Below are 72089 nucleotides of genomic sequence, written 5' to 3' on the forward strand. Positions count from 1 at the left end.
TATGAACTGCCAAGCCCAGAGGTGCCAAGGCTCAACGCTGACAAGCCCTGGCACAAATTAAGCCCTGGCTCTAGGGAGTCTGGAATACGGCTGGTTGTACACAGGTGTGCGTGCTGCACAGCCCATCCTCATTCTCCCCTCAGGTTCTACTTACAGTCAATTTCTGGCACGTGGGTGAAACTTCTGCCAAAGTGAGACACTCTCAAACTGTAAGTGCTAAGGATTCATAACCATCAGTGCCTCCCGTTACCAGTCAGATAGGGCATTTCTCTGTCTATGGACAGAAAGCGGAGGCTGATCACATTGAAAAGAGCCCTCTGACCTACTTGCAAAGGACGTCATGCAGCACAGAAGCACACACAAAGAGCCTTGGATACAATGGTGACTGGCATTGTAGAAAGGCTACAGGCAGACACAGAGAGATGTCCATAATAAAAAGGCTTAAGAATATGTTTTTTAAAATGAAAGGTAAAGATGCATTGGCAGAGCAAGCATCTGTCTATACAGAGCGCGAGACCCACACAGCATTTGTGCAATCAAATGATGCTTGAATGTAAACTGGAAACAGCAATAATACCTCCCTCTTATACAGCACTTTTCATCGGTAGTGTTTCACACTCGTCTGAAGTATTTATGCTCACAACTCCCCGGGAGGTAGGCAAATGAGCCTGCTAATTTCAAGTTCAGCATCTCAGTTGCCACTACATACATGACTACATTCCCCATGAATGCAAGTGTCCCTGCCTCTCTATGTAACCCACACCTCCTAGGTGTGGTGCTCTGTCCCCTCTGTGGCACTGAGACCACTTAGAAATTATTGACTCTGTTACAGCCTCAGTTAAAGGTCATGGTGGCTTTTAGCTCAGGCAGTTAGCTGCAGAGGTCCCAGGTTCAATCCTGCCTGTTGATGACCATATACACACACTTCTGCAGCCCAAGTGTGCCTCTGCCCTTGAAACGTTTGGCCCTAGCAGACTAGTCAAGCGATTGCGTATGATCATTCCATTGTCCTTTCACGCTGACTGCTCGAGGCACACGACTGAAATATACAAGAATCCTTCTCTGTGACTGTCGGAAATACGTGTTTACCTGATTGATGGGAGCAGCTGCAAAGGAGTTATTCCCATCTGCTGGGGGAAACAACAACATATGTTTAAAAAACCCACCCAAACATAATCACATGTATTATTTATCAAATTGTATAATTTATTTTCAGACATTTAGAAGATGTTGTTGCCTATGTAAATATGTATTTGAAGGAGTCGTCATTCCAATCTCCTGGATGAAATAATATGTATTTTAAAGAACCTTTCAGGAAGGATTTTTTTTTAAACAAATCATAAAAACCACAGAAGTACCAAACCTAGTTGGCATGCTAATCATGCAGTGACACAAATGGACAGAAGGCAGCTGCCGTTCTGTCAGAGGCCATTATTCCCAGATTAGCACCGCTCCTCACTGTGCAGTTCCCTGGCTGTTGTGACGTGGTGTCACATTTCTCATGCTCTTCAAGCACATTTTCAAAAAAGTGTCAGAGACCCTCCTAATTCTGTTGTTACCAACAACATCAGCGTCAGTGTGTCCCTGCTTTGAGCACGGCTAGCTAGCATACAGCACTCTAGGACAGCATGAGACAGGCCTGGGTGCCACACAGGGAACATGGTCTGAACTGCAGAAGCAGGGACGGCCTTTGTGGAAGGCTGCAATGGCCATGTGACTGGTTTCATCTCACTGCCATTGAATGAGACAGACCTGCGATGCAGGACAATCAGAGCACCGCAGAGAGGCCGCCGTGCAGTGTGAGGCAGGCCTTATCTGTATCTCTCTCTGTTAGTACCAAGCTGCCTCCTCCTTCCTCTTGTCGGCTAGCCTGTGTTCAGTGACTTCTCGGGAAAAATGAACAGCTGTACCCAAGATGAATGCCCCCCTGCCTGCTTCGAAACGTGGGCTGGGAGTTAAAAGTCAAAGTCAGCCTGATTCTACAGAGCTGCTGTGATTATTGTTGTATTGCACTTAGCAATAAAGGAAGGTTGGCCTTTCGTATCCCTGTCGCCACTGGCATGTGTTTGGCTGGGCAGCTCTCATTGCCATGACAAGGAAGAGCCCATTCTCCTTTCAACAGTCACCAAATGACTCCCAAGGCTGAATCTCAAAATGCAGCAGCAAAATTTCTAGCATAATTACAGTTTCTTTAGCACCAGGCTCCCTGCCTGTGAACCACGATCAGAAAACAAGGTAATGCGCATTCATTACTAGGAAAATACATCCTGGGAGAGATCAACGGAAGGCGTTTCTAGCTCGGATGGAAATACAAATATAAACTTCACCCACAAAATGTACATGCTCACTATTCCCTTTGTGAAAATGTCCTTGTAATTAACCCAGAGACAGTCGCTTTCCACTTGATAAAACAACTCCTTTAAAATCAGTAAGTCCCATATATACATTTATATCAGTGCCCTAAAAAGGTGGTGAATCGAGGTGATTGCTCTGCACTTTGGGGAACCCCCAGGCCAATGCCATTGGCTGCCATGGTTGGTCCCGGAAGAGACGAATCTGTCACTTCCGCCCCTGGTCCCGCACCCGCCTAGGGATAGCCCTGTTATTGATAACACCAGAACAGACCATAAAGAGGGATTCATGGATCTGAATGAGTGTCTAAGGGGAGAGCACACAAAGAGGCATAGGCATAGGCACTGGGCATAATCCCATTGCAGGTCATCAGCACTGCTCTCACGTCATGGATCAGCGAGATTCCTGAAGGGTGGAGTGGGGTGTGGCAAGGAGGAGGCTGAGGGTACAGCCTATCCCCCAATGCATTGATACACCTTTCAGCAATGAAATCACACTCTGATCCCAGCAAGGGGACCGCAGGGCGGCTGGGACAGGCAGGGCTCCCCAAGAGGATACAGGGCCCAGTCAGAACTTCCTTTGGGGATGCCCATGAAAACCACAGTCTGGCAGTGAGATCAAATGTTCCCCCTAGATTTCAGACTCTAAGCCCACAGGAGAACATTACCTTTTCAAGTGCCATTCTGGGCCCTGATCCTGCAACCGAATCTGTGCTCAGCCCTTTTGACTTCAGCAGGGCCCCACGTGACCCCCGGGTGCACCAGCACAGACCCGATGGCAGACTCCATCACTGCACGGGCCATCTCACAGACATGCAGTAGGAGATTAGAGACTCTTGAAATTAACAAAGTTTACTATTGGCCATAGATATTCCTATTACATAGCAGCTGTCATTCCAGCAGCTGAATCTGCCCTAGGTTTTTATGGCTAGAATAAACTTTTTATGCAGAAAAAAGTGCTACAAAATACACCATTTAATGTATTTTTCAGTGACTGCCTTACAGAGTTTTCCAGGGCTAAAAAGCACTCAAGTTTTTACTGTTCAGGTTTTATTATTATTATTATTATTATTATTATTATTATTAAGGGAAGAAAAGAGTGAAGAGACTGAAGAGGCACTAGGTGGCATGGAGAAAAATCATCCATGAGAGCTTATTGTGATGATACGTGGGCTTTAAGTAGCATAAAGATGACCGCCATGAAGAGCAAGTCATTTTACAGAACTCATGTGCCTAATTCAGAATGATGGCCTTTGTCTATCTGGATACCCATAAATCTGAAATAATTATGTTAGCATTGGTTGGTTTGACTGGGGTATTTAGGCATTTTGGTGAAAACGTAAGTAAAAAGAATGATATTTAGTCCAGCAAAATCGCATGCTAAAGTGTTTTGCATGATCAGGGCCTTAATTTACATTTGATACTATCCGTCCCACTGCATAGCCTCCTGAGTCTATGAAAAAGCAGCAAGTCACTCAGTTTGAGACTGTGCAGAAGGATGATACAGCTCAGACTGGTTTCATGCTTCAGGGTTTTAGCCAGTCACCTGGTGGGGTCAGGAAGGGATCCCCCACCCCCCCAATGTATTCTGGAAGGGGTTATCTTTTTTATTTTTTAAATCTCCTTCCTCTGAAGCATCAGAGATGAATATGGCTGGAGATGGGTCATAGGATGGGGAAGGCCAGGGCTCTGAGGTGGTACCAAGCATTCTCTCTCTCTCTCTCTCAGGAGTTTACTTGGCTGGTTCTTGCTCATGCACTCAGGGCTAACTGAACACCATATGGGCCATCTGCTGGGGCCAGGGAGGAATTTCCCCAAGGTCAGATTGGCAGTAATCTTGGGGGGGCTGTTGTCTTCCTCTGCAGCATGTGGGTATGGGTCACTTGCCAGGATTATCTGGGTATATCTCACTTAATCATTTTTTTGAGTCTTGAGCACTGATCCACTACATCCCTCCGGTGTCACATAATAGTCTAGTCTCCTGTGGGCTGTAATATTTTGGTCTAATTTTGGTTCTTGGGTTTAATATGCAGGTGCTGGGTGGTGATAGTGGCCCGTGACATACAGGAGGTCAGACTAGATGATGTAGCAGTGCCTTCTGGCCTTGAATTCTAAGACTCTGAACCATGGATACTAACGTGAGAGGACGCTATGTTTCTAAAACTAGACTGGTGCTTTATTAAGTGACTTATTTACAAAGATGTTGCAACTGCAGCTGGCATTCCAGCCATGTGCACACAGACTGACTTTCTGGTGCCTCCTTGTGATGGAGTACGTTCCCCACACTCACCCTGAAGGGGTTAATCTAGGCCAGAGGGGCCAATTAACCTGTTAGGCTGCAATCTGGGAGAATTAAGGCTGAGAGGGAAGCCCTAATTAGGGAAAGCTCAGCTGTGCAAGAACAGGAAGAGTTTCTCTAAAACAGGGAGCTGGTAGCAGAAAGATGCTGCAGGATGGAAAGCTAAACTCACTTTCCCTGGAATAAGGGAGAGAAAGAACAAATGGGTATAAACTGGACACTAGGAAGTTTAGACTTGAAATTAGACGAAGGTTTCTAACCATTAGAAGAATGAAGTTCTGGAACAGCCTTCCAAGGGGAGTAGTGGGGGCAAAAGACATATCTGGCTTCAAGACTAAACTTGATAAGTTTATGGAGGGGATGGTATGATGGGATAGCCTAATTTTGGCAAATAATTTGGTAATTGATCTTTGATTATCAGCAGGTAAGTATGCCCAGTGGTCTCTGATGGGATGTTAGATGGGTTGGGATCTGAGTTACTACAGAGGATTCTTTCCTGAGTGCTGGCTGGTGAGTCTTGCCCACATGCTCAGGGTTTAACTGATCGCCATATTTGGGGTTGGGAAGGAATTTTCCTCCAGGGCAGATTGGCAGAGGCCCTGGAGGTTTTTCGCCTTCCTCTGCATCATGGGACACGGGTCACTTGCTGGAGGATTCTCTGCAGCTTGAGGTCTTCAAACCACAATTTGAGTACTTCAGTAACTCAGACATAGGTTAGGGGTTTGTTATAGACTCATAGACTCATAGACTTTAGGGTCAGAAGGGACCAATATGATCATCTAGTCTGACCTCCTGCACAAAGCAGGCCACAGAACCCTACCCATCCACTTCTATAACAAACCCCTAACCTATGCCTGAGTTATTGAAGTCTTCAAATTGTGGTTATAGAAGTTGATGAGTGAGATTCTGTGGCCTGCGTTGTGCAGGAGGTCAGACTAGATGATCATAATGGTCCCTTCTGACCTTAAAGTCTATGAGTCTATGAGAAAGGGGTTTTGGACCAAAGAGGAAGAGTTTGTCTTGCAGACCCAGGCGGTAGGGGTGGAGAATGCAAGCCTGGGATAGGCAAGGCAGAAGTAGTCCAGGGGAGAAGCAGGAAGGTTTGGGGTAGTACACGCCTTGGCTGCCAGAGATTGGGCCCTTAGACTGGAACCCACAGTAGAGGCAGGAGCGACTCCAGGCCCCAGCATGCCAAGCGTGTGCTTGGGGCGGCAAGCCATGGGGGGTGCCCTGCCAGCACTGCGAGGGCGGCCGGCAGGTTGCCTTCAGCAGCTTGCCTGTGGAGGGTCCGCTGGTCCCGCGATTTTGACAGACCTCCCACAGGCTGCCGCCGAATTCGCGGGACCAGGAACCCTCCACAGGCAAGCCTGCCGTGCTTGGGGCGGCAAAATACCTAGAGCTGCCCCTGAGTAGAGGGCAGGTCTGTGTTCCCCTATCAGCTACTGAACGAGTGGCACAATCTGCGCAATGATCTTGTAGACTGTCCAGGTTCATCCCAGCCACTGAAGAAGAGGCTCAGGCAGGGCAGTGGAGTTAAGGACGGCTTGGGACGCTGCAGAGGATGGATACGGGCCTGGAAGGGGAGGACTCTTGTGATTCGGCCAGAGGGCTAAGCTACGAAGATGAGGAGTGAGAGAGGGCCCGCAGGGCGACAGAGCGAGGCGACGGGCTGAGAAACCACCAGAAGAGGGAGTCATGCTGAAAGAGTTAATCCCCAGAGCGGCCAGCAGGAGGTACCCTTACTGGTGCATAGTGAACCCCCTGGCACTCTTCCAAGCTCCTCCCTCCTGCAACCTGTGCTCCTGCCCCCATGTGCCGCGCAGTTTGCTACGCTACCCAGTGGCAGCTTAAAGAGATTCCCAATGACATTTTAGAACAATGTTTGAAAAGGTAATTTCAAAGTTCTCTTTTCTGATTTAACAAAACCTCCCAAGCCAAATGCTCAGATAATGACTAACCATGAAGTTCCTACACAGTCTCTTTCCTGTGACACAACTTGCTTTGAAACTTCCATTAGGCCTATAAAATAACTGCCAAGTGACAGTAGAACTGAAAGCCTGGTCTCCATGTATGCACGGGACTCCCCATTGACTTCAGTGGGAGTCACATGGGAGAGGAGATGCTGAGTCGGAGCTGCAGTCATTCAGGACTTGCTGTACAATATTTGGGTTTGCCAGACACACACACTGCACAAGGCAAAAGGAACAGAATCTAACACAGGACATTCACTTGCACAAGCGGTACCAATGGGAAGAACTAATGTAGATGAAGTTCCTGCAGCTACATCTTAATGTTCTTAACACTGCATCATTAAGGTCTGCTCCAAGCAAGACTGACTGACTCATCAATATAATGTTAGCAGGCACAGGAACCCTGTCTACACTAGAGTTCCCACCAGTTATGGAACTTCACTATGGAGTAGTGAGGATTTTTGCCAACAACACGGTTTACATCTAGCAAATGTCCGGAGGCCCTCATCACTGACATTCTTTTGTTTTGCAATAGGTATTGCTCTTAGGCATCTCCTCCAGAAATGTACTGCGCTACCCATGGTTTGCACCCACTCGTGTGCCTGTAACACATCCATCTACAGAAATACACCGCAACAGTGACGGGAGGTCACGACCCGGTTGACTTACGTTTGCTTCAAGGCAAAGTCAAAATGACCTTGAGAAAAATGGAAAATTGCTCTGAAATCAACAAGATGAAATTCAGTAAAGACACGTGCAAAGAACTATACTTAAGAAAGAAAAATCAAATGTACGAGCACATAATGAGGACTCGCTGGCTAGGTGGTCAGACTGATATGAAGGCGCTAGGAGTTCTAGTACATCTTAGATTGAATATGAGCCAACAACGTGATGCAGTTGTGAAAAAGGTTCATATCATCCTGGGGGACATTAACAAGAGTGTTGTACATAAGAAATGGGAGGTAATTGTTCCCTCTTCTCAGCACAGGGGAGGCTTTAGTTGGAGTACTGTGTCCCATTTTGGGTGCACAATTTAAGATGTGGATAAATTGGAGAGGGTCCAGAGATGAGCAACAAAAATGATAAAAAATTTAGAAAACCTGATGTATGAGACAAGGCTAAAAACTGAGCACGTTCAATCTTGAGAAAAGATAACCGAGGGGGGACCTGATAACAGCCTGCTAAGATGTTAAGAGCTGTTATAGAAAGAACAGTGCTCAATTGTTTTCCATGTCCACTGGAGATAGGACAAGTAGTAATAGGCTTAATTAGGAGCATAAGAGCAGCCATGCTAGGTCAGACCAGAGGTCCATCTAGCCCAGTGTCCTGTCTTCCAACAGTGGCCAGTGCCTCAGAGGAAATGAATGGAAAAAGTAACCATCAAGTGATGGAGGGGAGGACTAGCTCAGTGGTTTGCATATTGGCCTGCTAAACCCAGGGTTGTGAGTTCAATCCTTAGGGGGCCACTTAGGGAGCTGGGGCAAAAATTGGTCCTGCTAGTAAAGGCAAGGGGCCAGATTCAATGACCTTTCAGGGTCCCTTCCAGTTCTAGGAGATATACCAATCTCCATCCCGTCACCCATTCAAATTATGTTCATCTATGTATCTGACAATTTTGTTCTTTACTATAGTTTCAACCAGTTTGCCCGGTACTGAAGTCAGGCTTACCGGCCTATAATTCCTGGGCTCACCTCTGGGGCCCTTTTAAAAAATTTGTATCACATTAGCAGACCTGCAATGGTGGGGAGAGGCACCCATCCCCGCTGGCCCCAGCACGGACCTGCCCCGGACTTGTCTTTCCTCCAGCCCCGAGCTGCTGTGGTGAGAGAGGGCTGGGGGGAGTCCTCTCTCCCACTGCATCCCTGGAGCAGCCTGCACCCCAAACCCCTATCCCTGGCCCCACTCCAGACCCTGCACCCCCATACTCTCAGCCCCAGCCCTGTGCCCCCTCACACACCCTGAACCCCTCATCCCACCCCAGATCCTTCATCCCTAGCCAAAGCCCTCACACCCTGCACCCAACCCTTAGCCCCAGCCCTGAGCCCCTTCCTGCACCCCGAGCCCGTCATCCCCAGTCCCACCCCAGAGCCCACACCGCAAGCCAGATCCCTCATCTTCCCAGAGCCCAACCCTCTGCCCCAATTTTGGGCCATCTCCCACACGCCAAACTCCTCGGCCCCACCCCCACCACATGAATTTTGTTATGTGCACCAATATGAAGGGGATCCATTCCGCACATGCACATAAAAAACGAGAGGGAACACTGATATTGTGGATGGAAATTGCTGCCAAAATAACCCCTAGATTGCACAGACGCCTCCCATTAGCATCCCTCCAACACTGGCCGCTGCACAGGAGTCCTGTCGGGTTCCAGCTGTGCATTCGCATGCCCTGGGGCCGGGTTTGCTAGAAGCCCTGTACCTGGAGTGTTGTACACACAGCGCTCAGGCGTGTAGTGACTTGCCAGGATCTGTTACTTCCACAGCGATCTACTCCCGCCACAGGACGGGTGGGTCCGAGGAAACCTCCCTGAGCACGTTGCCAGCTAACAAGGAGCCAGCCCACAGATGCTCAGGACCATCTCAGGCAATGAGGAAATCCAGCCCCAGACAAACTCACTTCCTGAGCACTCTGATCTCGCGGAGCAGAGCAGCACTTTGCCTGGCAAGCAGAGCCATTCAACAATCCAGCGCCTCGGGGGGAAGTATCCTAAAACTGGGCCAACAGGAGGTGAGCTGCTGGAAGCAAAACCTGCCCCTTCTTTGGAGAGCTTCCCTCTTCCAGTGCACTTTAGGGAGGTTTCTTGTTCTCTGAACACGCGCCTGCGGTGGATATTCCCTGGGCAGAGGCTCTTTTCATGGCTCTGTCGCAGACCGCCCAGCAGGGAAGCCTTTCTCTTGCTAGAAGCAGGTGGGGAGAACATACTAGGTGATCTGTCTTACTACCACCGGCTTGCCTGCCCCTTGCCCCCAAACACGCGTGGCCGTTCCTTTCTCCCTGCATCCTCCTGCTCAACAACATGCCCCACAGAGGAACCAGGTAGCCAGGGGGACAGACAGGGCCGCGGGGACTTGGGTTCTCTTCCTGGCTCTGTTTCCCTTTTCACCCAGGCAGTCCTGTGGACATGGATTATAAAGGCTGTAAAGCGAGGTGGGGGGTGGCTTTTTGGCCCGAGGGCCACAACTGGGTGGGGAAATTGCATGCAGGGCCATGAATGTAGGGCTGGGGCAGGGGGTCGGGGTGCGGGAGGGAGTGCAGGGTGTGGGAGAGGGTGCAGTGTGCGGGAAGGGGCTCAGGGCAGGGGGTTGGGGGCTCAGGGCAGGGGGTTGGAGCGAAGGAGGGGTGCGGCGTGTATGAGGGGGCTCAGGGCAGGGGGTTCGGGTGCAGGAGGGATGTGGCAGGGGGCTCAGGGCAGGGTTAGGGATGCAGGAGGGGTGCAGGGTGTACAAGGGGGCTCAGGGCAGGGGTAGGGGTGCAGGAGGGGAGGGTGGAGTGTGGGAGGGGGCTCAGGTCATGGGGCTGTGGCACAGGAGGGATGTGGCGGGGGATCAGGGCGGGGGTAGGGATGCAGGAGGGGTGCAGGGTGTACAAGGGGGCTAAGGGCAGGGGTTGGGGTGTAGGGTGTACAAGGGGGCTCAGCGCAGGGGTAGGGGTGCAGGAGGGGTGCAGGGTGTACGAGGGGACTCAGGGAAAGGGTACGGGTGCAGGAGGGAGTGGCAGAGGGCTCAGGGATAGGGGTGCAGGAGGGGTGCAGGGTGTACGAGGGGGCTCAGAGCAGGGGTATGGGTGCAGGAAGGGATGTGGAGTGTGGGAGCGGGCTCAGGGCAGGGGCTGAGTGCAGGAGGGGTGTGGGGTGTATGGGGGGCTCAGGGTAGGGCTAGGGGTGCAGGAGGGGGCTCAGGGCGGGGAACTGAGGTGCAGGAGAGGTGCTGGGTGTACGAGGGGGCTCAGGGCAGGGGTAGGGGTGCAGGAGAGGTGCAGGGTGTAGGAGGGGGCTTAGGGCAGGGGTAGGGGTGCAGGAGGGGTATGGAGTGCAGGAGGGGGCTCAGGGCGGGGGGTTGAGGTGCAGGAGGGGTGCAGGGTGTACAAGGGGGCTCAGGGCAGGGGTAGGGGTGCAGTAGGGTGTGTGGAGTGTGGGAGGGGGCTAGGGCTGGGGGTTGAAGTGCAGGAGGGATGTGGCAGGGGGCTGTGGCACAGGAGGGATGTGGCAGGGGGATCAGGGCGGGGTAGGGGTGCAGGAGGGGTGCAGGGTGTACAAGGGGGCTAAGGGCAGGGTGTAGGGTGTATGAGGGGGCTCAGGGCAAGGGTAGGGGTGCAGGAGAGGTTCCGTAGTTTGCCCACCCATGCTGAAAAGGGATAGTAAATGGTCTTGGTGTGCATGGGTGAAGCAGGAGGCACGATGGAGCCCCCTCTCAGCTGAGACCTCTAGTCCCGGCTGTAATACAAATAACTGCCTTATTCTGTGTTTGTACCGCACCTAGCACACAATCAAGTCCTGGCCAGGACCAGGGCTCCTACATGCTACCACAACACGAATCATAGCAATAACAACAAACAGCAGCAATCTAATTACCTAGGACAAGGCGATTAGCATCCACGTAGGATTATGTCTCACATATAGGGTGGCTACATGTCACAGACAATGAAATGCTGCCGACAAGTGAGATATTGCAGATTTGGGAGGAGCATGGGAAAAGATGATGAGAAACTGGTCTGGAGGTTTTGAGGGAATCAGGAAAGCTCAGTCAGTCAGTACAGATTCGGCCCTCGGCAAGTACCTTCATCTCAGTTAAACTTGAGCAAAATTATCAAGCTGCAAATTTTCCATGTCTATAGATCACACCCAGCCATGGCAAGGGTCTTCATAATAAGCAGCAGCAGTCTGAGCATCTTTTTTAAAAATCAGGTGCGAAAAGACAGGATGCTTGGGTTACCTGGTTTCTGTAGCAACCACATCTGTGGCTCAGACCGAGAAAGGAGTGATCAGAAATCTGTGGCATCTCATTTACTGGTTAACTGAATTTTACTCACTTTAAATTCCTTTTCACTGAATGACAGTGCTTCATTGCATTACACTCCAGCCTGAGTGCAAAGGTTTAAAGTCATTCGCTATTCGTAAGTGATAGGCAGTAGAAAAACGGGGAACTGAATATTCGGCAGCCTGATTATGTTCTGCCTATTGCAGACTTTAAATGTAATCTAATCACCACAAACCCTGACACTAATAATACACTCACGTCTTAGAATAAATGATGAGGAGCACTCACACCTTTAGCGACTGAGCAAGAACCAGTGTGATGAGAACAGTGTGCAAATGCCAAAATGTGCTACATCAGGTCAGGGTATTTCTAATCTCTAGCACCTCACACGCCTTTAAGTAAAAGTCAGCCATCGTCCATTTTATGTTGGCACAGAAAGCTTCTATCTCCACGAGAACCATTTCTCCCTGGATTAAATCATCCTCCTTGCGTGATACAACTGGTAAACTATAAAAACTGTGGAGAGTTTACAGCAGTTAAGAAATAGAGGCCATAAAAGCACACGATGGCTGGGTCATTGTTAGATTAAATTGAGACTATTTCCTTGCACTGAGGACAGTCCGGAAGGAGGCTGTGCCAAGCAGGAAGAAACAAAAGCTGCAAGTATGTCGGGGCTGCTTTTTGCCTTAGCTCGAGACACACCATAGCACCGGTTGCAGGATGGTTTGTAGGTAACTGTAAGTCAGTTTCTGGCTGTACAGTTTAATTCCCCAAGTTAAATACTTCTCAATGATTAAAACACATTAAAAGTTGCTCATGAGGCTGGAGACTTAATGAACAGTGATTTCATTGCTCCCAGTATCAGCAAGCACCAGGATTCGTTAGAAAGCAGGCAGAGATACTAAGTGAGGTACGTTAAAGTGGCCGAGAGCCTAGCAGGCAGAATACGGGATGGCTCTGTGCTATAGTTTGGTTATACTTGCTCTGTCTAGGATTATTCACAACACTCATTCTTTATGTCCCATTTTGCAGTGCAGCGCTATGCAGTAAGAGCAGGAGGCTTTTCATGTCAGCCAGATTAGAAAAGATGCACGAAGACTTGCAATGAGCTGTAGATGACAGTGCACTGGGGACCCTGTACTGTAAATAAATAACGACAGCTGAGCGGCAAAGTACCGTTTACTATAAATAACGGGTGCAATTGATGGTAAAAGTAACTGATACAGGAGGGTAGGTTCACACTGATTTTTCTCCTAGTCTCGCACTGTAAAGTGCATTCTGCCACATTTGTGAGTTATGAATAACTCAAGTGGCACTTATGCAACCCCATCAAACCCCAGGATCTCAAAGCACTTGACAAACGTGTTGTCAGTTCTAGCAGCGAGGCCCTCATTGCTACACACGCTGCAGGCCTGACGCTACTGGATCTCCATGCACAGACCTTGGGCTGGTGCTCTCTTGCTTTTCCAACTGGCCATTGATTCTACACCCGGAAGGCAGGAAGGATCAAGTCACCAAGGCCCAGAGAGGCTAAGGACCCATCATGACAGCTGCTGACTACCCACTTGACCCACGTACGGGAGGCATTCAGCACGTAGCACAACAGCTCCCTGCGAGCTCACTGAAGTCCACGGTAGCCTTTCCATTGGCTTTAATAGGTGCTTGTCCCAGGGTGCTCTACTCACCGCTGTAGCACCTCCTTCTGGCCGCCTCTGGCGATTAGCTCTGCCAGGCCAACACCCATTCCTGTGGCTGCACTCTCAGTCTCTCTCTCTCCCAGGACTCGGGGACTCCCACCTCCCTCCAGCCAGGTCACTGCAGATTTCCTCTTCCAGGGATACCAATATCTCACAGGATTCGCCCTCCCAGCCAGTCTTTCCTCTCCCTGTCCCTTAACAGCACCACTGCCCAGTGGCTGGTAGGGGAATGCAGACCAGTCCTATACACTGGGGTGCAGCCCAGGGCCCCTACAACAAGCAGTCAAGATCTGCACCTCCTGAACCTTACTGCTGTATCCACAGCCTGCTTCCTACCTGAGCTCCCCTCACCCTGAGAATGGCTGCAGCCCTATTCTCTGCAGCCCCCTATTCTGCTCTCAGCTCCAGAGCTTCACACAGGCCCCTCCTCTTCCTGTCCTCCTGAGCCTCTTCTTTAATTCATCCCCCTTGCTCCCTGGCTTCTCCTCCACCAGGCCCCCTTAGCCCTGTCAGACCTGGTGTGGGGTGGACACCCCCTCACATATCCACCCCCAAGCCTGTAACCCCAGGGGGTAAGGATGCTTCCTCCCTTTGAGTTGCCAGAGCTAGGCTCATAAGTCTTCTTGCTCCTGCTGACACAGATTATCCTGGTCCTCCCTGGCACTCCTGAACTTTCCCCTGCAGCCTCTTGCCAGGCCTGCTCAGCAGCTAATAGTTTCTCCTGTAGCATCTTTACTTCCCCACAGGATCCCCCCAGCCCCTTTCACTCAGGGTCTGCATCCTCACTGTAGCCTGCTCTCTTTCTGTCTTTGTCCCCATCATTGTCCGAGCCCTCTCCACCCCACTCGTTTTATCTGCTCTGGGTGCATGGGTTGACCACCTTCAAGGTCCATGGTCATCACCTCCATGCCTCCTTTTCTCCTGTTTCACCGGGCTCCATGCCTTCTCCTTTGCTACCTCACAAATTCTTGAGAGGGCAGGGTCTTTTTATATAGCCGACCCTGCGGCACCCAAAACAAACCCTTGTCCTTGCCTTGTCAGTAGGTCATGTTTCAGCCTTCTCTCATCTAGCCCTCACCCCTGGCCTAGCCTTCCCCCCCCAGTTCCTAAATGGGCACCTCTTTCTTATGCGCCCCTGCTGACCACATGCAAAACACCCACCCCGACACCTCCCTTTCCTGTTCTCCACACAGGTTGGACTCTTTTGAGCTTTCTTGTTTTCCTGCCTTCTAAGTAAGACTACTCATCTTCCCAATACCAGCCGGGGCACGCACTTTTCAGGTGTCCCCTTCATCCGCCACAAACACTCCCTTGGCCAGATTCCTGGCCTCCTGGATCTGGTAGCACCTTTCCACTCTCAATCTCTGCAGCCTCTGCTAATTTCTTTCCACATTAGCTTAGATAAATACTGCTGCTGGTCTGCCAGCTGTGTCAGATAGTTTTTCAGGTACAAATATACCTCCCACTGTCTTTGCTGGGTCTCCAGCACCTGGCTCCGAAAGACTTGGATCCGTCCCTGCTGTTTGTTAGCAACTCTGGGGTTCCACCTGGGAGAGTGGAAGTGCCCTGTGCACAGTAGGATTCTGCTCCATTGTCTCTTTCCCTGTGTTTTTCCACTAGTCACCTTATATCAGGGGTGGCCACCTTATCATGTCCTCCACAGTCTCTTAGACTCCCCTTATATCAGGGGCACCATAGGTGGCATGTGACTGTTGCATTTTGGGAGGATGGGCATGAGCTCTGAAAGCACCCTGGAAGTGGGAGGGACACTGGCACTCATGCCTGACACTTCACCCGCCCTGCCCATGTACCACTCCCATTTCCCCTCAGGCCCTGCCCCACCCACTACCTGCTCCTCTCCCTCAAGATCACCCCTGCCCTCTCAGTCCCCTCCCCAGAGGGCTACCCTGCCCTCTACTATCTCCTCTCTGCCCCCTTCTCTGAGGCACCTGCCACTCACTCCTCTCTGACACTTTTCCAAAGCCTCCGCTGCTCACTCCTTTCTGCACTCTCCTGCCTTAAGGAGGAGCACTGGAGGTGCGTGGGGTGAGGCACAATCAGCTGTGGGGAGAGTGTCACCAGAAGAAGTGGAGCGGTGATGGGAAGAGTCAGAGCAAGAGCAGGGCCTTGTGGAGAAGAGGCACAGCACAGGCAGGGCCATGGGGGAAGAGTGGGAGCAGGGTCTCGGGGTGGAACGAAGGCAGGACACTCATGTCCCCCCCTATGTCTCGGGAGCTTCCAGGGGTGGCGCTCCAAAGGCAGTGAGACATGTTACATGTTCTCCGTCCTACAGTCGTCAGAGTGCCCTGCAAAAAGCAGCTCTGCTGTTTCCTCACTAGCAAAAAAGACAATCAAAGGTCTGGCAGACACCTGTGCCTAGGGCTCTGCTGCTGAGGTGCCTGCAGAACATGGCTCAGGCCAGTACAGCCATTTTACACTGGGGCAGCCGGCGGATGGATGCAGAGAGAAGAATCCAGTAGACAAAGAAAATCCAACACACACAAAGAAACAAGTGTTTTCCTGGTCTCTTCAGTTATCTCTGAAAATAATACTGGGAGGAGATTTCACAGCAGAAAGTTCTGAGAGTTTGGTGGGGTATGGAGATGTAATGTTATGGCAAAAAGAATCTAGCTGTCTACACTAACCTGCCTGATGGATACATACCAAGGGAATATTCTGCTTAGGGAATTTGGGCCATTTCCTGTCAGAAGTCGCAGAATTTCTCCCCTCCCCACCTGCCCAAGAGTCCACCGAGCAGCTAAGGAAATTATTTTGCTGTGATTTGAGGGTGCAGTGGTATTAGATACAGACCCCAGCCCAGCAGCTTGGCTCTCACCCCCACTCTGGAGAGGAGGAACTGAAACAAGAACATGGATACTTCTCTTCTCCTCAGCCCCATGCCAAAGCACTGAGCCCTTGGCATAGAGCACAGTAATGGTCCATTGCAGCATACAGAAGAGCCTGAGGTGTCGCTGTAGAATGCAGCATATGAGTGAATGTCACGTCAAAGGCTCAATTAAGGCGCCCACTTTTCACTGTGAAGTAACGAACCATTGGAACAACTTGCCTAGGGACATGCACCTCCATCACTTCAGCCTTTAAACCAAGACTGGCCACCTTTCTAGGGGATTACGCTCTATTTCAGGGATAGGCAACGTACAGCAGGTGTGGCAAGGGCAGTAAGTGAGCTGATTTTCAGTGGCACTCACACTACCTGGGTCCTGGCCACAAGTCCAGGGGCCTCTGCAATTTAATTTAATTTTAAATGAAGCTGCTTAGACATTTAAAAAAACGTATTTACTTTACATACAACAATAGTTTAGTTATATATTCTAGATTTATAGAAAGAGACCTTCTAAAAACGTTAAAACGTATGACTGCCACGCAAAACCTTAAATCAGCGTGAATAAATGAAGACTCAGCACACCACTTCTGAAAGGTTGCCAAATCCTGATCTAATTCAATCATAAGGTTTGGACTCAATGCCAGGATGACTGGATAAATTTCTTTGTCCTCCTGTGATTAATGTGGAGGTGCTTGGTGAAGAGCACTGACCCATGCCCCAAAATGAGGCTTAGGTGTAAGATTTCTGAGGTGTGTGCTGGATGGTCAGAGGGGAGCAGGTGATCTCAGTACACTCCTCCACAGGAAGATGGAGTCATTCGACCAGTGGTTGCCATGAAGGCTGACTGGAACCAGCTGCCAACGAGAGTAATCATCATGGGGACAGTCACCTGGATGGCATGTGGGGAAAACAGAGTGAGGCTAAGGCAGTCTTCCCCTGTAACGAACGCCATTGAGGAACACGGTAACTGAGCCCAGGCTAGATATCACCTTACAGTCACATACTGGTTGTTCTGTTTGTTAAGTGTACAACAGCGAATATGGAATTGTATTGTGGAAGACCCAAGCTGAATGTTTCTGCCACTGCCCTTGTCCTCCATGACCCTACAATCCAAAATCACTTCTGATGTTGTCTTAACTCAACAGTGACTGCTACATGTACCACGCTGCACATTTAAACCACCTACAAATAAAACCAGGTATTTTTGAAATGAGATCTACACTGCTGGTGACTGTCAGGCATCATGGCAATGAAGATTGTAGAAGAGAGGGGTATTGCCTGATAAGTCCAAGAGTCTCTATGCAGTTCCCAGATAGAAGCGTCCAGTTGAAATCAGTATTTCTGAGCGAGGGCATGAAGGAGCAGCACTGAGCTGAGAGGTTAGAAACATTATTTTAATAGAACTTTAATTGCCTTAGCTTTGGGGAAGGATCTGAGGCATAGATAGAATAGAACACACTGGAATTATTAGAAGATATAAAGTGTTTCTGCACAAATTAAGGGCTATGAACTATGAGGTCCTCTGTTAAAAAAACTACAGCTAACATAAGACTTAATTGCCATCTTTTCCCCTCTTCACTCAATTAAAGTCTGTTACAAATGCCACCATTAGAATGTTCTGCACCATATGCTATACTGGGTGAATGTTAAGCTTATCCAGTGAAGCACTCACTTCCCAGGAAATGCTCAACTTAGGGTTGCAGGATCAACAGTACTTCTGCCCCCTGGACCGTGTGATTTATGATGCATTAGTGCAGACCTCTTGTATCTTGCAGTGTCCGTAATTGTCCCTCTTTAAGCCCTGTGCTCTTTACAGCATCTGCAGGCATGACGGCAAGGTGGGGAACCCTTTCCTCTGATCCCTGTTCACCTTCCACTATGCCAGCAGACACAGCCGGCGTAGCTTCTGCTAGCTACGCGTTGTGTTAGCTTAGTAGGAAAACAATAAAAAAAGTTGCACTGTGTATATACAGAATACAACGTCTAATTTTCACTTGTTATGAAAAGGATACTGAACCAGAAACATGATTCACCTTGGCCATGAAGAGGAGAGATGGATACAGAGAAGTAAAAGATGCATTTCTGGACATATTGAACTTAATGGAAGTTTTGCCATTCACTTCTCTGGAGCCAGGATTTCACCCTTAGTGCTCAGACACCACAGGAATGAGCTCAGTATAAACACCTGAGCAGACAAGGGAAAATTGGCATAGATCCAAAAACAGTGGCAGGAATTCTCATGTTAGAGCAGGGCCATTCACCATCACTGGATTGACTAACTGGTTCCATCAGCACTCGTGTGTCACGCTTGTCAGAGGCAGATTGGATAGTTCACAGCTGGAAAGGTGAAAGGGGAGCTGGTCAGAAAATGGAAAACATTTTTCATCAAATAAACATATTCTGAAGTAATTTTCATTCCACTACTTTTTGAAAGAAACAAATGGCTCATTCTCTATTCCTATATGTTCACCAAAGCTTTTTTGGAATTGTTTTGTTTGTGAACATTTTCAGTTTTCATTTCCCCCCCTTTTCTCCACATAAAAGGAGGGATGGGGAGTAGAGAAGGGAAAAGAGAATGTGTGTGTGTGTGTGTGTGTGTGTGTGTGTGTGTGTGTGTGTGTGAGAGAGAGAGAGAGAGAGAGAGAGAGAGAGAGAGAGAGAGAGGAGGAAAAAATAATAAGCTCAATATTGAAAACTCAAAGACAAAAATATAACTGCATTTCTCATTTCCTACTTTCATCAAAAAACTGAAGGTTTAAAAAATGCAAAAAAAAATTGTTTGGCTTTTTTTTTAAAGGCCATTTTTGGATGGAAAAATAATTTTGTTCAAAAAAGTAGGTGAGGGAGAACCTGCCAAAGATACAAGAATACAGAATGTGTTTGCTTTCTGATTTTTGCTTCAGGATGAATGGTAAAGGTAGATTAGTCCTAACTCCATTTGCACTCAATCGGCAAAGCATTTCTATCCCAAGCAGGTTGTAATAAATTTGACATTAAAATCACTTCATTCTGACAGCCATACAGTGCACCTTTGAGAACTTGGTCCCACATTTTAGCTGTCTTTCAATATCAAGTCCAAGCCCTTCCAAGCCCTTACAAAACAATATATTTTCTCTTAAAATATATATACGTGTGTACAACAGGGGATGAGGATATGTGTGAAACTCGGCTCCTAGAAGGACGAGGCCAAGTGCAGAATCCCATTCACTGTTACAGACTAGGGACCGAATGGCTAGGAAGCAGTTCTCCAGAAAAGGATCTAGGGGTTACAGTGGACGAGAAGTTGGATATGAGTCAACAGTGTGCCCTTGTTGCCAAGAAGGTTAATGGCATTTTGGGCTGTATAAGTAGGGGCATTGCCAGCAGATCAAGGGATGTGATCAATCCCCTCTATTAATAGATTCATAGACTCTAGAACTGGAAGGGACCTCGAGAGGTCATCAAGTCCAGTCCCCTGCACTCATGGCAGGACCAAATACTGTCTAGACCATCCCTGATAGACATTTATCTAACCTACTCTTAAAGATCTACAGAGATGGTGTCATAGTATCTTTCCCCAATCTGAACCTTAGAGTCCAAAAGCTGGGGTACCAGCATGAATTCCTTAAAGCTTAATTACCTGCTTAAATCTGATAAGCTGTCACCAGTCAGGAATTCCAGTGCCTGATACACTCTGGTCCCCCCAAAACCTTCCCTGGGGACCCCCAAGACCCAGACCCCTGGATCTTAACACAGGGAAAGTAAACCCCTTTCCTCACCATTGCCTTTCCTAGGATTTCCCTCCCTGGGTTACCCTGGAAGATCACTGTGATTCAAACTCCTTGAATCACAACACAGAGAAATTAGGTTTGTTCCCCCACCTTCTCCTCCCCTCCAGGGTTCCCTCCCTGGGCTCCTAGAGAGATAAACAGATTCAAGCTCCGTGAATCTAAAACAAAGGGATTCCACCCTTCCCCCCCCCTTCCCCTTCCCTGTTAAGTACAGACTCAATTCCCTTGAGCCTCAACAAGGGGAAAAATCAGACAGGTTTTAAAAGCAAAACTTTTAATAAAAAGAAAGAAAAAAAGTAAAAGTTCTCTCTGCAATTTAGATGGTAAAAGTTACAGGATCTGTCAGCTTATAGAAACTGGAGAAAAAGCCTCCTCCAGCAGAAATACAATTTAAAATACTTCCAGCCAAATACACATTTGCAAATACAGAAAACAATCAAAAGACTATAACCGCCTTTCTTACTAAATACTCACTATTCTGAATATATAAGAGACTGTAGCAGGGAGATTGGCAAGAAACCTGGTTGCACGTCTAGTCCTTTCCAGGACCCAGAGAGAGCAAAGCCAAACCCCAAAAAAACAAACAAAGGCTTCCCTCCATTGAGATTTGAAAGTATCTTTTTTCCTGATTGGTCCTCTGGTCAGGTGTTTGATTCCCTGTTTGTTAACCCTTTACAGGTAAAAGAGACATTAACCCTTAACTATCTGTTTATGACATGCCTCTCAAATCGCAGACAGTGGGGAACCTCACTGGCCATGATTTCTTCCTTGAACTTTAGAATAAACAGATTAATACAACACATGCACCTTTACATAGACTACTAAGTATGTAAACTACAAGACTTTCTACATTTGAAGGACCAATTTTAACGAGTGGATTCTGGGAAACTTTTACAAGAGAGTGCATGAGCTACTTTGTTAGAAGCTCCTGAAATGTGTTGAATTTCAAAATCAAAATCTTGGAGAGCTAAACTCCATTGAAGCAGTTTTTCGCTGTTTCCCTTGGCAGTATGAAGCCACTTTAGCGCAGCATGGTCGGTTTGTAGCTGGAACCGCCGTCCCCAAACATATGGGCGTAGCTTTTCCAGGGCTAACACAATGGCGTAGCATTCCTTTTCACTGACTGACCAGTGACTTTCCCTCTCAGACAGTTTCTTGCTGAGAAACACGACAGGATGGAAGTTGTGATCCGGTCCTTCCTGCATGAGAACTGCTCCTATACCACGCTCAGATGCATCTGTGGTTACTAGGAATGGCTTGTCAAAGTCCGGGGCCCTTAGCGCAGGGTCAGACATGAGCGTTGCCTTAAGTTGGGTAAAGGCTTTTTGACACTCATTAGTCCACTGGACTGCATTCGGCTGGGTCTTTTTGGTCAGGTCGGTTAGTGGGGCAGCGATTTGGCTGTAGTGCGGTACAAATCGCCTGTAATACCTGGCCAAGCCTAAGAAGGATTGGACCTGTTTCTTGGACTTTGGGACAGGCCACTTTTGGATAGCATCCACCTTGGCCTGTAGGGGGTTTATGGTTCCTCGACCCACCTGGTGTCCCAGGTAAGTCACTCTGTTTTGGCCTATTTGACACTTTTTGGCCTTAACAGTTAGTCCTGCCTGCCTGATGCGCTCAAAGACTTTTTCCAGGCATTCTAGGTGTTCGGGCCAGGAGTCAGAAAAAATGGCCACATCCTTGAGGTAGGCAACTGCATATTCTCCCAATCCTGCTCGTAGACCATCTACCAGCCTTTGGAAGGTGGCGGGTGCATTTCACAGCCCGAAAGGAAGCACATTAAATTCATACACCCCCGCATGGGTGACGAATGCTGACCTTTCCTTGGCAGGTTCTTCTAGCGGAACTTGCCAGTATGCCTTGGTTAAGTCTATTGTAGAGATGAACTGGGCACGTCCCAACTTCTCCAATAGCTCATCGGTGCGTGGCATTGGATAGTTGTCCGGACGAGTCACCGCATTTAGCTTACGGTAGTCCACGCAAAAGCATATTTCCCCATCTGGTTTGGGTACCAGAACCACTGGAGATGCCCATGCGCTGGTAGATGATCGGATTATACCCATCTGTAGCATGTTCTGGATTTCCCATTCTATAGCAGCTTGGGCATGAGGAGACACTCGGTAGAGGCGGGTTCTAATTGGGTGAGCATTACTTGCGTCAATGGAGTGGTATGCCCATTCAGTCCCTCCTGGGGTGGCTGAGAACAATGGGGCGAAGCTAGTGCACAGCTCCCTGATTTGTTGCTGCTGCAGACGTTCCAGGGTGGTGGAGAGGTTCACCTCTTCCACGCCACCGTCACTTTTTCCTTCGTAGTAGACACCTTCAGGCCACTCAGCGTCATCACCTCCCTGGGCTGTAAACTGACAAACCTGTAAGTCTCTGGAATAGAAAGGCTTGAGATAATTAACATGGTAAACTCTGGGCTTTAGGGAGGAATTGGAAATGCTATGAGGTAGTTAACATCTCCCAGGCACTCTTGGACCATGAATGGCCCTTCCCATGATGCTTCCATCTTATGGGCCTGTTGCGCCTTCAAGACCATAACCTGGTCTCCTACCTTGAAGGAACGCTCCCTGGTATATTTATCATACCAGGCCTTTTGCTCTTTTTGAGCATCCTTTAGGTTTTCTTTAGGAAGGGCTAAAGAGTGTCAGAGGGTGTTTTGTAGGTTGCTTACAAAGTCCAGAATACTAGTCTCTGGAGAAGGTGTAAACCCCTCCCATTGCTGCTTCATCAACTGTAATGGTCCCTTAACCTCGTGGCCATACACAAGTTCAAACGGTGAAAACCCTAAACTGGGATGTGGTACAGCCCTGTAGGCAAACAGCAACTGCTGCAACACTAGGTCCCAATTATTGGAGTGTTCGTTGATGAATTTACGTATCATGGCCCCCAAAGCTCCATTAAACCTTTCCACCAGGCCATTGGTTTGATGGTGGTACGGGGTGGCAACCAAGTGGTTTACCCCATGAGTTTCCCACAGTTCTTTCATGGTCCCTGCCAGGAAATTAGATCTTGAATCTGTAAGGATTCGGAGGCCAACCTACCCTGGCAAAAATGTCTGTTAGGGCCTGGCACACAGCTTTAGCCCTAGTATTGCCTAGAGCTACTGCTTCCGGCCATTCGGTAGCAAAGTCCACGAAAGTCAGTATGTACTGCTTTCCTCTGGGGGTCTTTTTTGGGAAAGGACCAAGAATATCCACAGCTACTCGCTGAAATGGGACCTCAATTATGGGGAGTGGCTGGAGAGGGGCCTTGACCTGGTCTTGGGATTTTCCCACTCTTTAGCACACCACACAAGACTGGACATAGTTAGCAACGTCCTTGCCCATCCCCTCCCAGTGGAAGGACCTTCCCAACCAGTCTTTGGTTCTGTTCACCCCAGCATGGCCACTGCGATGATCATGGGCTAAGCTTAAGAGCTTTTCCCTGTACTTAGTTGGAACCACCAACTGTTTTTGCGGCTGCCATTCTTCCCGGTGTCCACCAGAAAGAGTCTCCTTGTATAAAAGTCCTTGTTCTACGACAAACCGGAATCGATTAGAAGAGCTGAGAGGTGGTGGGGTGCTCCGTGCAGCTGCCCAAGCTTTCTGAAGGCTGTCATCTGCTTCCTGCTCAGTCTGGAACTGTTCCCTTGAGGCTGGAGACACCAGTTCTTCCTTAGACTGTGGACTTGGGCTTGGTCCCTCTGGAAGCGATGTAGGTGATGGGGTTGTTTCCTTTGCTGGTGAACTGCTCTCCGCTGGTGCACCAGGTGGTATTTCAGGCTTTGGCTGAGCCTTTTGGGTATGGTTGTCTGCTGCTTTTGCCAGTTCAGGCTCGCTGGCGCCCTCTGGCATTGGAGTTGAAGATGGGTTTGCACTTGCTGGCGTTGGTTCTGGTTGCTTTTCCAGTTCTGGGTTTGGGACTGGAGTTACTGTGGCTGTTTCAGTCACTGGCAGGGGATTCGGGTCCACTACCTCTGTTTGGGTGTTTGGTAACACAGACGGGGCCTTTGTGGATGGCTCAGGAACAGAAATGGGTCTGGAAGCTTGCCTGGTTTGGCTGCGGGTAACCATTCCCACTCTCTTGGCCCACTTCACCTGGTTGGCCAAGTCTTCCACCAGCAGCATGGGGATGGGATAATTGTCATAGACTGCAAAAGTCCACATTTCTGACCAGCCTTTGTACTGGACAGGCAGTTTAGCTCTAGGCAAGTCTACAGTTTGTGACATGAAGGGGTAAATTGTCACTTGGGCCTTTGGGTTGATGAATTTGGGGTCGACGAAGGATTGGTGGATAGCTGACACTTGTGCCCCCATGTCTCTCCACGCAGTAACCTTCTTTCCACCCACTCTCAAAATTTCCCTTTGCTCCAAGGGTATTTGAGAGGCATCTGGGCCTGGGGATCTTTGGTGTGATGGTGGTGTAATGAAATGCACTCGGTTGGGGTTCTTGGGGCAGCTGGCCTTTATATGTCCCCGTTCATCACATTTAAAGCATCGTCCAGCTGACTGGTCACTGGGCCGAGGTGGGTTACTGGAGACTGGTGAGGTGGGAGAATAGGGTGTCTGTGGCTTTCCTTGGGTTGTAGGTGGGGTCTTGGGCTGCCCTCGGTTATAGGGTTTATTGTCGGTGTGCCCCCTGGGGTATTCGCTCCCCTTGACAGTAGCTTTTTTTTTTTCTGCCACTTTCATCCATTTGGCTCCAATCTCCCCCGCCTCGGTTATCGTTTTGGGTTTCCCATCTCGGATGTAGCTTTCTATTTCCTCAGGAACACCATCTAAGAACTGCTCCATTTGTATCAGGAGGTGCAGCTCATCCATATTGTTAACCTTTGTTCCTGATATCCAGGCCTCATAATTCTTGGCAATGTGGTAGGCGTGTCAGGGGAATGACACATCTGGGTTCCATTTTAGGGTACTGAACCGCCAACGGGCATGTTCAGGTGTTATCCCCATTCTATATCTGGCCTTGGTTTGAAAAAAGTTTATAATCGTTCATGTTCTCCTTAGGCATTTCAGTCGCCACCTCTGCTAAGGGTCCACTGAGCAGTGGCCTCAGCTCTATCATGTACTGGTTTTCAGAGATGCTGTATCCATGGCGGGTCCTTTCAAAATTTTCTAAGAAGGCTTCAGTGTCATCACCTGCCTTGTAGGTGGGAAATTTGGGGGGATGTGGAACAACAACTGGTGAAGTGTTGTTAGGATTGGCTGTGTTCTGTTGCTTAGCCTGTTCTAATACCATGGCCTGCTGGTGTGCCTCCCTTTGGAGCTCCATTTTTCTTCTGTGGTCCGCATCTTTGGCGTCTTGTTCTCTTCTGTAAGCTTCCTCTTTGGCTGCTTGTTCTCTTTTGTAGGCTTCCTCTTTGATTTTTTCTTCTCTTTCTCTCAGCTCCACCTCTTTTTCTCTTATTTTTATTTCTTTTCGTTTTCTTTCCATGTCTCGCTTGTGGTCGGCATCTCTGAGGTGTTCCTCTGCATCCAGCCTTGCCAGTTCCTGTTTCAGGTCCTTGGTAGTCATGGTTCCTGCTTTCTTGTGTTGAGGTGCCCTCTGGTGTTTATTCCAGAACTGCTGCTTATTTGTTGCCTGCTTAGGTTTGCCTAGCAACAGTGTCTTTCACGGTAAGTAACAAGAGATAAAAACCCTTTCATTTGCAGATGTGCTTTGCTGGAGTCCCTGTTGACTCACAGTTGAAGTCCCTTTTGTTTAACAAAAGACCCTTGTTAAACTTAATGGCCTTGCCTTAGGCAATCTCTCTGCACAACCAGAAAGGAGAAAAGAAAAAGAAATTCTGGCTGTAGTTTTAAACCCTCTCCCCTGCTTACAAACAGCTAGCGGAGGGAAGGAAGAAAAATACAAATCCTACTGGCTTTTTGGGTCCTATACTTTATCCCACCACTGCCTACCATGTCATAGTATCTTTCCCCAATCTGAACCTTAGAGTCCAAAAGTTGGGGTACCATTATGAATTCCTCTAAGCTTAATTAACTGCTTAGATCTGATAAGCTGTCACCAATCAGGAATTCCAGTGTCTGATACACTCTGGTCCCCCCAAAACCTTCCCTGGGGACCCCCAAGACCCAGACCCCCTGGATCTTAACACAAGGAAAGTAAACCCCTTTCCTCACCATTGCCTTTCCTAGGATTTCCCTCCCTGGGTTACCCTGGAAGATCACTGTGATTCAAACTCCTTGAGTCACAACACAGAGAAATTAGGCTTGTTCCTCCACCTTCTCCTCCCCTCTAGGTGTTCCCTCCCTGGGCTCCTAGAGAGATAAACAGATTCAAGCTCCATGAATCTAAAACAAAGGGATTCCACCCTTCTCCCCTCCCATCCCCTTCCTGTTAAGTACAGACTCAGTTCCCTTGAGCCTCAACAAGGGGAAAAATCAGACAGGTCTTAAAAGCAAAACCTTTAATAAAAAGAAAGAAAAAAAGTAAAAGTTCTCTCTGCAATTTAGATGGTAAAAGTTACAGGATCTGTCAGCTTATGGAAACTGGAGAAAAAGCCTCCTCCAGCAGAAATACAATTTAAAATACTTCCAGCCAAATACACATTTGCAAATACAGAAAACAATCAAAAGACTATAACCGCCTTTCTTACCAAATACTCACTATTCTGAATATATAAGAGACTGTAGCAGGGAGATTGGCAAGAAACCTGGTTGCACGTCTAGTCCTTTCCAGGACCCAGAGAGAACAAAGCAAAACCCAAAAACCACAAACAAAGGCTTCCCTCCACCGAGATTTGAAAGTATCTTTTTTCCTGATTGGTCCCCTGGTCAGGTGTTTGGTTCCCTATTTGTTAACCCTTTACAGGTAAAAGAGACATTAACCCTTAACTATCTGTTTATGACAGATGGAGTTTCTGCAACCTCCCTAGGCAATTTATTCCAGTGTTTAACCACCCTGACAGTTAGGAACTTTTTCTTAATGTCCAACCTAAATCTCCCTTGCTGCAATTTAAGTCCATTGCTCCTTGTTCTATCCTTAGAGGCTAAGGTGAACAAGTTTTCTCCCTCCTCCTGATGATACCTGAAAACTGCTATCATGTCCCCTCTCAGTCTTCTCATTTCCAGACTAAACAAACCCAATTCTTTCAGCCTTCCTTCGTAGGTCATGTTCTCAAGACCTTTAATCATTCTTGTTGTTCTTCTCTGGACCCTTTCCAATTTCTCCACATCTTTCTTGAAATGCGGTGCCCAGAGCTGGACACAATACTCTAGTTGAGGTCTAACCATCACAGAGTTGAGTGGAAGAATGACTTCTCGTGTCTTGCTCACAACACACCTGTTAATGCATCCCAGAATCACGTTTGCTTTTTTTGCAACAGCATCACACTGTTGACTCATATTTAGCTTGTGGTCCACTATAACCCCTAGATCCCTTTCTGCCGTACTCCTTCCTAGACAGTCTCTTCCCATTCTGTATGTGTGAAACTGATTGTTCCTTCCTAAGCGGAGCACTTTGCATTTGTCTTTATTAAACTTCATCCGGTTTACCTCAGGCCATTTCTCCAATTTATCCAGATCATTTTGAATTATGACCCTGTTTTCCAAAGCAGTTGCAGTCCCTCACAGTTTGGTATCATCTGCAAACATTCGACATTGGTGAGGCCTCATCTGGAGTACTGTGTCCAGTTTTGGGCCCCACACTACAAGAAGAATGTGGAAAACTTGGAAAGAGTCCAGTGGAGGCCAACAAAAATGATTAGGGGGTTGGAGCACATGACTTATGAGGAGAGGCTGAGGGAACTGGGATTGTTTAGTCTGCAGAAGAGAAGAATGAGGGGGGATTTGATAGCTGCTCTCACTACCTGAAAAGGGGTTCCAAAGAGGATGGATCTAGACTGTTCTCAGTGGTGGCAGATGACAGACCAAGGAGCAATGGTCTCAAGTTGCAGTTGTGGAGGTTTAGGTTGGATATTAGGAAAAAACGTTTTCACTCGGAGAGTGGTGAAGCACTGGAATGGGTTCCCTAGGGAGGTGGTGGAATCTCCTTCCTTAGAGGTTTTTAAGGTCAGGCTTGACAAACCCCTGTCTGGGATGATTTAATTGGGAATTGGTCCTGCTTTGAGCAGAGGATTGGACTAAATGTCCTCCTGAGGTCTCTTCCAACCCTGATATTCTAGGATTCTATGATTTCCCTGGTAAATGAGGACAGGTCTTTCCAGGTCAGACCTGCAGCTTTCATAGCCCCATTTACACTGAGCAAAAAAGCACTGTGAGAAAACATTGCTTAGACTCTCATGACTGTGAAACATGGATATGTTTATACAAGATAGCGCACAACAGCTCTGCCCCAATTTTACAAGTGTTGGTTCATTTTTTAGCTCCAGGTTAGCAAAACAGGTACTGTCTACAGTGGTTCTCTCCCCAGTGTGGCGAAGAAATTAGAAGTGTTGCAGCTGTACGTGTTGTTTAATTCCAGCTAATAAAGCAATGCCTCATATTTGAAAGTTACCCATATTGTCTAGAGAGGTTACCACTGTGTTTAGTCCTGGTGGGACTGCTGCTGGAACACAGTGTCCAGTTCTGGTGCTAACAATTCAAGAGGAGAGGGAAAATTGGAGAGGGTTCAGCAAAGAGCCACAAGACTGATTACAGGATTAAAAACCATTCCTTACGGGGATGGATTTAAGGAGCTCAATCTATGTAGTTTAACAAAGAAAAGGTTAAGGAATGAGCCTATAAAAACCTACATGGGCAATAAATATTTGACAATGGACACTTCATTCTTGTAGAGAAAGGTATAATACAATCCAATTGCTGGAAGTTGAAGCTAGATTAATTCAGACTGGAAATGAGACATTTTTTTTAACAGAGAGAGTAATTAACCCTTGGAACAATTTACCAAGGGTCATGGTGGATTCTCAGTCATGGGCAATTTTTAACTCAAGGTTGGATACTTTTTTCTTAAAGATCTGATCTAGGAATTATTTGGGGAAGTTATATGGTCTTATACGGGAGGTGAGACAAGATGATCACAGCGGTCCCTTCAGACCTTGGAATCTGTGAATCACTAGTGAGAGTGACTATGGGACAGGTGCATCAGGAGTCCCAGAAGGCACTGGTACAAAAACAATTACAAACATAATGGGCTGATTCACTGTGTGTTTCTGTAGAGCCTAAAGACTAATACATTGACAGATGATGGAACCCACAATCACGCATCACCACAATTAGCATTCCTGTCACAGGTTTTTAGTGAAGTCATATCCACAGTGTGTCACCACAAATGATACTAGAGAGACTTTAAGTATATTCTATAATAACTGTGTAGATCCTGTGACAAAGTTCCTCTTCTACCTTGGTGGGTCCTCTGCTTATTGGCGGATTTGCTCACCTCACAGATTCACCTTGTGGGTCGGGAAACAGCCCAGAGACCTTCTCCTCTGGTAGAAGCCACAGTCCAGGTCAATTCCTTCTGTGTTTGATCAGGAGTTGGGAGGTTTGAGGGGAACCCAGGCCCCCCCCTCTACTCCGGGTTCCAGCCCAGGGCCCTGTGGATTGCAGCTGTCTATAGTGCCTCCTAGTACAGTTGCGCAACAGCTACACCTCCCTGGGCTACTTCCCCATGGCCTCCTCCCAACACCTTCGTTATCTTCACCACAGGACCTTCCTCCTGATGTTTGATAATGCTTGTATTCTCAGTCCTCCAGCAGCATGTCCTCTCACTCCCAGCTCCTAGCATCTCTTTCTCCCAGCTGCTCACATGCACTTCCTCTCCCCTGGCTCCCCCTAGCCTGACTGGAGTGAGCCCTTTTATAGCATCAGAGGGGCCTTAGTAAGAGTCAGGTGCTTAACAGCCTCATCTGACGCTTAACAGGTTCATTGGAGTCAGGTGTTCTCATTAGCCTGAAGCAGCCCCTGCTCTGGTCACTCCGGGAACAGAAAACTGCTTATCCAGTGGCCAGTATATCTCCCTTCTACTACTCTGCTGTTCCCAACTGGCCTGGGTCTATCACAATCCCTAGTGTATATCCCTAGGGGGTTGAAATGATGGCCATGCCAACGTATGGTGTGACACTTAGGAGAGTGATAAACAGACCCAGTTTTCAAAGACATGGACTGACAGTTTATCCACCAGAATGGGGGTGAAGGTATATTTTCAGAGCTAGCCAGCTGGCACGCTATTCTAGCCTGCATCAAATTCAAGAAGAACTAAAAGCATCAGTTTGCATATAATGTTCTGTTTTCACCATGTACAACCCTCAGAGCTAAGGAGAGGTTTATATCACTTCACCTTCTTGGAAGGATGCCAGGGTTTCATCATTAAGGTGCATCACATCATTACACTTTGGAAAACAACATATGGTAGGATGTGCCTAAACAGCAAAAAACAGGTTTACTGCTAAGGAAAAAAAATACTGTACAGGATGTTCACAATACCTTGTCTCTGGTTGCATAAGCCCAGCTAGCGATTGCGTATGCTGGCTTTCCTTATTACAGAGACACACATCTCTGTAAGCTCAGTAAAACCCTGTTCTGAGAGAGTCTGTATCCTGCAGACGGTTAATTTACATATGCTTTAAAGGAGGAACGTGACAGAATGCACCACTACTGGCTAGCTTACAGCATGAAAGAATCAGATGCCATTTTTCCCTCAATGAAGATACGGCGACACATGCAAGTGCTCTCCCCTTATCTTTTAGCATCCAAGTGCTTCTGTGGGTCATTCCGCTGATCAAATCCCTCTGGTCCTCTGCTCATGTCTATGCCCACATACAATTAAACATTCCAGTTTTTTAATAACCTAATCTAGCGCCTCCCTCCTCTCGGCACCACAATTGGTTTTCCTTCCTCTTGGCATGCGAAGTTACCCAAACAGCAGTGAACTCACAAAGAACTGCTGCTTACACATCATAAGGCTGCAGGTTCTCTCTCTCTCTCTCTCTCTCTCTCTCACACACACACACACACACACACTCTAACTGCTAAGTGGAAAATGTATTAGGTCCCCTGTAGAGTTTGGTCAGCTGAGAGACATGCCACCCTCACTAGCCCCCCAGTTCCTCTCTGCCATCTTGTGTAACTATGTCAGATGGATCCGTCCCTACCTGTGAATCTAGCTGTGCCTCTGGGTCACCATTTTAGGTTCTTTACCCTCTGCTAATCTTACTACAAAGAACCATTCTTTTCATCACCCGTGCAGTTAGACCTGCCGTGACGCTTTCCTCAGGGAGCCCAGAAGGGTAAACCACCGTGTTATCCCTCTGCCTCAGCAAGGGAGAGCTGGGCTGGGGCCTACACTCAGTGGCAGCTCCCTGCCTCACCACTCTCTCTGTCTTGCCAGCAAACATTGAGGCCCTGTCAGTCTGACCCTTGCCTTGCAGGTAACACTCAGTAACCACCACTTCCCGTGATTCCCAGAGACATCTCTCTGCAGCCTCCAGTCCCTCTCATTGGCACTCATCCAAATTGTTAAGCCTGCTGGCTCCAAAGAAGCAGTACATACCACAGCCTGGTAGGTTAGCGAAGGACTCAGGCTTGGTCTACACAGCATGCTTACTTTGGTATAACTACGGCATCCACCCCCCTGAGTGATGTAACTATACCAACCCCCCCAACCCCAATAGACACTGCTAGATCAGCAGGAAAGCTTCACCCACCGACCTAGCCACCGCCTCTCGCATTGGTGAAGCTGCGCCAATCTCAATTTCTAGTGTAGACCTGTCCTCAATCTACCTCAACAGAACAGCACTGAGATGGTTTATAAGAACATTAAGAATACATTGAGTAATAAAGAACAGAGATTTCAGTGATACTAAACAAAAGACAAAGAGGCAGGTAAGGTTACAAACAAAACAAAACACTTTCTAGTGACTAAAACTTAATTTTAAGAAGTTACAATTTTTTTCCTAAGCAGTTTTCTCACTTACACCAAATTACCAGAATCTCCAGCGCTCCCAGGTCAGAGGGTCCAACGTTCACAGAATCAGAGAGTGCTGTCCCCTTTGTTCCCTTGCTGATGGATAACTAGAATATCTAGATCCCACTTATACTTCCAAAAGTACATTGTCTGGGCCTCAAGCACCAGGAAGACTTCCTGGGGGTGCAGACTTCCATAAGAAGAGAGTTTGAAAGAAATCATTGCTGTACAGGGCATAATCAATCTGTGCAGCTCACTGCTACAGGATATTATCAAATCACAGAAATGTAGGGCTAGAAGGGATATTGAGAGATCATCTAGTCCAGCTCCCTGAACAGAGGCAGAACCAAGTAAACTTAGATCATCCCTGCCTAATCTGTTCTTAAAAACCTATTAGGAATGAGGGACCACAGCATGGGAAGGTAACAATGACAAGAGATAAATCATCAACTAAAGGTAGTGGAGAACCCTGTTATTTGTTTTCCAAGCTCCCCTAGAATTGTAGGACCTGTTGTATTCTATGGAGATTTTTATCCCATGCCCATCACCCTGGTATCTGATCTAGGACTGCTGGATACTGAGGTCAATGGAGCCATACCAGTGTAAGGACCGGTGCTGCATCAGTCAGATCACCGACTTTAATGAGAACCCTGACACAGGGTAGATTTGATCCATCATCTGGAGTCTGAGCCAAAAGACATTGAAGAAAGAGCCTAAATACCTTCCTCAGAGGAGCAAATATCAAGCCACAGGGATGGTTTACAGTACTAAATGTAGCACTATTAGTCTGCAAACTATTATCCTCCAGAGAAACAAGGGCATCTGTATAGACTAGATTGCTCATGTGTCGCTGGGCATTAAGAATAAGTTAGTATTACAAACAAATCCAATTTATTTGCTCTAGGCTTATCATTGAAAAATATGTTCATTCATCCATGATTTAAGGGCATTTTAGATTAGCCAGAGGATGTCAATGACTGCGGAGTGTGTAATATAATGTATAGTAAAACTTCAAATTACTAGCTGCTGTGAAAGCAGTAACAGCAGTTGTATACTGCATATGCCGCTCTGTGACATGCAGCAATAAAATTAACCATGAAAATCAATTCGGAGCATAACAGACAAGACAGTGCCAAGAGTGATCATCTCGAATGCATCTGCAGATCACCTGGATTCAAAACAATGAGGACTCCACATACAGCAGGTGGCTGAATGCCCTGGCTAGGCTGCCAGTAGCATGCAGCCTTTGTAGGGAGCAGGGTGGACCCACACAAGCCCTGCCAGAGGCACCGGGGGCCAGGACCTCGAAGGTATTTAGGAACCTTCCTCCCATTAACATCAATGAAAGACTTTTGAGGACTTAGGCTTAACGCCATCCAGCAGAATGGCAGTGACTGCATCATGCAGTGGAAGGACAGAGCACTGAACCGCAGACCAGGAGGTCTGGGTTAAGGTTGTTGCACTGCTACACTGTCCTTGTGTGACCTTGAGCAAATTGCTTAACCTCCATGTACCACAGTTCCCCCTTTTGCAATTGAGGTAATAGCCCTGCCCTTCTTAGTGGGATCCTTGTGAAGTGCTCGGGTAATGTAGGCCATACAAAGTCCAATAGATAGGGTAAACTGGCCCAACTCCATGGACTGGTACAGGGGGAGAGTCCCATGGCTCCATTCCTGACTCCTTTCTGGCAATTTGCTCCCTGGTGAAAGCAAGAGGCAGGCAGTGACTGCTAATGCAATTTCTCTGAATGACTGCCCCTTCCTGTGCAAGGCTAGTTACACCTTGGCCCTGGATGATAAGAATATAAATGAGAGGGAAGAATTCCAATGAAAGCAATGAGACCTGTGTTTGAGATGCACTTTGACATTACAGAAGCTCGATGGTCTCTAGGTAATCTCCCTTACACCTCTTTGAGACAGGTATTGATCTGCTTCCACTTAACAGAAATCCCAGGTTTACACAACCCATGAAATTGCAGCCAGTGGAATTAAATGCATTTATGTTTTAAAAGACCTGCCTTATTTCCAATGAATATTTATCAGCAGTTCGACATTGCATGGGGATGAGCAGCTCAGCATGTTTTTTGCAAATAAAAAGGCAGATGAACAAAGTGTGTATGGATTTGTTGACCTCAGAGGCTTTCATACTACTCTGTATGTGCAATGCACTGTGGGTGCTTCTAACAAAAAGCAAACATTTGAATATTGTGTGTACAATCATTTCCAGAAGGATTTAATCAAAGTAAAACAGATTCTGTATGACACCAGATCCCTAATGCTTATCAGAAAGCAAAAGCCACTAACAAATAGCAAGAAATCAGAGACATTAATATGCTACATATTTCAGCATCAAAACAGATAGTCCTGTAAATTACCCTTCCAGTTCACATGGCTAATGTAGTAGTTACATTCGTGCTGTGGCTGAGCTGCATAGCCAACTATACCAACTGTGAAATGCTAGCCAAAGAAGGATGCTTTAAACAGATGTAGCATAAAAGTTCTTGTTGATGTAATATTTTAAATAGGAAAATACAGAGCCAATCAAATACACAACTTTGTTTAGTTTTACCCATCCCTACACCCCAGGCAGTGCCCCAGATATCAGTGGGATTGAAAGGTGCGAGTCTGGCCAAAACTGGTACCCAGGGAAAGCTGCATTGTGGAAGTGGATGTGCTGCAGTTGGACTGGGTTGAAGGAAATAGATTCTCACTTTAGTAAAAGCTGCATAGCTGTGGGCATTGCCTATACTCCAGGTCTGGGAGAGACAAAATAATCCTTTGGAAATATTGTTGTGCCCATGTTACACACAGCTGAGCCCACCTCAACTCTTCCCTGGTACTCTCTGGTGTGAGATGACTTTACCATTTGTTTCTAATAATATCATCATTATTTATGAGGATTAGACTCTGAATGCCCAAATAGGTGCTCTGACTAGAATTTATTACAGGAACAGATCTCAGGGCTTCTAATGCAAAAATGAAATATCTTTGATAGCTAATCACACACCCATTTTTTCCAACCAATTTGGTTGTGCAGGCATATCCATCGAAACCGATCACTGAACTCTGAATTTTACAGTGTATCAAAAGTAATTGGGATACAACAGAATAAATGCCCCAGATAAATCGATCAGGTTTTCCATATCACATTATTAATGGGCCTGAACAGCCATGGTATCAGATCCAAGTCTGATGAGCACAAAGATTAACAAATTTGCATTGATTAATCTGATTAATGATTTCATTAGGGTAGTAATGGTAAATTACCAGCATCTTACACCAATTCTACCTTCAGCATAACATAGCCAGACATCCAGTTCCAGAACAGCCAGCTGGACTGTGATGAGATTTGAATTCCTGGTGATTCATGGGATGCCTACAACGAGAGTTAAAACAAAGGGGAGCAGCCACCCAACCCATTCTATATGGAGTAGCTCCCTTTAAAGTTATTGCTATGAACATACCCTGGAAAACATTGCAAGTTATAAACAAGGTTGTTTTTCCTTTTATATTTGGTGTGGAAGGGAAGCACTGGAGTTTGTTAAGGGAGATTACACTGAATAAAAAGAGCAGGAGTACTTGTGGCACCTTAGAGACTAACAGCATTGAACAGAAAGAGCAAGGAAGAGCAGCTTTTGGACTGTTGATTCCATTTTCAAAGGAGGAAACAGGCTTATAATGTGTCAGCCACTTATGTAGCGAATCAAGCCTCTTTCTGAGCTGCAAATTTGTCACTCCACTGTGCAGATGTCCAGGTAGTGAGCATGCTAAACACAACGAAGGACTTTTTCTGTCCATCAACCGTGGCCTAGCAGTTGGTTCCTTTGAGGCCCTAAATTTAGGTTTTGGCTCAGCAAGAGTCTGACACTAGCCAGAAGTCTTAGTGCAAAGCACATTTTTTTCCTGAATACAAAGCATCAAAAAGCCATCTAATGCAGAATTTATGGTATGTCTGTACTGCAATCACAGCGTGTGACTGCAGCTTGTGCTGATGTACCAAGCTAGCTTTAGTTCGGATAACTCGGGTCCTGGAAAAACGAAGCTGCTGAAGTGCAAGTTTCAACTCGGGTGATACAAGCAGACCTGGAATCCTGGGTAATTACTTGTGGGGTTAGTCTGCCCTGAAGATCTCACGGTCACAACTTCACTGCTCTGGGACCTGAGACAGCTGGATTGAAGCTAGTTTAGGTGTGTATGCTCGAGCTGCAGCACACCCAGCGATGGCAGTGTAGACAAAGCCTTAGAATGATGATGGCCCATGGGCAATTAGCTTCCTGTTGGTTGCATATGCCCATTTCCTCCCACACTCCTACCAGCAACATGGGTTGCAGAAAGTTTGCTCACCTCACCAGAGTCAGCTATATAAGAATGGCCATGCTGGGTCAGACCAAAGGTCCATCTAGCCCAGTATCTTGTCTTCTGACAGTGGCCAATGCCAGGTGCTTCAGAAGAAATTAACAGAATAGGCAATTACCGAGTGATCCATCTCTCTGCCATGCTGTCTCCCTTCCCTCCATTCGTGCTGTCTTGTAGAGTATGAGGCTACATTAACAGTGTGTTAATCCTTGAGGACTCAGCCGAGTGCTAGTTTATCATTTAGCAGAAAGGAATTCCCTGGGAAATATCCCACCCTCTTCCACTCTCTGACTTCACCACCTCAACCAAGCTTCACAATACTCTGTGTGTGTGTGTGTGTGTGTGTGTGTGTGTGTGTGTGTGTGTGTGTGTGTGTGTGTGTGTGTGTGTGTGTGTGTGTGTGTGTGTAAAATACAGTCTTTTGTCTGGTGAAAAAAAATTCCCAGGAACCCAACCCTCCTATTTACATTAATTCTTATGGGAAAATTGGATTTGTTTAACATCATTTCACTTAAAGTAGCATTTTTCAGGAACATAACTATAACGGTAAGCAAAGATTTATTGTAGTCCATTCATCCAATCCATACTTTTTTAACTTGCTGGCAAGAGTACTATGGGAGACCGTATCAAAAGTTTTGCTAAAGTCAAAATATAAATATAAAGATCAGATAGTCTCTGCCCCCATCTTACTTTGGGGGGCTACCCAGTGGGTCACTACCCACCCCAATCCAATGGGCCACCTCATCACCAGGTGGAAGTGCTCCCCCTCTCCTCCTGCCAGGATGGTTCCTGTCTCTAGCCAGGAGAGCTCTAGAAAGCTCCAACCCCAGCAGACAGGGGTTCCCTCTGGAGAAAACCCATCCAAGGGTAGGGAGACTCCCACACACATTCTGAGAAAAGGATTTTCCCCAGGCCAGACTTCAGCACCCCTGTCCCAGGTGCAAAGGGGTCAGTGGGCAGGATCCCTTCCCCCTCAGGGAGTGGAGAGGTAAGGAAAGGTAATTGCACCGCTACCCTGTCAAGTGTGGGAGGAGAGGGTTAAGGCTGAGCCTCTGTATCAGCTCCCACCTCACCCCACTGCCCTAGAGGACAGGTCTGACCCTTCTGCCCACCACTGCCCCGGCGGCCAGCGCTCGGCACCCCAGGAGAATTTGATTAACAGACTAGAGCAATGGCACATATTGACTGGACTAAAAGCTGGCTAATTGCTGGGCCTCAAAAGGTAACTGTAAATGTGACATCAGCACTGAGACGGTGTGTTTCTAGTGGGGTCCCGCAGGGACCAGTTCTTGGCCCTTCGTTATTTAACATTTTTGATCAATGACCGGAAGGAATTCATAAAATCATCACTGGGAAAGTTTGCAGATGACACAAAACTTGGGGAGTGGTAAATACTGAGGATGGGTCACTGCCACAGAGCAATCTGGATCACCGAGTACACTGGGCGCAAGCAAACAACCTGTGTTTTAAAATGTAAATGGATACATCTGGGAACAAAGACTGTCAGCCACATTGACAGAATGGGGACTTCTATCCTGGGACACAGGGAAACAGGAAAAGCTTTAGGGGTGGAGGTGGATAATCAGCTGCACATGAGTTCCCAGTGTGACACTGTGGCCAAAAGAGCTAATGTGATCCTGGGACACACAAATAGTGGAATCTTGAGCAGGAATAAAGTTATTTTACCTCTGTATTTGGCACTGGGGTGACTGCTGCTGGAATCCTGTGTCCAGTTCTGGTGCCCACAACTCAAGAAAGATGTTGATAAATTGGAGCGGGCTCAGAGCAGAGCCACGAGAATGATTAAGAGAGAAAACATGCCTCATAGTGACAGTGATAGGTTCAAAAAGCTCAATTTATCTATCTTAACAAAGAGAAGCTTAATGGGGGACTTCGTCTCAATCTATAGGTACCTATATGGGTAACAAACATTTAATTATAGATTCGTCAGTCTAGCAGACAAAGGTGTAAAACGATGGAATGGCTGGAAGTTGAAGCTAGAGAAATCCAGACTGCAAAGAAGATGAACATTTTTAACTGCCAGAACAATTTACCAAGGGTGGTGGTGAATTCTCCATCACTGGCAATATTGAAATCAAGATGGGATGTTCTTCTAAAAGATCTGCTCTAGGAATTATTTGGAGGCAGTTGGGTCATGTTGTGCAGAGGGTCAGACCAGACGGTCCCTGCTGGCCTTGGAATCCATGAACCTATGAACTGTACAGGGAGCCAGCTCAATATACCCTTTCTGCAGAGGATGTGCATTGCCTCCTCCAGCAGTGCTTCCCTGAACACACGGCCATCAGCAGTACCTTTCCCCCTGCCCCTCTGCCTGAACCTCTGCCCTTCCCCGGGGCTTCTCTTCTGACCTTCTTGTTCCTGCTCTTCCTGATCAGCAATAAGGGCATGGAAGACTTAAGATTCCTGCATCTTCCTCTGTGTCAGAGCGACCCAGAGGCCACTTGGTGACAACTGGCAGAGAGCAAAGGGCACACAGGATTTTACAGGGACCCCGGGTCAGATATCTGCATAATAGTTTGCCAAAGGGTAGCATTTGAGGTGCATACCTAGAGGCAAGAGCCCAGTGCTCATCATAAATAATCATTCTGAAAAGTCTGTATGGACAATATTTAATGTCTGTAAGAATGTACCTGCACTGAAAATTATGCTCTTATGGTCTAGGAGTTTAGGCAGGTCAAGCAGGGGCTGACATACCTCAGAGATGATCCCTTCAGGCAGAAGGCAACAGACACCTATCTCGCTCTCTGGCCTTACTGTGGATTGTATGCCTCACACTGTGTCTCTCTTGGCATATGGAGGCAGGTGTGAATTGAGTGATTGGGAAATCTACAAGAGAGGAAACAGACAGCAGGGGCGGGGCTGTCCTGTTTATGAATGAAGACAATACATTGCTGTGGTATAGCTCAGAGGGCAAAGACACGTGGAGTCCTTCACCTAGGAGGCAAACTGACAGCAGGCTTGTCTCATGAAAGAAGGGTCCCAGACAGCCTGATTAGGAAGCACAGCAGGGAGCGATAGCTTAAGCCATGAGAGTATCCAGCGAATTCAGTCTAGTTTTGGTGATTAATGTCATTATTTGTTTCATAAGTAGCCATTTGTTTCCAATCTTTCTACTTGCTATTGCTCGTGTAACGCTGACAGATCCCGGTCACTGGCAGGCAGGATCGAACTGGGGCCTCTGGAGCTTAGTCATGAGACTCTATTATAGGAGCTAAAAGCCAGCTGGCCGTTAGCTAAGGCTGTGGAGCAGACTCGTTTTATCTCTCTAAGTGGGCTCAGTGCCACTAGATGGGACAGAACAACACACCCAGGAGGTGTGTGGGTTACACTGCAAGCTCTGTGCTTTGTTAAATAAACTGACACCTGGCGTCACTATAAACATATCTCAGTGCTGTGAGTTAAGCGGAGCGGTGGTCTGAGGTGGAACTTGTAAGCCGGAGTGTACTGCGTCTTTGGGAGCAGCAGACCAGTGAACACTGTGAGTGTCCAGTGGAGCAGGGGCTGGGTTCTCCAGGGAGATGTGCAAAGGGACTGCCGCTCACCTGCAGAGTGACAGCAGGGCATGACAGGCCTGGAGGGCAGTGTTGCCTTTGGCTGAGAATGTCAGGGAGCTGCCTCTCAGCAGGCACAGACAGGTTTCCTCACGCTAAGGGCAGGTGGTAGCGAGGTGTCTAACAACCATAGCTACTCCAGGAGGTACTCCACAGTCCCCCATCCTGACCCAGAACAGCAGCATCAGGGGCAGGAGCAGGGCACACGTGACGTGCAAAGGGCAGTAACTGATTTTGAGGAAGAGAGTGGCAGGAGCAATTGACTTTTGGGGAGAAATGAAGTTTTGCACAGCTCTATGTGTGACCTTCCTCATTAGTTAGGGAGTGGCTAATGACCCTCAGGTGCCCCACCCCTCCAGCAGTGGCAGGGGACCATGGAGGGGAGGCAAGTGGCTTTTTCAAACTGGTGAGAAGTGTCACATAAGGCTGGGGGTTGGCACCTGCAGGTACATGCTCCAAAACAGCAGAAAGTCCAGAGAAACTGGGGCAGGAGTCAAGATCCTCTTACATTCAATAAAAACCCAGAAACTGGCACTCAGTGATTTGAACTTCCCCGCGCAGGAGAGGTCAAACAGCAGAACACAGACTAAAAACCACGATTTAATCTTTCAAATCATCCCAATTTTTAGGCCAAACTCATTCAGGGATGTAATAGCAGGAGGGTTGTAAGCAAGACATGAGAAGTAATTCTTCCGCTCTACTCCACTCTGTTTAGGCCTCAACTGGATTATTGTGTCCAGTTCTGGGTGCCGAATTTCAGGAAGGATGTGGACAAATTGGAGAACGTCCAGAGAAGAGCAACAAAAATGAAAACATGACCTAGGAGGAAATATTGAAACAATTGGGTTTGTTAAATCTGGAGAAGAAAAAACTGAGTGGGGACAGGATGACAATCTTCCAATATGTAAAAAAAAATTTATAAAGAAAAGAGTGATAAATTATTCTTCTTACCCGCAGAGTACATGACAAGTAATGGGCTCAAATTGCAGCAAGAGAGGTTTAGGCTGGACATTAGGAAAAACTTCCTAATTGTCAGGTTAGTTAAGCACTGGAACAAATTACCTAGGGAGGTTCTGGAATCTCAGGCACTGGAGGTTTTTAAGAACAGGTTAGAGAATGGTCTTTCAGGGATGGTCTAGGCAATACTTTGTCCTGCCTCAGTGCAGGAGATGGATTTCATAGAATCATAGACTATCAGGGTTGGAAGCGATCTCAGGGGGTCATCTAGTCCAATCCCCTGCTCAAAGCAGGACCAATCCCCAACTAAATCATCTCAGCCAGGGCTTTGTCAAGCTTGACCTTAAAAACCTCTAAGGAAGGAGATTCCACCACCTCCCTAGGTAACCCATTCCAGTGCTTCACCACTCTCCGAGTGAAAAAGATTTTCCTAATATCCAACCTAGACCTCCCTTATTGCAACTTGAGACCTTTACTCCTTGTTCTGTCATCTGGTACCACTGAGAACAGTCTAGATTCATCCTCTTTGGAACCCCCTTTCAGGTAGTTGAAAGCAGCTATCAAATCCCCCACTCATTCTTCTCTTCTGCAGACTAAACAGTCCTAATTCCCTCAGCCTCTCCTTATAAGTCATGTGCTCCAGACCCCTAATAATTTTTTGTTGCCCTCTGCTGGACTCTTTCCAATTTTTCCACATCCTTCTTGTAGTGTAGGGCCCAAAACTGGACACAGTACTCCAGATGAGGCCTCACCAATGTTGAATAGAGGGTACTAATCATGTCCCTCAACCTGCTGGCAATGCCCCTACTTATACAGCCAGAAATGCCATTAGCCTTCTTGGCAACAAGGGCACACTGCTGACTCATATCCAGCTTCTCAACCACTGTAACCCATAGGTCCTTTTCTGCAGAACTGCTGCCTAGCCATTCGGTCCCTAGTCTGTAACAGTGCATGGGATTCTTCCATCTTAAGTGCAGGACTCTGCACTTGTCCTTGTTGAACCTCATCAGATTTCTTTTGGCCCAATCCTCTAATTTGTCTAGGCCCCTCTGTATCTTATCCCTACCCTCCAGTGTATTTACCACTCCTCCCAGTTTAGCGTCATCTGCAGACTTGCTGAGGGTGCATCCTCCAGATCATTAATGAAGATATTGAACAAAACTGGCCCCAGGACTGACCCTTGGGACACTCTGCTTGAAACCAGCTGCCAACTAGACATGGAACTATTGATCACTCCCCGTTGAGCCTGATGATTTAGACAGCTTTCTTTCCACCTTATAGTCCATTCATCCAGCCCACACTTCTTTAACTTGCCGGCAAGAATACTGTGGGAGACAGTATCAAAAGCTTTACTAAAGTCAAGGAATAACACGTCCACTGCTTTTCCCTCATCCACAGAGCCAGTTGTCTCCTCATAGAAGGCAATTAGGTTAGTCAGGCATGACTTGCCCTTGGTGAATCCATGCTGACTGTTCCTGATCACTTTCTTCTCCTCTAAGTGCTTCGGAATTGATTCCTTGAGGACCTGCTCCATGATTTTTCCACGGACTGAGATTAGGCTGACTAGCCTGTAGTTCCCCAGATCCTCCTTCTTCCCTTTTTTAAAGATGGGCACTACATTAGCCTTTTTCCAGTCATCTGGGACCTCCCCCAATCACCATGAGTTTTCAAAGATGAGTTTTCATGACCTCTTGAGGTCCCTTCCTGCCCTACATTTCTTTGGTTCTATGTTTCCTGGGGGTGGGAGGGGCTTGGCTCATTATTTGGGAAATCTTGATGTTGGCCAGGCTGCATTCAGCCCATCAGAATGATAAAATCATTTATAAGTCATGTGTCATTCGTGATTTCTTCAGCATCCGATAAGACCAAGTGGCAGAGAAAAAACACAGGGAAGAAAGTTGAATGTTCTACTGAATGTAATAACCATCACGTTAATCTTAGGGCTATGCTATGACTGTTACCCTCTTTCGGAAGCTGGGACCACTCAGCAATGCCACCTAGCTAACGAGTGCACGCTGCTCGAATTTGACAGGCAGTAGCTGTCCCGCTCTTTTTGTTTCTCAGCAGTCTGACATGATCAATCATTTATAGTCCATCTGGCATGGTCTTACCTTGATCTTATTCCTGCTTTTCAAATTGCACTAGAATGGCCTCTGTAACTGAGTTAACATGCACTTCTGGGACATTCCAACAGATGACACTGACTTGTTGCCAAGATACAGTATGATGCAGGCTCTGAAGGCCTTTGACTGGGTGTTAAACTGACAGGGAAAGGTCAGTTAGAGAAGAGGCTTTGCTAATAATCCTTAGCACTCGCAACACTGAATTTCATGTATAGCCCTCAAAATTGCTTAACAAAGTGCACAAGATTAATTTCTTAACATCTTTGGCATGATGCAAAGCCCATTTTCTCTCCACGGGCTCTTGAGGATGGAGTGGGCCTAGTACTGGGGTACTGATGTCTTCAGATAGTCCCTTAGTGTTATTTTGCACATGTTTAACCTACGATACAGATGCCCAGATCATGGGAGAGGTTATGTACTGGAGGGGATACATAAATAATTGTTACCATTTTACAGAGGGGGGACATGAGTTACAGAGACACATGAAGGCCAAAATGTTCAGTTTCAGATGTGTTCACTAGTTTCACATGCCCAGAGCCTGATTTTTCCAAGAGATGAGCACCCACAGTTCCCTCCACATTCATTTGGAGTAGTTGCTGTCCAGCATCTTTGAATTTGAAGAGCTCCAATTGCCTTAAATGGGAGCTTCTAAAAATGGAGGTATGTACAGCTAGAGGGCATTTTTTAAAACTTCGGACTTCGACTTGCCCACAGTTACATAGCAAGACAATGGCAGAACCAGGTTAAATCTGAGGTTTCAAGCCATCCAATGCTATATCCAGCCAAACCATACAAGTACCTTCTATTTCAGCTCAGAGGTCCCGGTGGAATTGTGTTTGGGGATCTGTTATTCAAAGAGAGGGAGAGAGGCGTTCTAATGTCTATCAGTCCTACAGAAGGCACCAGGAGGAAATGTTTCCCTTCCATGTTCTACCAGGAGGTAAGACTTATGAGAAGATGGTCTCCTAGGGGTGTGGACAGTGTGTGTCTCAATTCCTGAAGATGTGTTTAGGTGACGTGGACTCAGTCACATGGCTTCAGAACGTTTACTTTGTATGGTTTGAGGTTTATACTATTATCTCTTATCAAGCAACATACATGGAAGCTTATTTTTAGTTTGTTTTTTTTCAAACTTGGCTGGTATATAAATAAATTCCTCTTGTTTCTCCCCGTCCATCACCCCCAATTAGGCCAGTTTACCTTTAGTTAAGGGAATTTGCATCTTGACCTTATCCAACTTTCCTCCACTCCACTATGACTAAAACATGCAGGAGGGATCATGATGTCCTGAATACTACAGATCAAAAAAGTCAGTGGCACAAGCTCCAGACTGTGTCGTGGATCTCTTGGCTCAGCTGGAGCCTCCCATCCTTAACTGCAGAGAAGACCAGGGGACTGGGGAGGCTGCAGTGACTGTTGTGTGCAGAGTCTAACAGAATAGTGTTGCCCATGTGTTTTCATAGTGTGGACCATTCTTAACAGAGAGGCCGTCTTGTAGACACCTTTCCATTTGCTGTCATCGGTCCTGCCAATCTGCACTGCCACTGACAGTCAGGTAACAGCCCTTTGGCAACTGCAGCCATTGCTCTTGTGGGTCAGGGATAGTAGGAAATGTAACAAACTTCGTCCTCTACCTTGGTGGGTCCTGCGCTTATTGGCAGATTTGCTCGTCTCAGAGATCTTCCCCTCTGGTGGAACCCACAGTCCGGATCACTTCTTCCTGTGTCTGATCAGGAGTTGAGAGGTTTGCAGGGAACCCAGGCCCACCCTCTATTCTGGGTTCCAGCCCAGGGCCCTGTGGATTGCAGCTGTCTATAGTGCCTCCTGGTACAGCTACACAACAGCTACACCTCCCTGGGCTACTTCCCCATGGCCTCCTCCCAACACCTTCGTTATCCTCACCACGGGACCTTCCTCCTGATGTCTGATAACGCTTGTACTTCTCAGTCCTCCAGCAGTTTGCCTACTCACTCTCAGCTTCTTGCACACCTCCTGCTCCCAGTTCCTCGCACACACTCCCTCTCCTCTGGCTCCCCCCGGCCTGACTGGAGTGAGCCCTTTTATAGTATCAGAGGGGTCTTAATTAGAGTCAGGTGCTTAACTGCCTCACCTGACTCTTAGCAGGTTAATTGGATTCAGGTGTTCTCATTATCCTGGGGCAGCCCCTGCTCTGGTCACTCAGGGAACAGAAAACTGCTTATCCAATGGCCAGTATATCTCCCTTCTACTACTCTGCTGTTCCCAGTGGCCTGGGTCTATCACAGAAAGTATTTGACATATTCTAGCTGGCTTTTACTGCCGCCTAACAGATAGAAGCAAGAAGGAAGATCTGGCACCCTGTGAACACACAGCTCTCCAAAGACCACACAAGTTAGAAAACCTCAGAGATAGAAGCAATAATGAACCTGGATTCTGGCCATCTTCATGGCTTACCATCGTAGATTTCATACTCCTGGGGGAGGTCTATTCTGTTTCATGCTCTTGTCTTGTTCAGAGGATGTTTGCAGGGAAGACAGAGTTCTGTTCTCATGAGCCATCTCTCTGCTCAGAGCTTGCACAGAGCCAGCTGTGGGCTGCCACCACCTCAGTGTATCTACTGCAGCCATGCTTTCCGTTACCCCAGCAGCCCCTTCATAGAAAGCTCTGTTGCATTTCAAGGCCACAGATCTGATGTAACTCAGAGCAAGATAGCTGGTCCAGCTGCTTCAGGTCCTACACCCTCCATGCATCTCATCTGCTTTTAACTCTCAGGGGCGTCCTTTGAGCATTAGAATTTGAAGACTGAAAATATCTGTGCATCATCCCTCAGCAGCTCTGGCCCACTGTCACAAAACCAGAGACAAACTGAAGAGAGAGCCAGGCATAAGTCACTCTGGCAAGAGTGAAGAGAGAAATGCCACTTCTTAAACAAAGGTTCTTCTGTTCACTCAACAGTATAGGGTCTGTTCAAAGCAGTTCTCCAAAAACCAGAGCAAATGGCACCCAGGGGCCATGAGGGTGCATGAGCAAAGCAAATATGCACAACACCCCTTACGCTGTAGAGCAACGCAGAACCACCACCACCACCTTCAGACTTCCTCCACGTTTGACAAAGTGCGATTAAAAGAGTTTTTACAGCGCAGTGCTGCTCTGATGATTAGCTGATGTGAATCTCTTCTGTAACCCCACAAGATTTGGAGCACAGTGATGGAATGATCACCGAGAAGTAGGATTTCAGGAGAGTTGAGACAGTGGATAGGACTGATGGATGGAGAAGAGGAAAAAGAAAGTCTACAAAAGTGCATTGTGGAAAAGGTGCATAAATGGTATTAGGCAAGGAGAAATGCTCTGAGAATGGCACACCCAGCATAAAGATCTACAAGACCTTCCCAGGGTTCCCCAAACTAACAAAAGAAATAGAAACAGTCCACAGGGTCACCTTGCTCATGTCCCTGGCTGCCTTAGCTATCTGCTAATAGAGATATCTGAACTATCCACCTCTAATAGCATTGCCTCGCTGAAGCATAAAACAAATCTATTGGGATATTGGCTCTCTCACAGAATGCAGGTGGTTTAGGCTTAGCCAGCTTAACTTATGGATATTAGCTAGCCAGAGATTTATTGCTTCAAGCCCCTTTTGTTATGGTGCTGTTTGATTGTATTTATGAACACGACCTTATATTCTGTGCTCCTGGTGCAGAAGATGATAAATTAGACTCTTCGGACACCAAAAGTAGACTGCACTGTTTAAAGATTAATCAGTGACCCAACTGGAGCACCTCAGCGCTCAGCAGCAGGAAAATCTCTCTTCCCTTTTATTCATCTCACTTTGGGCAGTCTCTGAGGGACCAATAAACTTGGCAAGCGGGAGAGTTCAGTACTGATGTGTCATAACTTTGACAATCCTGGCTGGCACATTCTGGCTACCCTTAAAATCCCTTCTTTAATTGCACAGTGCAATGCCAGTAGCCCAGACATCGGGCAAGAGGAGAAATCGGTCACAACTCTAAAAGTAAGCAGAGTATCCCCCCCCCCCCCGCACACACACACACATCTCTCTCAGTTGTACTCATTTCTAGAAATGGAAACTGTTTTGCATTTGCTTTGCACACTGTTCTGGGCTGATCAAATCATCACTCACAACTCTGTCTGCTTGCTGTCACACAAACACAGCACTCAATTCCAGGGGCGTCTCCGTGCTTATGAATAGCCTGAGTCACTCTCCTGTCCTCACCCCATTCCCATAAGCATGGCTTTACTGATCACTCAGAGCCACCACCACTCCATTCAGCCTAGCCTTCTGTCCCAAATGGGGCTAGCCCTCAGCTTTCCCTCCAAGACCTGCTCTGTCATTGCTCCCTAGTTCCCTTTCCAGAGCTGCTGACACCCCACATATTATTCTGGTGGAATTAGTGAGAGGCACCTTACACAATCAATCTGCAGAACTTCATCTGCTCCAGGCAGGATTCACAGATTTCAAGGCCAGAAGGGGACACTGTGATTATCTAGTGCATACAGGTCATAGGACTTCTTAATTCATGCTTGAACTAGAGCAGATCTTTCAGAAAAAAATCCAACGTTGATTTAAAAATTGCAGAGATGGAGACTCCACCACGACTCTTGGTGAGTGGTTCCAATGGCTAATTACTCTCACTGGTAAACATTTGCACATTTGCAATCTGAATTTGTCCATCTTCAACTTCCCACCATTGAATCTTGTTATACCTTTGCCTGCTAGAGTGAAGAGCCCACTATCAAATATTTGCTCCCTGTGTAGGTTCTCAGACTGTGATCAAGTCACCCCTTAACCATTTCTTTGTTAAACTGAATAGATTGAGCTCCTGGAGTCTCTCACTATAAAGGACTAGAAAACATGCCTTAATCATTTTCATGGCTCTTCTTTGAACCCAGTGTATCAGCATTTTGTCTTGAATTGTTGACACCAGAAGTGGACACAGTATTCCAGCAGCAACTGCACAGTGCCAAATACAAAGGAAATATGATTCCTGCCACTAGGCTGAGTTCACACAAGAGTCTTCCCCTCCCTTTCCCACACACATACACACACAACAGAACATCTGTCAGGGACCTTGGAACTTCTGATTCACTAGCCTTTGCAACTTGAGTGTATCACACAACTGCCATTTTCTTGATTGACAAAGCAGCATATATGTTTCTTGACATGGACATATTTGATTTTGTAAGCCAGTGTCCTAGAAGTCTTAGAAAACTGATGGAAATGCTTATAAAAATCCACAGCTTTTATGCATTCTGTGCATGCAAAATTTAAAAGAAATACATTAAAATGTTATGACATATCATCTACCATAAGAGAGAAAAGAATTTTTGAACATTTAAAGCATTGAAGTAGCCAACAACAGAAGTCAAAAATCAATTGCATGTGATCCTTTAATATATAAGATTGATTTCTCTCACCTTTAAAGATTTCCACCCATAGAAAACTCAGAGATAGTCTTCCTTTTCTTATTTGTCCACTTAAATATCTAGAGCGCATCCTGTCATTTCTCTAATGTATTCTGCTGGAATATTTGCTACTCATATATGTTCATCCTCCTGTTCTAGCAATAAAATGTATGTAAACAAAATTGTAAGTTATTTAAATTATTCATTCAAATGGAATTATCTTAAATGAATGAGCTGCCATATACCATATAAATATTTTAAATAAACAGAACTCTACAAATGGGTAAGAAGTTTTTGCTTCCACATGAGACTGATGCTTTGTGAAGTGTCTCATCTGAACACTGATCTGCCCCCCTCCCACCCGCCCGCGCAATATCTTCCATGGGGACAGCTCGGGACTGCTCCACACTATATGCCTACAGACCTTTACTTGCAAAGACTACAAAACAAGGGTCTCCACTTCTAGGTGCATCAGCGGGCCTTCAAGCCATTCAAAGTTTCAGTAGTTTTATACTTCCTTAGCAAACAGCAAGTTAAAAAGGGGCAAAAAGGCTTTGGATTTAAGCCCAGTGCTGAAAAGGATAAAATAACCAATCAATGACCTAAGAGAAAAAAATCCATGTACTCATGTTTCCTTCACCATTTCAGGAATGAATATATTTAGGCTCCAATCCTGCAGCTACTTATGCCTGTGTTTAATCATCTCCTACCAGCGGTGCCAGGGACCCCTGGAAGTACAGTGAAGCATGTGTACATAAGAACATAAGAATGGCCGTACCGGGTCAGACCAAAGGTCCATCTAGCCCAGTATCTGTCTACCGACAGTAGCCAATGCCAGTTGCCCCAGAGGGAGTGAACCTAACAGGCAACGATCAAGTGATCTCTCTCCTGCCGTCCATCTCCATCCTCTGACAAACAGAGGCTAGGGGCACCGTTCCTTACCCATCCTGGCTAATAGCCATTTATGGACTTCACCACCATGAATTTATCCAGTTCTCTTTTAAAAGCTGTTATAGTCCCAGCCTTCACAACCTCCTCAGGTAAGGAGTTCCACGAGTTGACTGTGCACTGCGTGAAGAAGAACTTCCTTTTATTTGTTTTAAACCTGCTGCCCATTAATTTCATTTGGTGACCCCTAGTTCTTGTATTATGGGAATAAGTAAATAACTTTTTCTTATCCTCTTTCTCCACACCACTCATGATTTTATATACCTCTATCATATCCCCCCTTGGTCTCCTCTTTTCCAAGCTGAAGAGTCCTAGCCTCTTTAATCTCTCCTCATATGGGACCCTCTCCAAACCCCTAATCATTTTAGTTGCCCTTTTCTGAACCTTTTCTAGTGCCAGTAGATCTTTTTTGAGATGAGGTGACAGGATATATATGTATATGTTAGCAGGATCAGAGTTTTACTGTTCTTCACTTTGCTGACGTGCAGCCAAATTTCATCTTCCCCCATGGCTGAGGGAGGTCAGGGAGAACCCCCACACGCTCCATTCAGAAGGACTGGATCCAGTAGCAGTCCTTTTGTCCCCTCCCTACCCTCCAGCACAGGGACAGTTTCCTGCTACCGCTATAAGGGAGGGAAGGGCTAAGACCTCATGTGGATTTGCCCCAGGGTCAGCCCGGGAGGTGCAGGGAGGAAGAGTGGGCCGGTTACAGCACTGGGTCTCTCCTTTTGAAATCAGCACCTCTGGGTTTTTTTTCAGATGCAGTGCAGCCTCGCTTCTCCAGAGCCCATTCATCTGAAATGGGGCATCTGACCCACCACATGCAGACCATGGACTTTGTCCTGTACCAGCAGCTGGCATGGCTGCCAGGTATCCACCTTCCACTGACAGAGGAGTCGAGTCCCTCCCCCACTCCTCGAGTGCTCAGCCCAAATTACTCCTGTTAGCAGCCCTCCCACTCACTGCCTTTCTGCCGACTCCCAGGGGAGGCTCCGCCAGCCCGTTTATGCCCTGCTGCTTTGTTCTCACTCTGCTGACCAGCCCCAGGGGCTGCTTCCAGCACAGAAGGAAGAGCCAAACTGAACTAGGGAATTAGCTGATGTGACAATAAACCCTCCAGTCAGGCGGGGCTATGTCCAGATGTACAAGCGTGTGCAATGAGAGAACAAGATCCCTCAGACACCAGAACAGCAGGAGCCTCCACTTATAGAAAACAAGTTGCTTCCCTAGGGAAGCAATCAAGACGGGTGTAACATGCTGGCCTGTGTTAAGAAGGAGGCCAGACTAAATGACCATAATGGTCCCTTCTGGCCTTAAATATCTATGAACACTTCAGTGTCTTGGTTGTGCCGTATGTCTCCCTTCAGCATGTGTCTTAATCAGACTCCGGATCGGGGGCTTTGAGGGACCTTCTTTTTTAACATGACCATTGAAGAAATCAATGTGTGTCTATCTTCCGCCTACCCAAGAGACAGGGCCTATAATACACAAATGTGACACGGATCTGTGCTCGGTATGCACCTCCCCATGTACAATGCACCAGTGCTTGCAAGCAGCTGTGCATTGTGATAAGGCACAACTATTGGATGAATCATAGCATCCAACCAACAGAGAGAGCTGTTCGGCAACTGGAAAAATTCAATTTGGGTCTATTCTTTCTCCCACTCAACTGAATAGCAAAACTTCAATTGATTAAAGAGAAACAGGATCAGTCTCCAAGCACAGCCTCTAAGAAGGGATGGGTTAAGCTGGAAATGGTTAGAGTTAACAGCTATGGTCCTCCTGCCATTTTCCATCCCCTACCCTCCTTCCCTGCAGGTATATGCCAATTATAGCTAGTTTCATTGTGTTATTAACTTTGAGAATGGCACAAAACACATTGAACTCTGGCCAGATTCAAGAACTATTTAATTTTGATCCATTCCACATTCAGCAATAACATAGACCCTATTATAAATTCAAACCATATTTTCAACCTTGTGGCAACCTGCATGGACCATGGAGGGAGGAGCACAGGTTACAGCAGGAGTTTGGCAGGGATACCAGGAAGTCAGTCTGTGTGCACATGGCTGGAATGTTGCTGCAATTCCAGCACCTCTGTAAATATTTCTCTCAATAGAGAGTTTATTCCTTAGAAACACTGAGTCCTTTCATGTCTTTACCCTGCATGTGGGTAAAGACAAAAATTAGATTTTCACAGGCAGCAATACTGACAATTACTAAAATATATTTCAAGCAAAAACACCCTGCTTTGAAGTTTTAAATAAAGCTGATTGCAGTTAGCATTATACAATGTATTATATGTGCCCCTTATTATTATTTATAATCCCATTATAATATGCCCCTTATTATAATGTGAGTAACCGGCAATTGCTCTGCATTCAAGTCTGTTATGCAGACAAGCAGACTTTTATTCCCTGGAATACATCCAGATGGTAAAATTGCTTGAATTGTCCTCGATCTGTTTGATCAAGGCACAGAGAAAGACTAGCAGGAGCAAAAATTCAAATCTATTCTCTCAAAAAATAAAATAGAAGAACAAACAATGATCTTGCAGCACAGTTTTCCCCATCCCTCATGTGTGTGTCGCAATGCTACCAGCAGTGTAGTAGATTTGATAATTTCACTTAAAAACCATTCTAACTAAACCAGTGTGTCCTAAAAGTGATATTACAGTAACATTAAGGTTGCAAAGTAAAGTCTTCAGCATGACAACATGCCAAAATTAAGGTTGTCCAAAAAACCTTAACCCTGCTTCTTATGCATGTACATTACAGTACAAGGTCTTCAGGTACAGACCTACGTATGATTTCCACAGTTCCCCTCAGATTGGAAGCTGCACAGGGAGTGAGTCAGTTACTCAATAATTCTTTTCATCCTCACTGTTCAAGGAACAGGCTCATGCTTCATTCACTGCTCATCGATGAGTGTGCCTAGACCCCACACTTCCCGGGCTGGGGCCAAATGCGCTGGCCATTGCAGCAGGATAATTTCACAGCAAGTCTGCAGACATTAATGCATTGAACTCTGGACTTAAAGCATGGCAACTGCTAACAGAATTTGGTCCCAAATGAGACTCAGACTGTCAGCATACCTCACCTCGTTCCCAGCATTCCCCCAGCTCATTTGCCACACACTAATGAAGCAGATAAACATGTGGTGAGCAAATAAACATGTGGTGAGCAGTTAAAGACTGTGGCCAAGATTTTCAAAACTTACTAGTGATTTTGGGTGCCTGAATTTTTGAGTGCTGAGTTACAGGTTTTAGTCGAGCACTAATCAACAGTCCCTTTAAGGCCGGAGTTCTCAGACTTTTGTACTGGTGACCCCTGTCACATAGCAAGCCTCTGAGTGCAACCCCCCTTATACATTAAAAACACTTTTTTATATATTTAACGCCATTATAAATACTGGATGCAAAGCGGGATTTGGGGTGGAGGCTGACAGCTCGCCACCCCCCATGTAATAACCTCGCAACCCCCTGAGGGGTCCCAAACCCCAGTTTGAGAACCCCTGCTTTAAGATGTCTCAGCTGGGCACTGTTAAGGGAGGAACACACCTCCTGAGTACCTCCTAGTGGCTGGGTGTGGCACTGCAAACTTTTTTCCTCCTTCTGGCGCCCCCTGTTGGTTGCTGACCTTCCTAGGTGGGTCTTCAGTAGCTCAACCCTCTGGCCAAGTCACATAGTCAAAATAGACCCCTTCCAGGGTAGCAAAGAGTTCACCAAAGTGTTGGCCCCAGCTGGGATCTTCAGCCCCGTCTCTGAGCCCTTTAAATCTGGCCCTTTGTTAGGGCCTGTAAAGGTGCCTTTTCCCCTTCTCAGAGCTTAGGCCAACTTCCCTAGTGGCCCGCCCACTACGCCAGGTCCAGCCATGTATGGCTTCCTTTAACGAGTTATTGTTGCTTCTCTGGGCCTCTTCCTGCCTGGCCCTTTTACCTCCACCTTAGGGTTACAGGTCTCAGGTCCACTCTCTCCCTGGCCCAGTAAATGCAGCCAGTCAAGCTCCTTTGGGCAGGGGGCAGGGTTGGGCAAGGCAGACCTCCCTTCCCATCTGGTTCCAGCCACTGCAGCATGGCGGTGGCTCGGCTTAGCCACCTATGAATCAGGGGCCCAGACAAGATTTACTCGGGTGGCTGGCCCCAATCCCTGCAGCCACACTACTGTTTTAGGGAGCTAACCTGGGCAGAGCTAGTGCATGTACGTCTACCCACTCTAGGAATGCCCCCTGCTGCTCTGCAGACATCCCCTTAGAAAGCCTTGCTGTGCAGGGAGAGATTTCCCCCTTATGAACAAATGACCCTCCTTTAAATATAAACAAAAAGCATATTTGAAGATGAAATTAGATTCAGGCCTTGCTGAGGCCAAATTCTGCTGCATTTGCTCTGGCTGAACAGCTCTTCACACCGTCAATGGAATATTCTACCCCTCAATGTGTAGGAGCCAGTTTTTCTTCCAGAGGGAAGAATTTAATTCTACTAATTTGCCATCAAGGTCAGATTCTTCTTGCAGAAGCACTGCTCTTTACCGCCTTGAAATTACAGCTGGCAGAATGGGGATAGGGGGAATATGAGCTGCAAGAAATGCATCTGCATTCTTTATTCTCTCTGCCCCTTTTTAATGAATATTCTTCAGTGATCTACAAAGCCAGACAAATAACAAAAGTGTATTCGTAAGTCATCTGATCATGAGTCGACAGGAGGACAAAGTGTCCCTCTATTTGTCAATGTTAGTCATCTCAAAATGTGAATGTCGCTGGTGCAGCAAGCAGGCTGGCAAAGATGCCAGCATGGACTAACTCCCCTTTTCAGGCTCAGAATCTCCTGAAAGGTCTGCACCTCTTATATCCCTTTTTCCTTTACACCGACACAGCCTGGCTAATGGCTCCAGATGGATACGACAGAAACTTCTGCTGACGTGATCACCTAGTGCTAGGCTGGTGAGGATACCCTGAGGGACATGAACCTGATCCTTTGGGCATTTGCTTCAGTTGGGTTGTTATCAATATGGATTTTGCTTTGTTGAGACCCCATCTGTCCAGCTCCGGTTTTGGAATGAGAATGTGGTCTCCGTTTATGATGTTCTGGCAGTGCACACAGAACATTTCAAATGGCCGTGGGGAAGACACAATGCTCTAGGGGTAGCCTAAGGCATGTGGACTCAGGCCTGGTTTCGATTCGTAGCTCAGAGAGACACTTCCTGTGTGACCATGGGCAAGTCACTGAGTCTCTCTGTATCTCAGATCCCATCTGTAAAATGGGTACAGTATGTCCCTACCTCCAAAGACTGTTGGCAGGATAAATACATTACACGTGGTGAGGTGCTGAGAAACTCCTGCATGGGGACCATCTGTGCAAAGGCGGGTATGCAGGCTCACTCTGAGATGCAGACACCACCAGCGTTGTTATAGTTCAGTGGGAATGGAGTCCTGCTACCCATTCATTGCACACTTTACCTGGCCATCCCTGTTAAATAGCCAGGACCCTTCCACAATGATCCAGTATGTCCTGCACCACCCATCTCCTACACGTTGGCTTAGTGGATCCTGAACAACCAGAGAAGCCCCAATGCTGTAAATCACTCCCCCATCTCCAGAAAACTGACACCCTAGATTGCACAGCTGAGGCTTCCATGACAATAGCACTCTCCCAGAACTAATGCCCAACCAATCGGTACCTTTGCAGTATAGCCAGGTTCTAAGGTGCGACAGCCAATTCTTTCCCAGGACGAACCGAGCCCTCACCCTCATGGCCGGGTGCTACAACAGCAGGGCAAGCTCACAGCTCACCATGGAGGCATAGTGTTATCTCCTTCCTCAACAAGGATTTCTGCAGCCGCTGCTGCTTATCCCAGGTCTCAGGACCAGACTGTGGCCATGGTCTCAACCCAGAAGTGATACTTCACGTGGACAATCCTCATCCATGCAATATCCTGTCACTGCCACCAGCAGGATTTCTTGCACCTCTCTCTGAGGTGTCTCACACCGGCCAACATGGACCCCCTAGTCTGATCTAGTCCAGAAATGCCCCCTCGCTAGCCACAGTGACTTCTACTGTAGCTCACTTCCCCGGCAAAGGACGACCTACATTGTAGAAGGAGTTCAATATTTTTTTTTAAAATACCAGGCCCAAAATGCCACCAGACAGACTATGAAGCATTCGCTATTAATAAGAAGCAGCAGTCACTGCTTCCCATAATGTTTTAAATTAATAATACAATCGTAATTGCATTCCCACGAGTGCAGCATTTAAATGGGAACAATAGTGTTTACAGGGGTGCATACTTTATTTCTAGGTTTTAATCGCCACATCTAAATCTTCTACCTTTTTTTTCTCCCTCTATATAAATATTCTCAAAGGATGCCTGATGCGTTTAACCCCTAGTTCTCAACATGCTTCTTTGAAGTGTATGTTGCTAATGTTGGTCCAGCCACTTCCGAGGACATCGCCTGGCTCCTGCTTTACTGCCAGCAGTCTAGACAATCCCTATAAAAATGTCCCTTCCCTTCCCCTACGCAGGCCTGAGCTTTTCAGCAGGATAGTTCCATTTAAAGCAATTCAAACAGATGCCATTTCAAGGTTGAGTTCTCCAAAAGCAGGTGCTTGCATTCTGAGGCATCACTTTGCAAGAAAGGCCATCATTAGCAAGATGTTTACAAAACTTTCTCCTCTTGTGTAGGGGGGCAGGGAAGAGAGAGGAGGGGAATTGAAGGAGATTTTCCTTGTCAGCATCAGACTTTTTTTTTTTTTTTTTTGATAGAGCAACAAAAGAAAGTGCGAAGGCCAATCCCATCTGATATACTGCCTTCAACAGGGACTAATGTTGGATGCTCCCAGAAGAGTCAAAACTCAATACTTTTGCAATCTGATACCATGCAGACATTTTTTCCTTGCCCCAGCTAATGATTTTTAAGGCTCCGATATAGGAGAATCGGTAGCTTTTGTAATTATAAAGCCATCGTAAGGGTTGCACACATACCCACCGACCCATCCTATCTTAGCCTGTCTCAGATGCTGATGCTCATTCATATGAATGTTTCGACTTGTTTGGAACCTTAAGCAGCTTTTTCCTATATCACCCTGAGGCAGTGAGTTCCACTGACTAATGACACCTGGTGTTGGAATATTTTTCATTTTATCCATTTTAAAAGGTAAATTTGCTGTGGTTTTATTTCAGTCAGTACTCCGCTACCTTTGAATTCTGGTGAAGGGAAAAGGGAGGCACGTTTTGGCCTTCCAGATATCATTCATGCAGTACTTTATATGGAGTATGTCTGCCAGTGGGTCAGTGTTGGAGGTGTTAGGTTAAATATGCCACCCCTCACCGCTCAGCCCTGCCAGCTGTAACGAGATAGGTGGTAGCAAGTGAGTTGGAAAGGTAGCCAAAAAAACCCTTTCTCCAGAACAGGCACTGACCTGTAGCACAAACGGGCAGTTTCTGCAGGAATAGGCCCTAACGAACCTGGAAACAGCATGATCTAGTGCAGTGTTTCTTAACCAGGGGTTACCATTCCTGTGGTCGTCACAAATGGCAATTCTGGGCGAGGACCATCTTGGGATGTAGACAAAATAGCACATTCTAAAGCACGAAAAATATCCCTCTCCTCCACTCTCCACAGCCTGTTACCCTGTATGGTCAAATATTATCCGTCAACCTCTCAAAAACACACACAAGTAGAATATATAGGCTTAGCATGGATACATTTTTACTCTTATTTATACAGTAAATATAAAGGGGTCATGATATTTTTTTTACTTCCAATGAAGAGCCTTCCGAACTTGACGAGCAAGATAATCGGCACTGAAAAACATTTTCAACAAATTCTAAAATGTTTGGAACAATAAGCATCCTCTGCCTCTGCACCTCGCTCTCTACACAGAGTGCCAGCTATTGTTTATTACAGGAACGCTTCGGGGCTGTGCATATATAGACAGCGTTTACATTCCAAGGAGACGTGACAGACACAAGAAGGGGCGGTGACAGAGGCACATGGAAGTGAAGTGTCGTGCCCAAAGTGACACAGCAGATCAGTGATAGAGCCAGGAAGAAAATCCAGGGTTCCCAGCTCACAGCCCAATGGCCTCTCCAACTAAGCTACACTGGTGCCCGCATTCACACTGGGTGGTGCTTACCCTGCAGCTAGGCCTAGTGACAGAGTTGGGGCTAGCCTGAGTGCAAGGAGCTAAGAATCTGGCCCTGGATTTCCAAAACTGACCCTGCAGAACCAGAAATAGTAATTTGCTGACGTGGGAATATTGTGTGGCAGTTATGCCTTTTGGAAACGAGCGCTCTGCACACAGGGTCACAGGCTTAAGGGGTGCAGCTATAACACATGGTGAGGTAGCAGGCACCTCCGTTTGCCAACACATCTCCAGTCACAAGCAAAGAAATTGTAACCATCTGATGGAAGGTGCTTGCCAAGTCCAGTCTGTGTAAGTCGACATGAGCCTGGCCAGCTGAGTCAGTCTTACAGAGTCTGCAAGGTGGCAGAGAAAAGGCCTTTTCACTTTCCATTTCCTTCACAAGGCAGCAGACTCCTTATTCCTTTTTAAAGAATCATTTATTGAGTATAAGGAATTTTAACTTGTCACAAAACTGAGCCTGCTCAGTACCCAGCTAATGTTCAGTGACAGGAAGGCTGCTGTTGCCATGGGTGGGAGTGAAAGTAAAATCCCCAGGAAGAGACGGTTTGTTTTTAAAAAAGCATGCTTTGGTTTTTTCAAAAGTAACACTAATTGTGTTACAGCAGATGGTGCTCCAATTTGTCAACATACAAAATGAAATAGACCTGCATAGCACAGCAAGAGAAAGCAAACTCCTCAGGACAACCAGCCTGGTCTGGACTTTCTGAGCTAACAACATGAAAATTAATGACAGCCCTAAACAGTAACAACACAAAGTCCTGCAGCCCAGCAATCCGATGGAACATTTATAGACACATTTACCTCACTACAAAAACTAAAGTGAACTTTTAGATCCGGTCTTTCTGGCTGAGTTTGAACAATGGGACATCATTCTGGGGGCGGGGGGGGGAATTAGGTTCTCTGCACAATACTATCTCGATTGTCTCATAGCCGCTTCCTTCTGGCCTTTTCGACTCCAGGGCGGTGCTAACCTCTCATCACATGTATCCTCACCAATGATGAGGGGCCCGATGCCACACTCCATGAGCAGAGAGGAGCTGATGCCCAGAGATCCTGTTCTGGAGGCAGAATTCTTTGGGGAGTGCTACCAACATGGCGTCTGTACACCTGAAGCCCAGAAAGGGCCTCGGCAGGCTTCTGGCTCAATGAATAGGGATGGGAGCTCGGATTCTGGAACCTCTACCATGCTCGGGATGCTCACACGCTCCACGCTGTAGTGCAAACTACTGACAGGCAAAGCTAGCCAAGTCAGCATCAGCTTATGGTTCTCCCATCACACCCCTGCCCCCCAGAGAAGAGGGACTTTAGGAGGCATCTGCTGGGTCAGAGAGAGAGGGAGAGGACTTAGGTAGAAGCTGTGCTGCCCTGGCTACGTTTCAGCGGGGTAGCCCTGTTAGTCTTGTAGCGAGGCGGTGTGGCTCCCCTCCTCCTCAGGGAGGGTCGAGCCCCGCCAGGGGCTGGAAGGGGCGGGGCCACCAGGCACTGGACCCGCCCCTCAGAGGGTCAGGAGGCGACCGGGAAGTATAAAAGCCGGTCGGTGGCGCTCAGTTGGAGCCCAGCCGCCGTCGGGAGCAGACCTGCCAGAAGGTGCTCGTGACTGGGAGGCTGCTGAGGCCCAGGGCAGTTGCCCTGACTGGCTGGAGCTTCCCCGCGCCCACTACGAGGAGGGACTGCCGGAGCTTCCCCGTCCCTGCTGTTACCCCAAGGAACCCCGGAGCAGGCCTGGCCGGCCTTCCCGGAGGAGCTGCCGGACCTGCCACCCAGCCCCAGCCGGGAGGGGCCCAGGCTACTGGACTTCCCAGGGGCCGACGCCACAGAAGAAGTAGACACAGAGGGGGAGATTGGAAGTAGCCCGGGGGCAGCCGACCCCAGTCAGGCTGCAGACGTACCTGACCCCGTGTCAGTGTGTTGCGGTCAGGACCCCACTGACCGTTAGCGACGTCAGCCGCTACCAGGGCCCCGGGCTGGAACGCAGCGGAGTGGGTGGGCCTGCGTTCCCCCTGCCACCCGTACCCGGGTGGCAGACTCCCCTTCTCCCCAGCCTAAGGAGGCCATCAAGTCTAGTGATTGACTGCTCGACCCTGAGCCACGAGGGTCTGAGCCTTTGTAACTGTGTGTTTGGTGCCCCGCCCGAACCAAGGGCTGGGCCCCTTTAACTGTGCCGCTGCTCGGTCCTGCCCCAAAGGGCTCGAGCTGCCTGCACTATTGTTGCTCAGCCCTGAGCCAAGAGGGTCTGAGCCTCTATAACTTTGTGTTTGTTGCCCGCCCTACAGCAGAAGAAGTACACCCTACCCGGGCGACTGTGCAGCATCGCTCAGCCCAGAAGAAAGGAGCTGACGTAGACGACGTGTATCGAGGCCAGTGTGGCTCCCCTCTTCCTCAGGGAGGGTCGAGCCCCGGCCGTGCACCTTTACAGTCTGCATAAGTAAAAACAACGAGGAGTCCTTGTGGTACCAAGTGTGGGGTCAGTGCTAACGAGGCCAAGTCAATTAAGGTGGACGTCGCCCATTCCCAGCTGTTGACAAGAAGAAGTGAGTGTCAGCAGAGGGGAAATTATTTTTTGCAGTGACCCAGCCACTCCCAGTCTTTATTCAGGCACCTTTATACCACCCCTTCTTGTCAACAGCTGGGAATGGGCCACATCCACTTTGACTGAATTGGCCTCGTTAGCACTACAAAAAGTAATTTTCCCTCTGTTGATGTTCACCCCTTCTTGTCAACTGTTGGGACTGGGCTACATCCACCCAAACTGCATTGGCCTCATTAGCACTGACTCCCCACTTGGTAGGGCAACTCCCATCTTTTCACGTGTTGTATATTCATACCTGCTTACTGTATGTTCTACTCTATGCATCTGATGAAGAGGGTTTGAGCCCATGAAAGATTATTCCCAAATAAACTTGTTAGTCTCTAAGGTGCCACAAGGACTCCTCATTGTTTTTGCCCTGGATAAGGTGTTCTGTGGGGAAGAGAGAAGGCAGTGAGACCACAGCACCTCCCTGCAGATGATGTGTATTTGCACCACTGCCCTCTTCTTCATCAGATACCTGGGCTGGTCCCGCTAGCCTGACACTGTCTCCTTTGAATGCCGGACCCAGGCAGGACAAAACCTAAACTAGCAAAAGGAGCAGGGAGTAGCCAGTGCGAGTTCCAGCAGACAGTGAGGGGGCGAATGCCCTGTCTTTCTCCCTTCTGGCATCCACAGGTAAGTCCAGCTACCCAGGGCCAAAGGAGAGCAAAGCGGGAGTATATGCGGGAGGGGCTAGCACCAAGTGGAGGGACGTGTGCAGTCAGTTGGTGGGGGGGTCAGAGTTAGGGGAGGTTGGAGGTGGGCTGCACTTTATTTGCATACTTTCCAGTGCTTCATTCTGTAAGCATCACCATCACTTGCACTTTCCAGGATAACATTTATCTGTAAGTGAAACAACATTTTCTCAAAGGGCTTTTCCCCTCAACTCACTGATATTTACAAACACACGCCCCAGCACTATGCATTTGCGCACACCCCCAGTGGATGTGTGCATTTGTGGAACAGTTGGTTGGGAAGAACATTTGACTGCAGCAAGGTGTTTCCTGAATTTGTTTGTCATCTGTCAACTGGATTCTTCTATATCCTGTCTCTGCTTGAATGAAAGGCAGCACATATTATTTATGGGAAATAAACACATTTTCTAGGTTATGAACTGTGCCTGTCTCGATAGAAACACAATGACTCATTTCACACCTGGGTCAGTTTGCAAATAGACAGAGAGTGAGGAGTACAATACACAATGCACCAAGGGCAAGACAGCAAGATAAGTGTCCATCACCTCCTGCTGACCTGCCTGAACTCCTACACCTTACGAGCATAATTTTCAGAACTCTTTATATGTTAAACACTTCCCAGTGATTATGACAAGTGGGATCCTGGCGCTCGGCAGAGACCTCACACCACTCTTTGGTGCACTATTATGCAGATATCTGAGCCAGGAGATCCCTGGACTATCCAATACATCTCCTGCACCTGCTGCCAGTTGGCACAAAGGAGTTCCTTCTGCATGGTCCAACTCTAGCTCATTTTCATTAACGGTCCCCAGATTTCTCTCATAACAACTGTGACAAAATCCCTGTGACTGCAGTGACAAGGGACAGCAAGTGGGTTTGAGAGCTTTGATATGTGTAATGCATGGAAGTGATTGTTGCTATGGTAATAAGGTATATAAATGAATCAAAATCTTTTTAGAAACCATTTGCTGTTGAAACTCAGCGATTACAAGATACTCAATGGCACAGATACCTATCAGACTTAGGTGATCGCTTACCATCTTGGCAGTGAGAACAGGGCAATTCAGTGTCTTTTGAAAGTGAGACTGAGGCACTTTTGAAAACTTTACCCTGTGGATTTAAGGGACACACCAACTACCACGAGAATGGCAATGAAACCACAAGAGTTGGCAACGGTCTGTCAGAGTCCAGCGCTGCTTGTGGCCAGGCTGGAGCAAAGCAATCCGGGCACGCTCCCTAGTGCCCAGCCGTGGCCCCCTGGGTAACACAGGCTTACACGGGGTGTTGTCTCCTTCAGTGGCTAGACCCTGTACAAGGCTCCTGAGTGCTACAACCTCTCAGCTAAGGCTCCTGGCTTCCTTAGCTCAGGCATCAAGGCCCTGCCCCGCTAGATCCAGAGATCTTGGCTTCATACTCCAGCCACCCACCCGCCAGCACCGACACTGGCCACACACACTCCTCCCCCCATCACGGACCTTGTGTGACAACAGCATGAGACCCCCACACAGGAAGAGCCTGCTGGGATGGCGAGGGTAGGCTGAGCCCTCCCATCTTCCCCGCCTTCCCCTGTGGGAAGTCAGATGGTTTGGGCTCTCTCCGGGAGGAGAGAGGCCCCTGCCCACCCAGATTCTTTGCAGGCCCCCACCCCAGTGGCTGGCTGATAGCCAGAGACACTCGGGGCCGCTAATATGAGGAGGGGCTGGGGGAGGCCAGTGCTGCAGGGCTGGGTTAATCACTGGCACAACAGACCCCGTGCTAGGGGCCTCTAGATCTGGGACCAATCTTGTGCTCCAGAATCAAAAGGTTTGAAAGGAACCAATAGGCTCTAAATCCTATTCTGGGGACCTTCCACAGCCCCTCCCCTTCTCAGGCCAGGATCTTTAAGGGCCAACATCGGACCTGCTTCCCCCAGTCCATGCTCAGGGAGAGGCCAGCTGACGGGCTCCCTCTTCCATTAGTTTGAGGAGCTAGCCTGTAGACTTGCTTCATCACAAGACTGTCCTTTTCCTCCCACCCCTGAAGCTGGTGATCAGCTAGAGGTGGTGCTGCACAAGGGGACTTCTACCAGCTTCATACAGATGGACAGGAACATGTCAGCTGAGTTCACCTGGCATTGTGAGTGCCAGGGAAGATGTTAGGTGGCAAGATCTCCTCAACTCTACCTGCTATAAGGAAAGCCAAGAAGACAGAAGAAAAAGTTACTTTAGACAGGCTGCAGTTTTTAGACTTTGTGGCCCAAATTTTGCCCATGGCCATGAATTCAGCCATGTTTAACCCCACTGGGGGGGAATTTCATTCTTGATCTGTACCCACTTGGATGGTGGATTTTATAATGGAGAAGAATGAGAGAGGAGATGGGCAGTTGACGGAAGGTGAGAAGTTACAGCAACAGTACAGACAGGAATAAACAAAATTTTGTTCCACTCTGCACCTGACCCACAAATTCTGGACCTCATGCAGATTGAGCCACCAAGATTTTTAAGGTCAGGCATGATGAAGCCCTGGCTGGGATGATTTAGTTGGGAATTGGTCCTGCTTTGAGCAGGGGGTTGGACAAGATACCTCCTGAGGTCCCTTCCAACCCTGATATTCTATGATGACCCCTGGATATTTTGGTAGTGTCTGTGGGTGGCCAGAGAGGCAAGATATAGAGAAGTTCACTGCCCAGGTGATAACCTGCATGGACCGTTAGGGCTGCTGAAGTTGTTACTGCAGGGATATCATCATGGTTAGCTTCCTCCACATGCTCACTTTCTTTTTTCATCAGGTAAGCCACCAGCTGGCTCTCTGCTGCTCAAACCCTTTCCACGTTGTTCCTGCTACAGACAAGAAGCAATGGTCTCAAGTTGCAGTGGGGGAGTGTGACGTGTTGGGTCACAGAAACCCCCTGGGAGCTGCTACCTAACGTGCTGAGACTACTTCTGCCCCCTGCTTTCCCTGCCAGCTTGGGGCCCCAGCACCCTGTCTTGCTGAGCCAGACACTCCCCTCTGCTCCAACAAAGACCCAGGGTCTGAATTACTTGCCGCAATGGTGTCTTAACTCAAATAAATCTGTTTTACCCTGTATAAAGCTTAGGCAAGGTAAACTCAAACTGTTCGCCCTCTATAACACTGATAGAGAGAGATGCCCAGTTGTTTGCTTCCCCAGGTATTAACACATACTCTGAGTTAATTATTAAGTACAAAGTGATTTTATTAAATACAGAAAGTTGGATTTAAGTGGTTCCAAGTAGTAACAGACAGAACAAAGTAAGTCACCAAGCAAAACGAAATAAAATGCGCAAATCTATGTCTAATCTCACCCTCAGAGAGGATTCAGTAAGTTTTTCTCTCAGACTGGACACCTTCCAGCCCTGGGCACAATTCTTTCTCCTACATTTATACAAATAGGATGATCACACTCAATACATTATAAGCTTTGTAATGATACCTTACAAGAGACCGTTTGCATGAAGCATATTCCAGCTACATTATATTCACTCATTAGCATATTTTTATAAAACCATATAGACTGCAACATCACTGGGAGGTCTAGGTTGGATATTAGGAAACACTATTTCACTAGGAGGGTGGTGAAGCACTGGAATGGGTTACCTAGGGAGGTGGTGAAATCTCCTTCCTTAGTGGTTTTTAAGGCCGGGCTTGAAAAACCCTAGCAGGGATGATTTAGTTGGGGTTTGGTCCTGCTTTGAGCAGGGGGTTGGACTAGATGACCCCCTGAGGTCCCTTCCAACCCTGATAGTCTAGGAGTCTATGGTTCTATGAAATGAAATGCTCCAGCTGCTAAAGGTGGAAGCTGCGGCCATGAGGGAAACATACTGAAATGATTAAAGTGTCACTCTTCCTTTTGCTACCATGAAGTTGAGTCAGCGTTCAATGCAATTCACTCTAGTAAATGCATTTAATTACGTGCCTAAATATTACTATAGAACACAGTTTGGAGGATTTGGGAGTCAAGTAATCTACAGAGTGATTTATCCATCCCAGTGACACAGAGACAAGACACTGGGCTCATATGAGAAAATGGTGCAAATGTCCCAATGCCCTGAGGGCTCAATCCACTCAGTACATCTAGGACTTCATATGCCTCCTCACTGCAGCTCAGCGCACCCCCTCAGGCACAGGTGGGGGTGTCAGTTATGCCCGTGTGGTGACTAATGGGATCTGAATCTGGGGAGAAGGAATTGGCAAGGACCGGGCATAGGAGGGGCAGGGCCACACTGTATAGTGGTGGCCGCGAGGGGAGGAACTGTCCTCCAGAGTTTCCCAGGCCAGGGATCAGCCCCCAGCTCTGTAGGATAACTCTAGGCAAGGCCACTTCCTCGAAAAGGAAGGATCTCCAGACAGCCAGGGAGAGAAGGCAGCTCAGGTACCCCAAGGTCTGGGAAGGTGGCCCGGCACCTGCAGGGCTTGGGAGGGATATTCAGCTCCTTCTACAGTTGCTCAGGGGGGAAGAGCACAAGACAGGCAGGCAGATTTCTACTGGAAAACAGGCAGGGCCGGCGCTACCATTTAGGCAGCCTAGGCAATCACCTAGGGCACCAGAATAATTGATGGGCGTCATTTTGCCGGAGGGGGCTCCGGTGGAGCTGCCGCAGTGGTGCCTGTGGAGGGTCTGCTGGTTCGCGGCTCCGGTGAGCCGCGGCAGTCCTGCCTGCGGACGGTTGGCTCCTTGCACAGCTCCGGTGGACCTCCCGCAGGCACGACTGAGGCAGCTCCACCGGAGCTGCGGGATCAGCGCATGGGGCGCCAAAATTGCTGGCCACCTAGGGCGCTCAAACCCCTAGTGCCGGTCCTGAAAACAGGGTTCCCTCTGCACCGCCCTTCATGTTGTATATGCAAGAAAGCGGTGATGCACCAAGGGTCCCGGGAGGCTCAGCTATGCAGAGAGGGCCTTACAGGGGAACAACGATGATTCTAGATGAGGCAGGCAAAACGATGAGCCACCCCGCAGTACAGCGAGTCCCTGCTCCAGGACGACAGGCCCCCATACTGGGGAAGCCAAGGCTTAAACACCAAGGAAGAGAGGATTAAGAGCATTTATTTTATATGCTAACCTGTTTGGTGAGGAGCTTTGTTGGGTTTCTGATACAGCAAAATGGAAACTATCCCACTTATTCAGTGAGCCGCGGGATCATTGTCCAGTCCCAGCCCAGACGAAAGCCTTTAGGACAGTAACAGTCAGACCTTCAGTTCCAAGTCCATGTTATTTAACTCTTGAAGTATCGTCCCCTGGCACTGGCACTAGCCTGGGACTCTGGAGACCTGCGGTCAGTTCCCCAACAGTGTTCAGCCCCAGCTAGGCTGTGCCCCTATTCCAGTGGTTGGCAGGGGAACCCAGGCCCACCTGCCACTCCGCATTCCAGCCCAGGGACTCAATAACCTGCAGTGCAGGTCCTCACTCCCAGCCCCAGTCCTGTTTCTATGGGCTTCTTCCTATTAATGCTCCCAATCTTCTCCTTCCTGCTTCTGGATTTAACAGGGAGCTTACTCTGTCCCCCACGGCTACTGTACCCCTCCTAGCCTCAATTCAGACTTCTTACTCCGGGACAAGATCCCAGGGCTTACTCTGCCTCTGGGCTTCCTCCTGGCACCTTCCAGACTGTGCCTGCAGACTCCTTGTCCTTCCACTCTCAGCTGCCTGGTTTTAAAGTGTGGTCCCAGCCGGGCTTCATTCGCAGCTAAGCTTGGCCTCCTTCTCTCAGCTGACAGCAGGTGCCCTAACTGGCCCCTCAGGCATATTAATCCTACCAGGGCCGGGATGGGGTGCACACCTCAGCACAGGGCCTTACCCGTACCTGAGGGAGGTAGATATTGATCAGTCTTTACAAATAGCTGCTTGTCATTGCTCGGTCTCTGGTAGACAGATACTCTCTTGTCTCTTATCAATACCGCTCATTTTTAACTCTGGCACTTCCGGCTCTCAGGGCCAAAAACCAGACCCCAAGTCCAAACACAGAAGTAACTTAAAAGGCCACCAGGTCAAAACACTATGGTGTATTCAAGTTAGATTATGGGCATTATAGCTAAGAGCAATTCTTCCAAACCAAGCACTCTCAGAGTCAGGTATTTTATCTAGAAATAATTGAACCATGGTAAGGTACAAAGCAAGAAAAAAAACCAAACAAACAACAGTATAAGATTTTTCAATTATAAACATAATGTTCTATATACCTGAGATTAATCATATCATGTCAGCAGGGCAATATTTACTTAATGCATTGCAACAGATACAGAATTGCAAACAAAAGGTTGTTTGGCTCCTTCCACTTTACACCACGCATAGTCCCAGAATGTTTCACATTTTGAGCCTTTTTTTTTTAATTATCAGAAAAAATCTCTTGGTGATTTTTCAGGCTGCCCTTAGTGAACCTTCAGTACATCCCCTCCCCTGTTCCCACCCCCATCAGAAGCTATGCTTGTGATGGAGAATGTTATGTTTTGGCTTAAAAATGCCTCTCAGGAAGTTCATTGCCACTTGACTGTCCTTGGATAATTTTCCCATTCACTACAGCACTACACATGCTCTTATTGTTCAGCTGCATCTAATGAATAGAACTGACTTTATTGCACACGCTCCAAAATTAGAGGACTCATACTAAAGATTCTACTCTCACTCTGGAATAATATGACTTGCAATATCAGCCCTTTATTGTTGTCCATTATGAGTTTATCTAAGTGTAACCCGCTGCATTTTCAATTTGGCCAAGTAATCATCCATGTTTTATAGTTTAGTTATTGTCACTCTAAGATCTTAATTTGAATTTCTTCTACAGAAAATGGCTGCAGATAGTAATAAGGTGGAACACTGTAGGCTAAAGAGCTTTACAGAGATAAATAGTCTTATAAAATACACATTGGTTAATGATAGCAAATGTGTTTGGTTTTACTACACTGTCTCATAACACATCACAATGGAGAACAGACTGAGCTCATTTTTCATTTAGTGATTACATGTGTCACAGTAGCTGAAAAAGTCATCGTCCCGATTACCTTTGTTCATTTATGTGATGCATAAACTGACTCCCCTCTTTAACATCCCAGCCTTCTAAGGACCAAGCTTCCCCTAAAACAGCTTATGCTGATAGCTTCATCTTTACATAAAGTCTAGATGACAATCTTATGTTCTGACTAATGACTAACCTTGAATAGCTACAAATGTAAATACTTTTGTAAAGGTGACTTTAAAAGGCAGAGAATCACATTTCAGTAACTTTACAAATATAAATGACACACCACCCGTATCCAGACTAAAGATGGCCACCGGCACATTATTAGCCATGTACTTGAGTTTTCCTTTCAGGTTTGCAGGTCATAATCTTCTGAATGCCCCTCTCAACCTGCCTGTTCGGGGCATTAGTTTCATGTTGGCAGCTACTGAACTATTATTTGATATGTGACTTCATAGCAGCTGTTCTTTTCTTTTAAATATCTAAGAAATCCTAAATATCCTTATACAAGAGGCCATAAATCTTTATGGCAAAGCATGGAATAATCACTGCTCAAGCACTAGATAGAATGAACTGTATAGAGGATGGAAATACCATTTCACAAAGCATTTTGAAGTTTGGCTTTGTTCCAAAGCTTCTCCGTTTTGAGTTGAAACATTTCAACAAACTCAAAATGTTTCATTTTTTTTTAAATTGTATTAGATTAGAATGCGTTTTCTGTTGTATTATATATTTATAAATGAAAGAATTTCAGAAAGGAAAATTGTAATGGTTCATTCTAAAACAAGACACTTTGACATAGTTAGAACGTCTCTGGTTTTCTTTCAAAATGAAATTTTGGTGCAATTGCCTGGTTTCATGAAGTATGTCCTTTTGACAGAACTGCATATTCCAATGGAATATGGTTCCAATAGTTTCTCTCTCCAACTCTAGTACTAAGCTTCTTTAAAATGAAGTTTTTGCAAATTTCTCGGATTCTATTGTCTCCAGCACCCCCATCAGATGTTCATTGCATTACACAAAAGTTCTATTGTTTGTTTCTCCTAGTAAGCACTATAGTTAAGGCTCTGATCTAAGACTTTGGGAACAAATCAATGGAGAGGAATCCTTAACTCGCAAAAATCTCTTTCAAGACTCTGGAATAAAATCTTTTTTGAAGAAGGTGATATATAAGTAGAAAAAGGTAGTCAGGGATTTTTGACAATTTGGATTATTAGCTGGCTGGAACATAATAGTGTCATAAGAGCCATTAGAGTCTGACTTACTAAAATGCAGATTATTCACTCTATAGACCATTAGAGCTGCTACGAAGTATAATGAAAATCTCTATTTAGAGACTCACATTATTGTTTGCAATGCCAATGCCGACTTGATCACTCCTTTGTCTGAGTATTGTATGCACGCAACTGATGGCTCTTTCATAGCCACACAGTCAATCATGCCAGAGGTCTGTTTATGAAAGACTTAACTGACGGATTTTTTGACACATTAGATGCTAATGCCTCCAGTGGAGCTGTTATGTCCCATCGTGCGAATACAGCAGATGTGCATGTACACAGAGTACTGGCGTTAAAAAATCTTTATGAACTTTCTGCTGCAGAAGGACTTGCTATGCATGCACAGAAACATCTACTGTAGATTGAATAGCTCAGCTGTCATTAAAATGTGTTGTTCTGAAGAGTCTCAAAGGCACTAACCTGCCATATAAATTAATCACCTGCAAAACATTGCTTTGAGTGGTCTGGAGAAGCACAGAAAAGTTTCGGAAGTGACACTTTAGTGCCTTAAAAAATGACAATTCATCTTCGCAAGTTTGATTTAAAATACTCAACAGCTGAGTTTAGGAAGCTTCTGGCTCCAATTCAGGATTATAATCATATTCAGGATACCACCTCAGCACCTGGGTAAGTACTTTCCTGAACTGGGACACCCAATTTTGTTTATTAATGGAGTTGGAAGCTTGCTAAAAAAGTAGGCTTCCAAGCTGTTACCTTATTACATACAAGGTGAAATTAAGCTGGCACCTTGTTACAAGAGGTAGTTACTTCTTACTAGTGCTGAAGAAAGGTGATCTCAGAAAAGGAAGAAGCTGCAGCCATTTTATGCCTGCCTGACTCTCAGAACACTTGCCAGAAGTAAGCAATGATGGTAGGGCTCCTTATTTAACCTCTCAGGCTCGACCAATTTTCGACTTCATTGTTAATTTATTTCAAGGGGTAGAGCATGAGTACAGTCACTATGTTATCTAAACCAGCTCACCCATCTTGACTTCTTTCTACTGGTGTCTTCTGACCTCTTCCAATCAGGTAGATATAATCTAGGTACAAAATCAAAACTGGATTAGTGCCACTGCACACCAGAGTCAGCAATAGTCCACATTCAACTGTTACACTGTAGGGGGGTTATGTTAGCCACGTAAACAAGAGATAGATTAGATAGAAAGTTTTTTTAGGAATGTGATATCTTGTCCCTTTAGATATTTGAACACTCTCCTCTCTCCCCAGCACAGAGCCTCACTTCTGTGTTGGTTTCAGTTTTGCTGGGAGAACAATTAAAAGTTTCCACGACAACTAGCTGTGCTTAAATGAGCTCCTCTGTGTCTGTATCTCCTTCTCCACTAGGGCCAAGGATAACACCTTAAGGCTGATGATACTCTCAAAAACAGGGCCGGCTTTCGGAACTGCGGGGCCCAATTTGAATACCTGGCGGTGGTCCGGGTCTTCGGCGGCACTTCGGCAGCGGGGGGTCCTTCCCTTGCTCCAGGTCTTCTGCGGACTCCCTGCCGCCGAAATGCTGCCGAAGACCCGGAGCCAGTGAAGGACGCCCCCCACTGCCGAAGTGCTGCCAGAGACCCAGACAGCCGCCGGGCGAGTAAAAAAAAATGTAAAAATTAAAAAGGCACCTAAGGTGCAGGGCCCGATTCTAGGGAATCAAGGGAATCAGCCTAAAGCTGGCCCTACTCGAAAGCAGGATTTTTAGAGACTGAGTGAACTGTTATTGGTGTCGCACTTAGACTTTAATTCAAGCATTTTTTATACAGAGGATTCTAATGGAGAATGCAACACCAGATGCCACTTTATAGAGTCACTTTTCTGACTGTGACCACATTTAACTACACTATAGCAATGCAAATGGAGCGGCTGTAATATGCTAGAAGATTGCATTCTTCTCATGATGCACTTTGGTATTTCATATATATTTATATGGGGTTTTGTAAGTTCCTGTCTTGGTGACTGTTTAAATCGTTTGCACACAAAAGGCCAAATGCTGGAGATGCCACCTGGGGCCCCAGTCTTCCTAACTCTTGCACATTCGTAATAATGCTGCTGGATGGACATGCTGATTTCAACGCACGGCGTAACAGGTAAAATGGTGCCCATTATAACATCTCTGTGAACGTACACACTTGTATCCAAACTCATTCAAATCAATACCAACCTGTCCTCAACCACCATGTATCAAAGGCAAGTTCAGTCATCTCTTGGCTACCAAACTCTGTGCTACCGTTCTTTATTTGAAAGTTTCCAAAACTTACAAAATTGATTTCATTCACCTTAAGTATTTTATATTGCTTACTAAAGTGGTCACTAGTTGAAAGTCAGTACTTTGGCAGTTTCTCAACTGTGTGGCTTTCTTCATATTCTAAAAATAGAAAGAAAATGCAGTATTTCAGCAATACCAGCCTGTGAGGAAATGCTGACTTCAAACATATTGATCACTACAGTCGAAGTTCAGTGACTATAAAAAAATACAATGGTTCATACATTACAAAGCCAGGAGGGATCATTGTGATCCTCCAGTCTGACCTGCTGTATAACACAGGCCATCGGATTTCTCTCAATTAATTGTTGTTTGAAGTACAGCATCTCTCTACATTAACACTGACAATTTTTTAGAAAAAAAATCCAGTGATGGAGAATCCACCACAACTTCACTGTTAAAGGTTTGTGTCTTATTTCTAGTCTGAATCTGTCTAGCTTCAATGCTCAGCCACTGGCTCTTGTTATATCTTTGGCCTTGTCTACACTGGCAAGTTACTGAGCAATAATGTGGCTTTCTGCGGTATAACTCCCCAGGCGTTCACACTGCCAAGCCACGCAGTGCGCAGAAACTCCCCAGAAGCAGCGCTGCAAAACCACCACCTCAACCAGAGAGACTCCAGTGCTGTATTGGCAGTGTAAACACATGACAGTGAAGAAAGCAATTAACTGGCCTCTGGAAGTGTCCCATAATCCCTCTGCTCATTGTTTTGAACTTGGCTGCCCTGGAAACATGCGCCTCTCCCCTTTCAAAGCTCCATTTTTGGTGGCCCTTGTGGGCTGTGCTGATCTGCTCTGGGACACAAAGCAAACCATCAATGGGGAATGCTGATATTGTTGAACACCACCAGCCCATGGCTCCCCTGGCGTGGGGTCTGGAGCAATTCCACTCACCACCCCCAACCCAAGCAAACAGGAGCCCTCCCCTTGTTCCCTTTCTGTCTCTCTTCAAGGTTTGCTCTTTGCTGGGAGGCAGGGCTGTGGAAGGGGGAGTGAGGAGAAGTGATGTTCCTGGGTCAGGGGCAGGATCCTGGCCCGGGACAGCCCGACCCCTGGCGGGCTGAGCTGG

General features: G+C 47.0%; 1 long non-coding RNA gene across 1 annotated transcript; it reads right to left on the bottom strand.

Annotated features, from left to right (window-relative positions):
- Window positions 1-29834: 29834 nt before the first annotated feature.
- On the bottom strand, window positions 29835-40428 carry LOC115651350. Its single transcript, XR_004000332.1, has 3 exons — window positions 40331-40428; window positions 31700-31710; window positions 29835-29845 (listed from the first exon to the last, which is right to left on the bottom strand). It is a non-coding gene; the product is annotated as an uncharacterized LOC115651350 (long non-coding RNA).
- Between the last annotated feature and the right edge of the window lie 31661 nt (window positions 40429-72089).

The sequence above is a fragment of the Gopherus evgoodei genome, chromosome 4 (assembly GCF_007399415.2).
Source record: "Gopherus evgoodei ecotype Sinaloan lineage chromosome 4, rGopEvg1_v1.p, whole genome shotgun sequence".
Lineage (NCBI taxonomy): Eukaryota > Metazoa > Chordata > Testudines > Testudinidae > Gopherus > Gopherus evgoodei.